General features: G+C 38.7%; 1 protein-coding gene across 1 annotated transcript; it reads left to right on the top strand.

Annotated features, from left to right (window-relative positions):
* The first annotated feature begins 10,797 nt into the window (after nt 1-10,797).
* LOC5570358 (tyrosine-protein kinase transmembrane receptor Ror2) lies at nt 10,798-48,604 on the top strand. The gene is made up of 4 exons (XM_001653113.2): nt 10,798-11,442; nt 35,658-35,937; nt 36,006-36,248; nt 47,013-48,604. Exons 1-4 carry the CDS (start codon nt 11,137-11,139, stop codon nt 48,182-48,184), a joined length of 2,001 nt encoding a protein of 666 aa, XP_001653163.2. The 5' UTR covers nt 10,798-11,136; the 3' UTR covers nt 48,185-48,604.
* The last annotated feature ends 16,252 nt before the right edge of the window (nt 48,605-64,856 follow it).

The following is a 64,856-nucleotide window of genomic DNA, read 5'->3' as shown; positions in this document are numbered from 1 at the left end:
TCGTAGCACTCCTTATCCTCTTCCAAAACGTAGCCGATAGGGACCATTCCGGCAATCACGCATACTGCCTCCGAAGATATGGTTCGGTAGGCACTCGCTACCCGCATGGCCATCAGCCTATACGTGCTGCTAAGCTTGACTCGGTTCCTCTTCGTCTTCATTGCGGTTCCCCACGCCGGGCTAGCGTACCTCAGGATCGACGTAGCCACGCTAGACAATAGCCTCCGCTTACTGCTGCAAATCGCCGAGTTATTCGGCATGATCCTGGACAACGCCGTGCTGCCCTTGCTGCTTTCTCGCACGCGTAATCGACATGGCAGTTGAAGTTCAGCCGATCGTCGATCATTACGCCGAGGTGTTTTAGCTCCCGCTTTGAGGCTATGGTGTGTTCTCCCACTGTAATCTCAGCCTTCTGCACCACTTTTCGATTGCTGATAAGCAACAGCTCCGTTTTGGTGGGCTATCACCAGTTTCTTCTCGTACATCCAGTTTTCGACTGCGTCCACTGCTTCTGTAGCGAGAACCTCCACCCTTTCCAGTGAGTCACCAATGACCACAAGCGTGATGTCGTCTGCAAATCCAACGATTTTGACGCCTGTTGGCAGCCTAAGCGTCAGCACTCCGTCGTACATAGCATTCCACAACGTTGGACCCAGGATAGAGCCCTGTGGAACTCCCGCATTTACCGACCTCGTCTTCTGTCCTTCGCTAGTGCTGTAGCTCAAGACCCGGTTTTCAAAGTAGCTTCCTAGTATCTTGCACAGATAATCCGGAACCTTCATTTTATGTAACGCCACAGCAATGGCTTCCCAGCTTGCACTGTTAAAGGCGTTTCTCACATCTATCGTCACGACAGCACAGTAACGGTTACCTCTACGTTTTTTTGTCCTTGCTTTGTCGGCTGTGTCAATCACTGTTTTGATGGCATCTACCGTTGACTTTCCTTTCCGGAATCCATACTGCCACTCCGACAGTCCACGCTCTCCCTCAGTGAACGCCATCAGTCTATTGAGGATGATCCTCTCCAACAGCTTTCCGAGTGTGTCAAGCAAACATATCGGCCGAAACGAGCCTGGTTCACCGGGGGGCTTACCCGGTTTCGGTAGCAGAACCAGTTTTTGCCTTTTCCACTGTGCTGGGAAATGTCCCTCATCTAAGCAGATCTGGAGTGATGTCCGGAACATATCTGGGTTGGCCGTGATAGCTGCTTTCAACGCTACGTTGGGGATACCATCAGGGCCAGGCGCTTTCTTCGGCTTCATTTTCTTGGCCGCCTCTATGAGCTCCTCATTGGTAATGATTGCTCTTTCTTCACCTTCCTGGCCATACGGTGGCGGTGGCCAGACCGTTGGCGCGTGTTGTGGGAACAACCGGTCGACGATAATCTGCAACTTCTCTGGGCATGTTTCAGCGGGTACGGCTGGACCACTGATCTTGGCCATCGCTACCCTGTATGCATCTCCCCACGGATTTGCATTGGCATCGCGACACAACTCCTTGAAGCACGTTCTCTTGCTCAGCGAAATTTCTCTTTTCAGATCGGCTTTCGCCGCCCTCAGTGTTACTCTACGCTCTTCCCTCTCACCATCGGTTTTGGCTCTTTCCGTGGCATGGTAATGTCGCATGCTCGTACCAGCGCAGCCGTTAACTCCTCCGATCTCAAGTTCAGAACCTGCTCTTCTCTTCTGAGGGCTTCCACGAAAAGCTCTTCGTTGAAACGTTGCGTTTTCCACATCTGCTCGTGAGGTGTACTCGCTCTCTGTGAGCATTGTGTTCTTCCACCAATTCTATACCGGACCTCCTGATGATCGCTATGAGTGTACCCATCGCAGACTCTCCAGTTCAGGCCTCCCGTCAACACAGGACTACAGAAAGTGATGTCGATTATTGATTCCCGGCCATCTCTACGGTAGGTGCTGGTTGTTCCTTCGTTACCCAAGTCTACGTCCAGCCTTGCCAGCGCTTCTAGTAGACTACGCCCTCTTGGGTTGGTGAGACGGCTGCCCCACTCAACTGCCCAAGCATTGAAGTCGCCAGCGATGACGACTGGTCTCCGGTCGGCTAGCTTATCGGTTAGCTCGTCCAGCATCTCGTTGAACTGGTCCAATGTCCAGCGGGGGGGTGCGTAGCAGCTACACACGTACACATCGTTAAGCTTTGCAATAACGAAGCCTTCGTCCGCCTGGAACACTATTTCCTGGATAGGATACCTCCCCATCGTCCAGATTGCCGCTGTCTTCGCCTTATCAGCGATCCAGTTACCGTTTCCAGCTGGTACTCGATACGGCTCGGCAAGGATAGCTACGTCGCACTTCGATTCCGATACGGACTTCCACAGCAGCTGTTGCGCTGTGTCACAGTGGTTGAGGTTTAGCTGAGTTACCTCCACTGCGGTTTAGAATTTCTCGCTTGCTTGAAGGCCGGACACTTAGGGCCTCCCGTCGCGTGTCTGTTGCGACTTTTGTCCTTGCAGATCAGGCACCTTTGCTCATTGTTGCAATCTTGCGCCTTGTGACCTTCGTCGCCACACCATCTACAGAGCTTACTTCTGTCTGGTCCTTCGCAGTTCCGTGCCAGGTGGCCGTATTCCAGGCACCTGTAGCATCCCTCCGGTCTCTGGGAGATCTTCAGTGGACATACTGAACAACCGACTCGAATTTTCCCGACTTCCAGCGCTTTGTTGGCTGCGTCTACTGGGAGCTTTATGGACGCCGCCTGTGTACCAAGCGGTGCTCTTCTTAGCCGTACTGTCATCTGCACCGTTTCCAGATCGCACTGCTCCTTTATGGCGGTCCTCACTTCCTCTTCGGTGGTGATCCAATCCAGATCCCGCAATTGGAGTGTCACTTCAGGGCACATGGCTTTCACCTGCACCTTTTCGCCCATGACTCTCTCGGTTAGCTCTTTGTATGTCGAGCTTTTGTTCACCGAGTCTTTTTTTAGCTCGATGAGCATGTCTCCCGTCTGGGTGCGTCTGATCTTCTGAACGTCGGCACTAAACTCCTTTAGTTGAGGGTCCGTCCTCATGGCCCGCAAGACTTCAGCATAAGTGTCCTCGCTAGTTTTGACGACAACAGCTTCGCATTTTGCCTTCTTCCTGATTGGCCTTTGCTTTCTGGCACTCTCCTGTTTGCCTCTCTTCTTCTTGCTCCGGACCTCTTGCCATGGGATATCGCCAGGTCCCCCTCTGAGCACTTCATCCGCCGGTTTTGGATTTACGTTTTTCGGCTTCTTGGATACAGCCTGTCTTTCGTCTCCTGGTGACGACCTATGTCTTTTGGGGGTGAAACTTGGCGTAGTTCCTATTCCCGCAGACCTTTCTTTCCCCTTGCTGTCTTTCCGAGGGGCTATGCCGGTTTTTTCCGGCTGCACTACCGCAGCTGCCAGGGCCTTTTTGGTCGCCGCTAACTCGGTTTCAACAGCTTCAATCCTCTGCATCACTTTCCTCCAGTCCTTGACGGTGGATCCGAGGGTTCCTTGAATCCTTGCCACGAGGTCCTTAATGTCTTTGTGCACGTTGTGCCTCTTATCGACGAATTCCCGAAGCTCATCTACGACGGTTTTCGCCGCTTCCACCTTCGATTGCCTCGGGGGTAACTTCCACGCACTTTGCAGCTGATGTTGCTGCTGTCTCTCACGCTGCTCCTGCTCACTTTTAGACTTATCCCGCCGCTCCTGTTCACGTGTTCGCTGCTCGTGCAGCTCATCTTCGCTCTGCTGGTGTTCCAGCTGCTGCTGTTCCAGCTCCTGCGGTTGGCATTGCTTCGGTGGCGACCTCGGCAAGCCACTTTTTGCGAACGGATTCGCTGTTTCACCTACGTTGATGTTGTTAACTTCCATGCTTAAGGGTCCCCCCTCCAAGCCGCTATCTCCACTCGTCGTAAGTAGTCGTCCTTGTGATCCCATGGGTACCTTTGCTTGCAGTGAGGTCCACGCGAGGGCTGACACGGTCCTTCATGGAGTACCGGATTCAGAGCCAGATCGACGCTAGTCAGGAATATCCATCTGAGCCTACTTCCACCAGCTAAGGTGGCGAGCTTTGAACGTACTAGGAGGCCTGCCACGGTTTTAACGGGACGGGGGCAACCGTTCCATTAGCCCACCTGCCGTTTCAGAATAGTGTCACCCATTCTTACTAAGGAAGTGGAATAGAGCGATTGTCAGCTCTATAGCGTCGTGTTGATACAGTCCTTGACCTTATCCTTGTCCTTGCAGCCAGTATGCCGTAATTAGGATCTTACTGGCATCGATCCTAATGTGCCGGTTGGCACTCCAATGGTTGGGCTAAGGCACTTTGAAAGCGGTACCAGGTCGCTTGTTCAGGGTTACTTACAGATATGTGGTTTTTTGTAGAGATTCACCAGAGCCCACTGATGAACCCCCGCCACATCCTAGGTAGACCATGCTTGAGCAGATGGACCAGACGCTCGGCCACCTCCCGAAGGAAGTACCAAAGGTGGTATTCCATACGGCTGTATGTATGAGTTTCGCTTGGAAAGGGTAAAAATCCCAAGCTTCCACCTGGCACCTCCTCACTCTAGCTGATGTCAGAAGGACAACAGTGCCCAGGTTGCACTACCAGCTAAGTACGCAACCCTTAGCTGGCGGTCTTTGTCATCGTTAGACCCGTGGAAGCGTGAGGTAGGGGCTTGTGAGGACCAGAGCTATGTTGGACGCTCCTTCCTGGTTGTCGACTCACCATTTTGCAACCCATGATGATGATGATGATGATGATGATGATGATGATGATGATGATGATGATGATGATGATGATGATGATGATGATGATGATGATGATGATGATGATGATGATGATGATGATGATGATGATGATGATGATGATGATGATGATGATGATGATGATGATGATGATGATGATGATGATGATGATGATGATGATGATGATGATGATGATGATGATGATGATGATGATGATGATGATCAGGGCTGGCATCAACTCGCACAATGCGCGCAAAGAGCAGAATTTAGCCACTGCACAAAGAGGAGACAGACGCGCGCAAAGTGTAACAACACGAACACAATGAGGACACGCAGTCGGAAAGAGAGTGTAAGCGATTACGCAAAGAGTTATGCTGACGGAGTGTGTTGGCAAAACATGCTCAAAGTGTACACAATTTGGCTCTTTTTGCCTTATAACATGGGTATTTTTAAAACGAGACCAACGAATAGATGTCGGATATCGATGTCCGTAGTTGTTTTGGAATTCAAGATGGCGACTTCCGGTTTGTGAAAATCACTTCAAACCCATGCAATATGGGTATTTTTGGAACGGGGCCGACGAGTAGATGACGGAAATCGATGTCTGACGCAGTTTTGGAATCCAAGATGGCGACTTCCGGTTTGCAAAAATCCCTTCAAACCCATGCAATATGGGTATTTTTGGAACGGGGCCGACGAGTAGATGCCGGAAATAGATGTCCGTTGTCGTTTTGGAATCCAAGATGGCGACTTCCGGTTTGTGAAAAGCGCTTCAAACCCATGCAATATGGGTATTTTTGGAACGGGGCCGACGAGTAAATGCCGGAAATCGATGTCCGGTGTCGTTTTGGAATCCAAGATGGCGACTTCCGGTTTGTGAAAATCACTTTAAACCCATGCAATATGGGTATTTTTGGAACGGGACCGACGAGTAGATGACGGAAATCGATGTCTGGCACCAATTTGGAATCCAAGATGGCGACTTCCGGTTTGCAAAAATCCCTTCAAACCCACGCAATATGGGTATTTTTGGAACGGGGCCGACGAGTAGATGACGGAAATCGATGTCCGTTGTCGTTTTGGAATCCAAGATGGCGACTTCCGGTTTGTGAAAATCACTTTAAACCCATGCAATATGGGTATTTTTGGAACGGGACCGACGAGTAGATGCCGGAAATCGATGTCCGGTGTCGTTTTGGAATCAAAGATGGCGACTTCCGGTTTGTGAAAATCCCTTCAAACCCATGCAATATGGGTATTTTTGGAACGGGGCCGACGAGTAGATGACGGAAATCGATGTCCGTTGTCGTTTTGGAATCCAAGATGGCGACTTCCGGTGTGTGAAAATCACTTTAAACCCATGCAATATGGGTATTTTTGGAACGGGACCGACGAGTAGATGCCGGAAATCGATGTCCGGTGTCGTTTTGGAATCAAAGATGGCGACTTCCGGTTTGTGAAAATCACTTCAAACCCATGCAATATGGGTATTTTTGGAACGGGGCCGACGAGTAGATGACGGAAATCGATGTCTGACGCAGTTTTGGAATCCAAGATGGCGACTTCCGGTTTGCAAAAATCCCTTCAAACCCATGCAATATGGGTATTTTTGGAACGGGGCCGACGAGTAGATGCCGGAAATCGATGTCCGTTGTCGTTTTGGAATCCAAGATGGCGACTTCCGGTTTGTGAAAATCACTTTAAACCCATGAAATATGGGTATTTTTGGAACGGGACCGACGAGTAGATGCCGGAAATCGATGTCCGGCACCAATTTGGAATCCAAGATGGCGACTTCCGGTTTGCAAAAATCCCTTCAAACCCATGCAAATCACTTTAAACCGGATTTCGCCATCTTGGATTTCAAAATGGTGGCAGACATTGATTTCCGCCATCTACTCGTCGGTCCCGTTCCAAAAATACCCATATTGCATGGGTTTTAAAGTGATTTTCACACACCGGAAGTCGCCATCTTGGATTCCAAAACGACAACGGACATCGATTTCCGTCATCTACTCGTCGGCCCCGTTCCAAAAATACCCATATTGCATGGGTTTGAAGGGATTTTCACAAACCGGAAGTCGCCATCTTTGATTCCAAAACGACACCGGACATCGATTTCCGGCATCTACTCGTCGGTCCCGTTCCAAAAATACCCATATTGCATGGGTTTGAAGTGATTTTCACAAACCGGAAGTCGCCATCTTTGATTCCAAAACGACACCGGACATCGATTTCCGGCATCTACTCGTCGGTCCCGTTCCAAAAATACCCATATTGCATGGGTTTAAAGTGATTTTCACAAACCGGAAGTCGCCATCTTGGATTCCAAAACGACAACGGACATCGATTTCCGTCATCTACTCGTCGGCCCCGTTCCAAAAATACCCATATTGCGTGGGTTTGAAGGGATTTTTGCAAACCGGAAGTCGCCATCTTGGATTCCAAATTGGTGCCAGACATCGATTTCCGTCATCTACTCGTCGGTCCCGTTCCAAAAATACCCATATTGCATGGGTTTAAAGTGATTTTCACACACCGGAAGTCGCCATCTTGGATTCCAAAACGACAACGGACATCGATTTCCGTCATCTACTCGTCGGCCCCGTTCCAAAAATACCCATATTGCATGGGTTTGAAGGGATTTTCACAAACCGGAAGTCGCCATCTTTGATTCCAAAACGACACCGGACATCGATTTCCGGCATCTACTCGTCGGTCCCGTTCCAAAAATACCCATATTGCATGGGTTTGAAGTGATTTTCACAAACCGGAAGTCGCCATCATTGATTCCAAAACGACACCGGACATCGATTTCCGGCATTTACTCGTCGGCCCCGTTCCAAAAATACCCATATTGCATGGGTTTGAAGGGATTTTTGCAAACCGGAAGTCGCCATCTTGGATTCCAAAATGACATCAGACATCGATTTCCTTTACCTACTCGTCGGTCCCGTTCCAACAATACTCCCATATGTTCCAATAGAAGCTCCTATAGAAGCATTCGGTAGGTACTCAATGAGCCACACAAAGAGTGTGTGTTGACCATTTTCCATCAACACTTTGTGTCGAAGGATGCATTGCAGCGAGAGCAGAAACACAAAGAGGCGTCAAAGAGGGAAGAACCAGTGAGAAAGTGTAGCTGTCGCACTGCACTCAAATTCATGATCAACACAAAGTGCGCGCTCTTTGTGTTTTTCTGTTTTCACTGAGGAGATGCCAGCCCTGATGATGATGATGATGATGATGATGATGATGATGATGATGATGATGATGATGATGATGATGATGATGATGATGATGATGATGATGATGATGATGATGATGATGATGATGATGATGATGATGATGATGATGATGGATGATGATGGATATTTTTTCGATATTGTAGTAGGTTTATAGAGTAGAGAAGAAGGCGGATGTGGTAGCTAGAGTTGGAGTACATAATATTGATTGTTTTTATATGAGCGTGCATGTTTGATCTTAGCGTGCATGCGTTATTAGAGTATGATCGTGTATGTTTTATTTAAGCGTGTGAGAATTGACAGCTGAAAAAAAGCTCAAAAAAACCGCGCGAAAGACTTTGCATGCGTGTCTCGTGATCGAGACCTCAGTTTTAGTGAAGGATTTTGTGGCGAACGGATGTGTTGTTTTGCACCCAACACATAAGTTCGGCTGATGGCGGAATCGGCCAAAAGTTAGGTGAGATGGTGGTTCCGGATACTACAGTCTGTTTTACGGATTGTAACCTACCTTCTAGCTCGCCTTCTATAATGTTACCTTCTTCACCAATGGTTAGAGCCACTTGTGTATGGACCATTCCGTTGGCGTCCGGCGCAGTTTCCATCATCGTTGAACTCCGAGCAGAGTAGGGTTGCTCCTTCTGCCACTGTCTCACCCTGCTGATACTACTTTGCTCAGATGAAACGCTCTGTCCGTCACTTTCCTCATTCAAGAGTTCCTCTTCCCTGACTCGAAAGGTTTCTTCAATGATGGTTTGCTCCATCCGCAAGCGTGCCTGCTCGATCTCAGCTTCCTGCATCTGTTTCTCCTGCTCATGCCTAATCATCTGTTCTCGACGTGCATGCTCCAAACGTTTTTCCATCAGAGCTTTTTGTGCCTCGAGTTTTTCCAGCTGTAGGCGAGCCCTCTTAGATCTTACGCTAGAGGTGGACGAAACTCCAGATAAACTGATGGCTTTCCTGCCGCTCACCTCGGATGTCGGTTTCAAAGACGGGATTGTCGGCGAAGGCTTCTGGCAATTAGGACAAATGAACGGACGGTCAGGTGCAGCGATGCTTTCGTCCACATTCACGCATTCGAAATGCCACCATGTTTTGCATTGACAGCAAGACACCATCCTCATCGTTTCCGGCCCGGTACATGCCATGCAGTGTGATATACCTCCTGGTGCACTGCGAGTACTCCTTGGCATAGTGAAATATCTTTTAGATTTTGTTGGTTTAGGGTATTCGGGATCTTTTGAGCGGCTACACCGGATAGTTTGGTGATAAATGCGCTAAAAGCTAAATTCATTTTATTAGATTTTGAGGGTTTGGGTTTACATTTTTTAGAGGAAACTTACATATTTCGTCCGCAGTACCTTTTTTGGCCAACAAATATTCTAATTTGAGTTCACACAACTTGGTTTTGCCCTGAAATTCAACCTGTTAACTTTACAAATTTCACAGAAGAGTAAGTACATACTTTTATAGGTTATCACCAGGTTTTAATATTTGCTGAATCATACTCTCCTGTACTCCGGTTCATTAAATCTGTATCAAATTCGGAGTTAAGTTCAGATACTTTATATTTTTAAATATACTACTTACAATAGTTCAATACGAAATTATACGCTCAATCAAACTAAATTCCAAATAATTCTTTGAGCACTCTCCTGCTATGTCTGCGAAATATCAAATCTAAACCACGCTTTCAAGTGTCATTCGCAGATGTAATGACAGCTGACGAATCTAGCGCGCCGCGTTTATGTTGGATCGAGGGGTATTCAAAGCGACGGCAATATTCCCCGTAACAGGCGCTGTTGTCACAAAACTGATTTATCTAATTATTACCTTTAATTGCTATTTTTCATTAATTGATCGATCCCACGCAATAGAGAATGTTTTGTTTTGGTCTTTGACACTTTGAGGACCGGTGCTCACGCTGTCACATCGCAGCAAACTAGATGTTGGTCACACGAACAGCAGCGACATTAGCATTCTTAGGTTAATGCTTCTACTCTCTAGATCCAACCGCATCGATAGCCGAGCGGTAAGCGTTCGCGCTTGACAATCGCAAGATCGTCGGTTCGATTCTGGCTTGCTGCAAGTTTTTAACCATGATATAGTTTTTTTTACTGTCGAAATGGTTCCATGGTAAAATTGAATACACAAAGTATTTGAAATAAATGCAAATTTAGTCTGCACAAATCAAGTGGCGTTGTGTATTTAATTTAACCCTCTAACATAGTATTTTCAACTGCAACGCTGTTCTCAGTGTATGTATTTTTTATCAGTGTAAATTTTATTCATACCGCCTATAAGCCATTAAAATTTTTACGAGACGTTTCGGAACAGCTGATCGCTGAAGCGGTATCAATTGACAGGAGACCTGGGACTAAATCCAGCGTAATTTTTAACAACGCCTCATCTTACTAAACGAGGACATGGAGAAAATGGTAAAAAAGATATCTAAAAATGTTCGTTACTGCAACATTACACCTAGATATTGTATAAGCTATCTCTTTTTCACCTATATTTCACATAAAAAGGCATGTTTGTGATCAGAAATATTTTAATATTTTTTCTCCATTTATGTTTTTGCCTGTATGAAAAGCTACGCTAGAAATGCGCACAGTCATCAGCCATCATCATCGCGAAAACTAACGACGATGATTGAAAAGTCCCATGTCTCCTGTCATTTGACCTGCTTCGTAAAATGGCTCATTGTATTGCTCTCTTGTTTGTGTATTTTATCAGTGTACCTTCGGGATCTCACGGATCTGAGGATCAAAGTTTGAGAGCATACCTCACATAGTCACTCACACGCGATGCATTTTTGTGCATCTCTCTCGTCAAGATTGCTTGACTGTCAGTCAAAAGAAAACGAAAAGATACACAAAACGTCAATGGACGCACAGTCCGCGCAGAAAATTCCAAAGTGGGCCACAAATTTTGCAGTTTTTCAGTGAAATAGTTGGGAAAATCCGCCCAAAAATGCACGAAATTACTATCGATAGTTGCAAGCTGTAAATGCGCTATGTTTTGGTGGTTATTGTGTTTGTTTCGGTTCGGAAAGTTGAATTCTAAATCAGCGAGACAGTGTTTTGTCTAAAGTGAAGAAACAGGGAAAGCCAAAAGAACGGATCCATAATACAAAGAAAGTTTTTCCGGATAGAGTGGAACGAAAGCAAACATGATTGCGGCAAAAAAATGGTTTGCGTTGTTCTTGTTGGCTTGTGTGGTTTGGATGCAATCCGTAGTAGAATCTGCTTCGTCGGATGGATTGTCCACGGTGGGAGGAGAATTCGACGATCCCTCGGACGATGAGGAAGGTTATTGCGCTCCGTACAACGGGAAGGTGTGTAAAACGTTTGTCAAGGGACGGCAAGTTTGGTACAACAGGGACGGTTCCGGAGGCTGGCTGAATGAGCAGATCACTACTGCACTGTTCCGGGATCTGATTACGGACCTTCCGGACTATTGCAGACCGGCTGCGGAGGTAAGTGGACACGGTCATATGAAAGTATTAATTAGTGTAAAGTTTGCAAGATGGATCATCTTAAGGCAGGACCAATATATCTTTTAATACACAAATCGAATTGACCTATTTTTTCCTGAAACCTTTTATAAACTAATAAGCTATGATGATAAACAAATGAAAAGTTATAAAGTTTGAAACCCACATTTTAACGAGCAGTTTCCAGAACGTATGCTGAAAATATATTGGATTTTCCTTGTCCTAATAAAGAGTGTACACTGATAGGATACCGTGATCAATGAAATTACAATTACAATATTTGGGAAGTGGGTAAGGCAGGTAGGGCATGTACTACGCACACAAAGACCTGAGTAGGACAGTCAAAAACACAAAATCATCAGAAACCTTGAATTCGTGTGAAGAACGATTGAGAATATATATAGGAAACTAACTGTAAGAATTGCTAATGAAGCAATCCTTCGTGGCATTTCTGAAGGAATAGCGTAACGATCGTATGTTGGACCCCTTAAGGAAATGATTTTAGTTTTTTGTCCCAATTAAATAATTGCACAGCGTAACCAAGTCAAAGAACATGCCAAAATGTAGAGAAAAACTTCCACTACGAAATAAAAATACCCATACAGTAATGTAGGATCCAAAAAATGTCGAAAATAATTGAATTGTGAACAGCGTGTCTACTACCTGGAAAAACCTGAAATTATCAGGGAATTTTATTCAACCTGGAAAAACCGGGAATTCTCAGGGAATTTTGGCCATAATCAGGGAAATTATTTTGAATCACTAATACAAGGTAGAATATGTCCTTTTTGTGATCGAAAATCTTTTCAATCATAAATATTTTCGGCTGCGCCGCTTTTTATCTATTCAACATAAAACATGTTTAGATAATTGCATCCTTATCTTAATTCCTTAAGGAACTCTAATCCTAACTTATGATTAGAAAGTTGGGTAAGGTAAATACAGTTCCCATTTGCAATTCGGTGTCGTTCGTGAGCCTATAAAACTTGGTTGAAACATTCTAAATTTGTTTACAAAAATATTTTTCGGCTATTCCACAAGTTCTGGAGGAAATTTCGAGGAATGCTTTAAGTATTCTAGTGATTCTTTCTGGAATACCTTTATGAACTTCTCGAGGGATGCTACCAGCAGCAATTTTTCAAGGGATACTCAAATGAATTCCTTCACAAATTTTGTCAAGAAAATCGTAGAGCACTGCAACATTATTCCCTCCAGTAATTTTCACATAGATCACTCTGAAAAAAATAAATGACGGTGATTATCCCAGGATTTCCTCAAAATGTTTTCCACTGATTCTTTCACCGATTTTTCCAGTTGTTACTTCTATAAGATTTACCACTTATCCTAATGAAGTTCTTCCACAAAGGTTTATTCCGTAGTTTCAATTACGCTGATTTTTTAATTTTTCAATGTATTCTATAAAAAAAATCAGTCCCGATTACGTTCAGAAATTGCTAAGAATTGCTTCCTTCAGGCATTACACGATGGAATCAGAGGCGTTAGGCCAGACCTCAACCTGTGCACTTATAATTTAGTGTCATTCTATTTTTGTATTATATTAGGTATACCTTGGATTGAAACCATTTTTTTGGGTTGATAAAAATGCATAACCTGCATTTAGTAACCTTTGTTAATTTTCTTCTAGTCTTTATGGTGATTCAAATCATTTAAGATTTTAGATGCTAATTGGGTTGTTTAGTTTCATCAATTTATCCAATTTATCAATTCAACAAACACTTTTCCATTTTAACGATCATTATTGGCAAATTGAAAATTTGAATAGGAACACAATTACAATTATGCGGGTCCTCAGTGACGATTCAAGCAGCACTGGATTCTAGCAAAATTAAAGTACAGGGCTGTGATCATAGTCCACATACCGTAAAATGGGGCGAATAGAAACACTGTTCAGTAAATATCAGTACTTTTTTTTCATTTTATTGCAAAAATAAACACTTTTTTAAGTGCATCTCGAAGAAAAATATAAATGTGTTTACTTGATAAAAAAATCTCAACAATAATATTTCAGTTTTTGATCATGATAGAAATAAAAAAAAAATCGAGTTTTTGAAGATATCAAAAAATGTTGAGATTTTTAATTTGAAAATAGTATGTAGATCCTCTTTTCCTATTGAAGTAATGAAACAAAAATATTTCAGTGAGTTTTCTTAAGATTATCATTACATGATAGTAGCATTCCTAACTGTAGTTCGCTTTGTTTCTATTCGCCCCACTTTTTCTGTTCACCCCCTGTTACGATATTTTTGGGTGCATACAATTGATACAAGATCGTATTCATCGTGAAGATGCTGGCGATGACGGAAGGCATGACCGCTCTTGAGTTAATTTTCTGGTTGTCATCTGATTGACCATCGTAAGTACCACCACACTAATGTTGTATATTAAAAGCAGCGTTGTTAACCAAAAAAACAATATAAAAACAACAGACAGTAATAAGTGCCAACTTGAAAATAAAAACTTCATACCGTCAGCCACCTGAAAAATCACCCCTGCACTTCACACCACAAGCGTGGTGATGCTAAAAGCGCGAAGGCCAAAAGTGAGCAAGAAACATTGATATCTTCTTCTTTCTGGCGTTACGTCTCAACTGGGACAAAGCCTGCTTCGCATATTAGTGTTCTTATGAGCACTTCTACAGTTATTAGCTGAGAGCTTTCTTTGCCGATTGACCATTTTTGCATGTGTATATTAGTGTGGGACAAAATTTAGATTCTTGCTCCAGTCCACTTTTTGGATTGCATTTAGGTCCCATAACAACTGTGCAAAATTTCAGCTCGATCGGAGAAACTATATTTTAGCGCCAGCCGTTCAAAGTTTGCATGGGATTTACTATGAGAAAACTTACTTTCACAAAGAAAAATCGCCAGAGGTCGCCCATTGTCCTCTATAAAAATTCTGAACACAGACCTCGATAGGTATTTTTACGATGACACGGTGCTCCAATTACCGTTATTATCAAATAAAATATACCATTCAAACGGCAGTCAGCAGTTGATTCCTAACATTGTTCTGCACCTCTGGGCCGATTTTGAAAAAAATCCTTAGTCAGAATTTTGAGTTACGCCCTTTTGAAGTTTATATGATAGAAATCACTTAAAATATGCCATTTTTACTTGTTTAAACTAAGATATTATACGAAAAAATGTAGTTTTGATTTTTTATCTGGTTTTAGATATTGAAAAACATTTTCATAAAAAAAATTCTAGACCGACATTTGGAAAGGGCCAATGCTATGTTAAGTTATTACTTATCAACAAATACACGAACAATTATATTTAACAATCTAACGCCTGATAGTGATTTTAGGAAATTGTCCAAAGCATTCAAATATGAATGAATAATTCTTGAACAGGATATGCAGATACGCCCTTTTGAAGTGTATGGAAAGAATATTGCATGGTGAATTCCGTTTCATCTATAATCAACGGTTAGGTGCATACATAATCATTACACCTCTGTGGTTGTTCTTATTTCATTCAATTTAGCAAGTTGCACAAAATTTACACGTACACATATTGTCTAGATTGACATTATAAAAGGGCCAAAGTATAATTGAAATATATACACATCAATATAGCTGAACATCAAAGTTGATCGCAACATTCGAACATAACATATCTGTATCTACATAATTCTATATGCTATTCAATTCTATTTAATTCTTTTCTATTCTAATCTGTTCTAAACTATTCAATTTTACTCTACTTAAATTTATTCTATTCTGATCCACCCTACTTGTTCTTATACATATTTTTACAAATGCCAATGTTGTATTCAACAACTGCGAGCAAAAGAATTGAACGATACACTTTCGATGTTTGTTCAACTTTATAACGCAGATAGGTCTGTGAAACAGCGTTATGCACAGACTCCGACGCCAGCTCATTATGTCAGCCTAGTCCTCGACCAGTTGCATTGCAGAAGTTTTTTACATTAAACATGGTGATATGATATTTCGAAGATTTCGTCAGACTCTGCTCTTCCCAGCTCTCGACAAACTTGTTCAAATTACCTTTAAAACGACGATCCAGCTTAAATGAAAAGCATTTAATACAAAAAGCTTAAGTTCCTTAAAATACATAAAAACTATCATACATAAGTTGAAACCCTTATTTGGACTTACTGTGAAATAATAATTCAAATCTTCATTTTTATGGATCATATGAGAAGCACGCATTAGGAGTCAGAATCTGTGCATAGCATTTTTTTACAGAGCTGGGAGCGCGCAGTTTGTTAATTTTTACAGTGTCTATTTGTAAAAATATGTATAAGAACAAGTAGGGTTGATCAGATAACCGTAGCTGTAAACGCGCAGCTATTCAGCATGACTATGCTGAGGGTCGTGGGTTCGAATCCCGCTGGTCGAGGATCTTTCCGCAAAGGAAATTTTCTCGATTCCCAGGGCATAAGAGTATCTTCGTACCTCCCACATATACACTTGCAAAAATGGTCAATCGGCAAAGACAACTCTCAGTTAATAACTGTGGAAGTGCTCATAAGAACACTAATCTGAGAAGCAGGCTTTGTCCCAGTTGGGACGTAACGCCAGAGAGAAGAAGGAGAAGAAAGGTTGATCAGAGTAGAATAAATTTAAGTAGAGTATAATTGAATAGAATAGAACAGATTAGAATAGAAGCACAGAGAAACAGACGTAACGCCACAGACAAACAGACGTAACACTTAGAACAAATTTCGATCAAAATCATAGTCACGATTACATGTACTCCCAATGCTAAAATCGGATTGTTTGGCCGACGGGCCAAAATGGCGGTAGTGTGTAAACGTCAAACATGAACAAAAACGACGCGAGCGCTGCGGGTGGTCGATTGACCACCTACAAGATATTCGAATCGATCGTTAAAAAGTTGGTCGATGGACAGCGATGAGAGTGTGACGTCTGTTTGTCTGTGATAGAAGTATGTATGTATGAATATATAATATAGATAAAGATAAGTGATGTTCGAGTGTTCCGGTCAACTTTGATACAGTCGTTGTTCAGCTATATTGAAATATGTGTGTATATCAATTATACTTTGGTCCTTTTTCAATGTCAGTAAAGACAACATGTGTAAATTTGGAATCGTTCAAATGTTACGTAACGAGGAGGTTCGGTAGTGTTACGGTTCATACATTTTCCATACAAAAGCTGTAACGTGGGGGAGGAAAGGGGGTCTCAAATTGGAAAATTCTGCGTTACATTTGAATACAATTTGAATCATTCCATCTATGCAACTTGCTAAATTGAATGAAATAAGAACAACCGCAAAAGTGTAATGATTATGTATGTACCTAACTAACCGTTGATTACAGATGGAGCAGAATCCACCATATCCCATATTCCATATTCTTTCCATACATTTCAAAAGGGCGTATCTGCATATCCTGTCCAAGAATTTTTCATACAAATTTGAATGCTTTGGACAATTTCCTAAAATCACTAACAGGCGTTAATTTGGTAGATATGATTTTTCGTGTATTGGCTTATTAGTAATAAGGGGTCATGAACAAATTACGTCACGCTTCAAGGGGGGGTCAAGCCAAGCGTGACAAGCCTTACAAAAAACGTGATAAGGGGGGGGGGGTGAGGTGGTCGAAAAAGTCGAAATTTAGCGTGACATAAGTTGTGTACCATCCCACTATGGGCCAGAAAACAAAATTTCGCGACAAAATTCCAAACACCTTTAAAATGAACAAAAATGAACCTAAAAGTAATACAAACTTGAAGAAGCATGAAAATGTCATGTTTGGGATGACTTAGATGCATTTTGAATTGAATTGAGAATATTCATAAGGATTGAGAGTATTTGGGAAAATACAGTTAAACCTCCATGAGTCGATGTTCCATTACTCGATATCGACTCGTGAAACTATACTAAAAACCAAATTTCATGGTTACTATGATGGTCCCTTCAAACAACTTTCCATAGCATTGCTGTTCCATGACTCGATATTTCCATGAGTCGATGGTCCCTTCAATATCGACTCATGGAGGGATGACGGTATGTTAATTAAGGCATTATTAATTCAAATTCGCTCATATATCATTTTAAAAAAATATATAGTACATTTTCAAAGATATGTTTCAAACTTTTCAAAGTATTTTGAAGATACACTGTTAAGTTTCTCATAAAAGTTAAAAATTGCATGCAAAATGTGATCATAGTTATCATAGTTGTTTGGAATGCATTGGCAACTGTTTATTTGATGTATTTATAGTCTTTAATCGTACATTTGCATTTAATACACTATTAAAATTTTATAACGCAATATTGTTACTATGCATTACCTATGGAAAAGCCATACAATCATCAGAAAGTTATATAGATATGGTCCAAAATGGAACAAGATAATATGAACCACATATTCGTATATGATATGCTGTTTTAAAATGTGACACTTCAAATTGTTTGAAGCGTTTCAATCAAAATCACTTTCGAAACATTATTGTCAGAAATATTTTAGCTGTAATGGAGGCCTAACTTGATATGTTAAAACATCAGAACATCTGGTTAACCCAAGCTTATGAAATCCATTATAAGATTACGTGGAGCAAGTTCTTATATAAGAAACGTGAATTGTTGTCCAGATATCGTATTAAATTGATTTTAAATTGAAATAAATCAAGTAGAATTAAAAATCTTCATTTCTTTTTGCCGGAATAAGATGATTGTTTTATGTACAAATGAATAGTTCATCTGATTAAACTATTAACATTCTCCCGACAACATTACGCTTAAATTTCTGGCAGGAATTTAAAAGGATTCAAACGATTTTTTGACGTTCTTCGTTGATGGCCATTGACCTGACCATTTGGTGCTGTCTTTTTTATTTTTATTTTCTTTCAATCGTTTATACTGTATTTTTTTTTGATATTTCAACGTAGTTTAGGAAGATAGTACAGGAGGTTGCCCAATTATTTTATAATCTATAAGGGAAAATCAATTCACTCTATGTGAACCATCAAACTTAGAAACGGGCAAATTTTCGATGTTTATACCTATTTTTTAATTAAATTTTGTAAAACATTATACCAATAATTTAATCCTGGTTAAAAAATAATCAACAGAATTTGATATTTTTTAGAAAATTTCTACTAAATGTTTATATTAAATATTAAATTGAAGCCACTTCGATTTGAACAGAAAAAGCATAGACACATACCAATCTCAGCCGTTTCATATTTCTTCAAAAATCTGTTTTTTTTTTTTAAATAAATCTTCTAGCTGTTATTTTTACATGGATGTTGTCTAGAAACTACGCATTAGTCCCTATATCGCGAACCTTAAACAGATTTCTCTGTTTTGGTCTTATCATATCGTACAATTCATGGCCTCAGAGAAAATTAACAAAATTATATATTTTTTGTAATTTTTCAACCGACTCAACCCAGATTTGATTTGGATGTCACCTAGCTTATGAACGGAAACTTGCTCAAAAGTAGTGGAGTATTATTGCTTTAGTTATTTTATACCAATCAAACTTATTTAATTTGTGATTGTATGAACAGCATCGAAGTTTAAAATATGGGGTTAAAAATCGACTAAATTATCGCATGTACTTAAACCGATGTATCTCGGCCATCCGCAAATATATGCAAAAATTTTTGGTAGCACATGAAAGAGTGGAGTCTAGGCTTCCACCTCATACTGGTTGCAAGCCGAATACGGTGGAATACCTTAACTTTAAGGTGAAATAGTAAAAATATAGTGAATATTACTGGTACATTGTAAAATCAATGGTAAAATTTAAAATTTACTTTATTTTTATACCAGACATGTAAAATGCACTTCATTTGCTTTCCAAACATGTGCTCACAATAATTTTTCTAGCCATTTTTCCCCTCAAACCAAATTTTCTTAGGATAGGGTGAAATTCAAGTTTTACAGTTTAGACAATATTGAGCCCCATAAAGTGCAATGAAATAATGTAATTAATCAAATAATATAGTTGGTATACAATCACCCATGTTGTCATTAATGAGAAATTCATCTCAATAATTCATTTCATTGAAAAAAGGTTTTTGGACTTTTGTCGCGAAATTTTGATTTCTGGCCCGTAGTGCATCCCTAACTAAACATAGTATTGGCCCTTTTCAAATGTCGGTCGATTAAAATTTTATAAAAATGTATTTTTTAATATCTAAAACCATATAAAAAATTGTAACTACAAAATTTTATTATAATCTCTTTGTTTAAACAAGTTAAAGTGGCATATTTCGTGTGATTTCTATCATATAAACTTCAAAAGGGCGTAACTCAGAATTCTGACTAAGGATTTTTTTCAAAATCGGCCCAGAAGTGCAGAACAACGTCAGGAATGGTCATGCTGAATAGCTGCGCGTTTCCCGCTACGGATATCTGGGCCCCTAAAAATTGATATCTCTCGTGGACCGATTTCTCTCTTGTCTCCCCATCCGCGCGCTCGCACTGATCGAAACTGTGCACCGACCAGAGTTGACGCTTTTGCTACTAACACACTGACATTACCGGTACAAACAGCTTTATACCATACATACAGGATTGCGCGTACGATACAAAGCTATGCGTTTTCCGGTTAGAGTGCACGAGTTAGTTTTTATCGTCGCAGCTGCAACGTGTAGCATGGAAAAAAGTGTTGCGTAGCATGCATCGCGCTGGGCGCGTAGAGAAAATTAGGTCTTTTAGATCAGTGCGCATCAGTGATGACCTTCATGCTGTGCGTACACAAATTCTCTCTGCTCTTGGAAGTTTTCTTAAAAAATACCTAAAGCAATAAAACGGTACTTTTCAGTGCTACAAAAACAGTACTTTTCAGTACAATTTTTTTTCTACCCGTGCCTTCGATTTTTCGTTGGACCCGTTGGCGAAAGCTAGCGGTGGTAATCCTTCTTGGACACCGTCTTGGGAAAAATCCTCTTAGGAGGTCACGTCTTCTTTGGTTTTTTCACTAAACATGATTGCAACTACAAACAAAAGGAAGGGTGAATCTCTGAATTCACAACTTCCTTCCAAAAAAGTGGGATTTAAAACTGTCACTAAACGTGGCAAGAATGGAAGAAAGGACGTTTACCCGGAACGCGAACTTTCTTCCAAGGGTGAAATGAATAATGTTGATAATTGTATTGAAATGAGCAATCAGTTCGATGCTCTAGACAAATTTTCCGAACATCAAATCGAAGCAGCCTCAAGCCCAGGCTCTTTAATTCAAGTGAGGAATGTGCCGCCTATCTTGGTCAGTTATTCCGAATTTGGGGAATTTAGGCAGGAGATCTTGAACTCCATTAAGGGAATCAAGGTTTCCTTCCAAATCGCAAAGAAAGGAGACTGTCGCGTTTTGCTGGAAACTCTTAAAGATCGCGGACTTCTTTTCAGACATCTTGAAGAGAAGAAGCACATTTTTTTACTTATGACGACAAAACTGAACGTTTATTCAAAGTCGTCTTGAAAGGTCTCTCAAGTGTCTATAAGTCACCTGAAGAGATCAAAAATGGAATGGATTTTCCCCAGTCCAAGTAATCATTATGAAAAAGAGAACCCAATCTGGCATTGTTCGGAAAGGGCTTTCTCAAGAATATTATTTAGTTCACTTTAACAAAAAAGAACTAAATAATATTAAAGCTATAGAAAAAGCAAAACTTATGTTCGATGTCCGTGTGACATGGGAACATTTCCAGAAACCTGGAGGAAATTACCAGAACCCCACGCAGTGCCGTCGGTGCCAAAAGTGGGGTCATGGTACAAACCGGATGCTAAATGCATGATTTGCGGAGGTTCTTCTCACGCCAAGCACGTCTGTCCAAAGAAGGAAGATACCACCAAGTTTATATGCCTGAATTGCGGGGGGCAATCATAAGTCCAATTTTTGGGCTTGCCCTTCGCGTAGGTGGGTTGTCGAGGCTCTTGCCAGATGAAAAATAATAGCCGTTACGATAACGGTTCTTTCCGGAATTTGCCTGGTAGAGTATCGAACAATGCTCATTTTTCAGTTAACGATCGCTTGATCAAGAATCATGCCCATCAGGAAGATCATAATCATGCTCATTCACAAACTAATTTTATTCCGTTGGGTATCCGTTCGAATCTTTCAACTTCGAATGTATCTACCCACCGAAAATCCTTTGCCGATATCGTGGCAGGTAATTTGAACTCCTCCCCTTTTCGTACCCATTCTACTTGTTTCAAATCAAATGGAAAAAAAACCACGATTCATAATTGAAAACAAGTATATAATCAGACGGTAGCTTACTCCTTCAGATCACGTTCACGCAATTGACGAGATGGAGCATACAGGGACACATTAAGTAGCAACGATGGACAATCAACATTACCTAATAACAAGTCTCTGCAAATTAGCTCTTCTAGCCGAAAGTGTTTCCAGAGCGACGAGGTTGCAGCGGCTTATGTAATCCGGGAGATCGGTTGGATGTGTCCAGGGCAGCTGGCGAAGAGCTTATCGAATGAAGCAGCGTTGAACTCTTTCCATCCGGATAATCTGCGTCGTATGATACGGTGACCACACGCAGACGGCGTATTCCAAAATGCTTCAGACTAGCGAGCAATATAACGATTTAATAGCGTAGATATCTTTGAAGTGTTTGGTACAACGCCGAATAAATCCAAGGACAGCAAACCCTTTAGCTGTGGCGATGCTTATGTGTTCGTTGAACTGTAATTTGCTGTCAACGGTGACACCGAGATCGCGAATGGATTCGACGCGCTTCAAAATTTCTGATCCAACATAGTATTCGAATTCAATTCGTGACTGTTTTCGGGTGAAAGTAATGCAATTGCACTTTTTGGTGTTCAATTCCATGCCGTTTTCGATACACCACTGCTGAAGCTCGTCTATATCGGCTTGTAGTGCGCAGCATTCGGGAAGAGACGAGATTGTTCGATATATCTTCAGATCGTCGGCGAAGAGCACTTTGCCTGATTTCAAGCGAAAGCAGAGATCGTTCACGAACAGAACAAATACTAGCGGTCCCAGGACGCTGCCTTGTGGGACGCCGGATGTCATGGGGAAATCACGAGATCGTGTGCCGCTGAAATTGACAAATGCGCTGCGATCCGTCAAATAGGAATGCAACCAATCTGTAATCTATCGAGGAAATCCAATATGATGCATCTTCGCAACAGCAAGGTCCAATAGCAAATAGCACCCACTTGTTGTTTGCTCTCCAACGCAGTTGAGACGTCATTCGTGAAGGACAACAAATTCGAAGTAGTTGATCGGTTTTTAACAAAACCGTGTTGAAACTCGGAAATTATCGGTTTGGCAGCAGCATACATAGCCTTATGAACTAATCCTTCAAACACTTTCGCTACGCAACATAAAATGGAAACGCCGCGGTAGTATTCGACTGTTTGATTGGAACTAGATTTAAAAATCGGGCTGATTGATGCGGTTTTCCATAGCTTTGGAAAAGTACTGCTGCGAAGCGAGCTGTTAAAAATTGCGGCATTTGTAAAGATTTCGAACATTCTTTCAGGAACACAGGTGGTAGATTATCAGTCCCTGGACCCTTGCAAACATCGAGTCCTTTTAGCGCTGATGATACGTCGTCCGAAGTAATATCTATTAGCGGGAGGTTTACGTCATATAGGTACTGGACAGTGTCTGAGGTTGGCAGGGGTAAATGATGGGGAACTTGTGCGATGCACTCTTTCGAAAAAATCTGCGAACATATCGGCTACTATCCCAGGAGAATCAGCGGTACGGTTTTCGTAAGTCATTTCGGCTGGCATCCAATTTTGACGTTTCCGGCTACGGATGAAATTCCAGAAAGAAGATGGATCTTGTTTCGCCATCATCTCCATTCGTGAAACATAGGATTGAAATGCAGCGGATTGGTATTCACCGTACTGATTTTCGATAGAGCTGAGATTGTCAAGATTTTCGGCTGTTCGCGCACGAAAAAAACGCCTACGCGATTTACGAAGGACGTTGCGAAGGTGTTGCAACTCAGATGTCCACCAAGGATGTTTATAAGGCTGACACCTACGTCGTCTACGTGGGACATATTCGTGAAGAATTCCGTGCACAGTGTAATAAAATGTACATACCATGTCGTCAGTCGTCTTACCGTGAAAGAGCGCAGTCCAATCGATGGAGGAGATTGCAGTATTGAGTTCCACGAAGTTGCAAAACCGGAAATCGAATACGATTATAATATATATAATTATAATTATCATTATAATGATTTGTTTTCCTCTTTCAATGCAGGTATTGGCTTCTGAGGTTTTTTCAAGATTTTAGATAATTTCCAAGAGGGCTTAGAGTCAGGTTTTTTTAATTTCTTTCTGCAAATCCTGCCATATAATTTTCATAGCAGGATCGCGAGTGTGTTGAAATTGCCTTCTCCTCACGTTTTTAAGACAGATCAAGAGTTTGATGATTGTCTATAGTCACGGATTCAAACTTTATTTTGGATTGGAAATTGGAATTGCAATGCTCCTGGCTTCAACAATGGAATTGTCAATATCAAGTTTAGTTTGTAAAGAAATGTTATTCGATGCACGCCTCAGCCATTAAACAACTATCTGAACGTTCATAAGCATCAGACTCGATCGTCGTCGTGGGCAATTACAATCTTCCTCGCCTTAATTGGGAAATCGATGACGATTTCAATGCCATGCTACCCTCTAACGCATCATCCGAACAAGAAATCGTCTTGGTTGAAACAATGGTTGCTTCGGGCCTGTACCAAATCAACACTCGACGTAACACGATCGGCCGCTTAGGGTTTATTCACAAATTTCATAACGCCAAAAATTATGCTGACATTGTCTATTTTTGGAGGTTATCATAATCAATGATTGTTAGAAAATGGCTGGGCAATTCGACAATCTATATTTTTTGTTTTCAAAAAAGGCTTGTTCTTCGAAAGCATCATCAATCAGAAGCCTGATGGAAAAAATCTAATTATTTTTGGAGCAACGATTTTACAAATATAATAAAATCATTTTTCCCCGATAGTTTTAGAAAAATATATTTAAAATTTGAAGGAGACCGATATGAGCAAAATTTTTTGGTTTAAAGTACGTCCTGATGGAAGTGCTAATATACTGCCTTAAATCGCAAGTCAGTCCCATCTGTAAAAAGTAGGCATTGAGAAAATGGGGTGTGAAGTTTCCAAACTCGTTTTCCATACGAATATTCAAAAAATTCTAGAGGATTGGAACATTTTCAAATCTTAATGAAACTTTCACAATTTGCTTTTCACTACGATATTTTTCTGAGAAAAATATAAAGATGATCAAAACACGGTTCATTTTTGTGTTACACGGTGTGAAAATCTGTAGTGGGACTGATATGCGGTTACTTTTCATTATGGGACAATTTGACTTGCTGTTTTTTTTCTTACTTTTTCCGAACAAATCTTATTATCCCATTAGGGCAGCTGAAATAGCATTGGGAGATATGTTGGAAACTGAACTCAGCTCAGTTTTGACGAAAATGCAGATGGGACTGACTTGGGATTCCCGGCAGTATAGTATTAATATGAAAAATAACTTACACCTTCATAAAGTTACTTATTCAGTCCACACGTCACATTTAAAGTACAATAGAAAAACAATTACTTTATTTTTAGAAGACCTTTCAAAGTATATTGGCAATCATCAAAATTGGCAACACTGCTGTAATAAAATCGATTTTATTTTCCACATATTATTTTCAAAATAAGTTATCCTGATATTACCAATTGAAATATTCGGCGAAAAACGTTTACAATTTGCTGTAGATCGAAAAATATGCATAGATGATTTTAAAAGTATGAGACTTTTTAGTTAAACGACCATAAAGAGTAAAAATTATATTTGGGTCTGCGGTTTAAACTCACGATTTAGCTCTCGTTCATACAAATATAGTTTCTTTAGTAATATGAGCTAGTTTTGAACACGGTTTTTAATTTTTCTCTTTTGTTGGGAGCAAGGATGGAAAAAATCGCCTCTAGCGACTAACAACATAGTATTTGAATGGTCTAAGAGGGCCGTTGCTCTTGCAGAAGCATGATTCGAACAGCTCATCATGCGTGCATAGTAAGGATAAATGGAGCATCCGATGCACTGTTTGTCGCGGGACAAACCGTTTGTCGGATGTTGTTACAAGTCGCGATTAGCATGAATCAGAACGCGTTCACGGCATAATTTTTCACTCAGATCATACCCGATAGGCATTTGAATCTTATATGACATACCACAAGGCAGATCGCGGAATAAAAACGTAAAAATCCTCCAAAAGTTATGATTTTGGTTTGCGAACAATTGATCGTTAGCACACATGCCGAGCGATTCATTTTTCGCAGAGCGGAGTTTGTTGTTAGGACTTGACGACTAATAGTTAATCGTTGTTGCTATGATCGCACGATAAAGAACAACCGCGATACATCGTTTATTTTGTCATGATCACTAGATTTCCATCCTTGGTTGGGAGCGAAAGGATGGTGTATCAGCAAATGGATAAATCACTAAAGTAACCTATAATGTCAAAGAATGGTGGAATATAATTGATTTTTTAATGCTATACCTTTAGTAGACTAGTAAAGGATACAAACGTACAATTTGTTCATAAAAATTAGGATTTTAGTTTTGCGAAAAATAATATTAAAGTTTGACAAACAGATTTTCGTTGGAGTTTTTGGAATAACTATTTGGCTCTTAAACCAAAAGCATTTTCTAAGATCTTATATTTTCATAGCATTTTAGAATAATAGTTGAACGATGCATAGAAAACCGATTACGATTTATCAATAAAGAAAAAAGATATAACATAAACAAAGTGTCCACTTTATAACATAAACAGTCCTTAAATCAGAGTTTTCACCAAAATTTTTGAAATTTTTCATGAAATCTTTTTGTTTAAAATCTATTTATATTTGATGTAAATGTACCTCATGCGCTCCTATAATACTAAAATTAATAAAAAAATACGTTATTGAGAGGAAAATAATGGAAATTTTGTCATTTTTTCTTAAAAAAATATCGCCGGCTTCATTCATAAAACTGATTTTTACAAAAGATTGCATCCTCTATTGCGTTAAATGAATGAAGCGGGCAAGAGGCAGCTGAATTATGAGCCTTGATATTTGAATTTATTCATAAGATTTGCTTAAGAAGAAAACTGGTAGCACTGGTTTTTGTATCGTCAAGGTTATTGATTGAAACACAACGGGGCAGTTTTAGTTGGGCTGTCACGTCATGTCCTAGGTGTTCCCCAAGGCAGCACTTTGGGACCAATATTTTCACATCTGACTTACCTGAGTTACCTGAGGGATGTCAAAAATCCTTGTTTGCGGATGACACAGGCTTCTCCGCCAAAGGACGAAGCCTGCGTGTCATCTGTAGTCGATTGCAAAAAAGTTTGGATATTTTTTCTTCATACTTGCAAAAAGGGAAGATTTCTCCTAATGCTTCCAAAACTCAACTAATAATATTTCCACATAAACCAAAAGCTCTTTATTTGAAACCTTCAAGTAGACATGTTGTCACGATGAGAGGGTTTCCAATAAATTAATCAGATGAAGTTAAGTATCTAGGGCTCATGCTAGATAAGAATTTAACTTTCAAAAATCACATTGAGGGCATTCAAGCCAAATGTAATAAATATGTAAAATGTCTTCTTCTTCTTTCTGGCGTTACGTCCCTACTGGGACACAGCTTGCTTCTCAGCTTAGTGTTCTAATGAGCACTTCCACAGTTATTAACTGAGAGCTTACTATGCCAATGACCATTTTTGCATGCGTATATCGTGTGGCAGGTACGAAGATACTCTATGCCCTGGGAAGTCGAGAAAATTTCCAACCCGAAAAGATCCTCGACCGGTGGGATTCGAACCCACGACCCTCAGCTTGGTCTTGCTGAATAGCTGCGCGTTTACCGCTACGGCTATCTGGGCCCCGCTACTACAATGTCCGCTACTAAAATGTCTCTATCCCCTTATTAATAGAAAATCGAAACTTTGTCTTAAGAACAAGCTTTTGATATTCAAACAAATTTTCAGGCCAGCCATGTTGTATGCTGTACCAATATGTACTAGCTGTTGTAATACCAGAAAGAAAACTCAAAAATTCAAAATAAAATTTTGAAAATGATTCTGAAGCTTCCTCCCTGGTGTAGTACCACTGAGTTACATAGAATACCCAATGTTGGAACAAATGTCAATTAAAATAATTAATAATTTCAGGCAAAAATCGTTATAATCTTCTATTGCCACGCTTAATGCGTTATATGTTTAGGTTAAGTTAGGTTAAGTAAATTCAAAGCGTCGTTTTTTTCTCTTATAAGCAGATGAAATCAACTCACCTGTAAAATATCTGAACTGCTACGGCAAATGAAATGCAATATGTTGTTAACAAAATGTTAATACAATTTTAAATTTGTTTTACCAAATTAGGATGATAGTGTTGTCTAATAACACAGAACACCTTCTTCTTCTTCTTCTTTCTGGCATTACGTCCCCACTGGGACAGAGCCTGCTTCTCAGCTTGTTCTTATGAGCACTTCCACAGTTATTAACCAGGGTGTCTACTACCTGGAAAAACCTGGAAAACCTGGAATTATCAGGGAATTTTATTCAACCTGGAAAAAACCTGGAATTCTCAGGGAATTTCGATCACAATCATGGAAATTATGTTAAGGCAATAATTCATGAGAGAATATTTTCACGACAAAGTATTTTTGCGTCATAACTCAGAGCCAGAAAACTCTTCATTCGAAAAAAATTCGGCTGCGCCGCGCTCAAAATACTATATGAGCTGTTCAGTGAGGATTCATTCGAGTATGAAATTTCATCAGCTTATCAAAACATGGTCTAAATTTATTCGGTAAAGTATTAACATATCTGAGGCTGGTAGCAGGATTCTTTTTAGATACCATTTTTATGCAAGTCTCTAAAAAGTTTCTATTTTTGATAGTATTTCTCGAGAACAGCTTCTGGAAATATCCATGCGGTTTCTCCAGAGATTTTATCGAGAATTCTTCAAGAAATTCCTTTAGCATTTTTAAATAGGATGCTTACAGGAGTTCCTCTATAATTTGCTTCAGGAAATCCTTGAACATGTCAACGTTACAACCTCTAGTAATTTTCTCAGGGAGTACTTTGAACAAAGACTATCCTGGGACTTCCTCCAGATATTTTTCACTAGCTATTCAACCGAGTTTCCCACAGAATTTCTCCCAAGAAAACCCGACAAGAATTTCAACGCCATTTCATCTATGGTTATTCCAAAGAATAAATCCAAAAGCTCCTCGAGTGAATATATTAAGAAAATTTCAAATAATTCCCTCAATTTGACCTGTGTTTCATTATTAAGTTTCTTTAGATTTTTTTGCTAGGAATTTCTACAGCATATCATCCAAGGATTACTGGAGTTTATCCAAACATTTTTCAATGAAATCCTCAAAAAATCCCCATGGAATATTGAAAAGTTCATTTAAGGGTTCCGCACAATTTAATACCACGACGATTTTTTTCTATGAAATCCTTCGATTGTAGGAATGATTGTTCCTACACAATTTTCTAGTAATTTCGTCCTGTGTTCCAGGAGATCCTTTGTAATATCCTGCGAGATATTTTGATTTTTTTTACTATCTTAGTAAAAATCTTGGAAATCTTCTAAAAGTTCTTCAAGAGTTAGTCTTCCTGAAAATCCTCTTTCTTCAATGGTGACCTAAGAAATGACATAAGTAACTGTAACAAAAGATGCACGAAAATTTGCTTTAGGAATGCGTCACGAATTTTCTGAACAATTTGTTAGCTTTCTTTGAAATTCCATTTAAATTTCCATGGATAAAACTCCTAAAAATGTTTGTACTTTACTGGCATATACCAGATGTGCTTGTATGTTGTCGTAATGTCACAAAAAAAATTGGAAAAAATAGTTTTAACAATATTTTCAGAGAAATGTCTGGTCTGATCAAACTATTTAGTTCTGGTTCTTGTTTCGTTTTTTGATTACTGTTTTGTCTCTTTTCGGTCTCTTTTTGATTACTTTTTAATCTATTTTTTTTCTGGGAAGAGGTTTCTAAATTATATATATTCAAGAAACTTAGGCGGCATCCACAAATTACGTAACGCTCTAGGGGGAGGGGGGGGGGTAGACTCAAGCGTTACGGCTCATACAAAAATTTTAAAATTTTCATACAAAAAGCGTTACGGAGGGGGGGGGTCATAAATTTCCAATTTTCGCGTTACGTAATAAATGGACGCTGCCTTATTTACCATGCACAATTTTTAAAATTATTGGAAAATATTTAGTTTCAGAAAATACAATTTTCGAGAAGTAAACTGGAATTTAAACAACTTCAAATTCAAAATTTCGAACAATCATGATTAATTTAGAACTTTTTCGAATGAAATGCAAAAATTTATCATTTATTTATATTCCCACAGTTCTCGCATAACTTATGATCTAGCCCTAAAAGCCATTGGTAACCATGTGTGTAGCTCGTTGTTTCTAAGCATTTGGAGTTTCACGTTATTTAACAACGATATTTTGAAGAAAGGATCATTCCATACCTGCCAGTAGTGTTGGTTTGGATGCTTAATAATTCGTTTGCTCAGAAACAACGAGCTACACATGTGGTCACCAATGCGGCTTCTAGGGCGTTATCCCAGATCATGCGAGAGTTAAATGTTATACAGTCGAATGTGACTACCCAGGGGCTTAATAATCCGTGTTTCTATTAAAAAAATGGGTCCATGATTTAAAAGTTTTACGAATTATTTGTGTTAATTTATATGGATATATATTAGAGTGGTTCAAAAAAACGTTTTTGTTCCACACCGCTCATTCGATTCAAGATCAAATTCTGAGTGCCTCCCAAAATTTGAGCTCATTCGGATGAAAACTGAGACTGCACAAGCCATTCAAAGTTTATAAGGTACTGCGGGGCAAGTGGGTAAATGGGGTAAGTGAAAATAATTGGTATATTTTACTGAATATGTGAATTACGGTTTTAAACTCATGCGTAATCTTTGAGGCCATTGAGAATATTACGATAGGTAAGAGATTTCTGAGATTTTTCAGCCTTTATTGCATAATAGAGCGAAATATTGTTAACCTGTCAACTATCACTCCGTAACAAATTGGCGGCGTGCAATCTTATTTAAATATTTTCAGTGGAAAAAAGTTGCGGAAAATAATTTTCTGTACCACTTTTAAGTAGTCCCCTCTGATAGTTTTAAACTGCAATAAAAAAAATTTTAGAATTAATTCGACATACACCTAGAAATAACTAAATTGAAATACTGTCAATTTTCTAATCACGTGGGGCAAGTGAAAAGTTTCTCATTAGAGATTGAAATTGTGTTTTCTCTTTAGGCAGCTATAAGTATAAAAGGTTCACAATTATTATAGAACATCAGAACGTGCTGATAATCCAAGAAACACTATACTCAAAGCGTTAAATGCTATTATCATGGCCAAATCATGAAACTTCTCTAAAAATAAGGTTGCCAAATATTACGATATTAATATGTTTACTTCGGACAGACAATTAAAAGGAATACGTTGATTGAAAGGTCCATATCTAAGAGAACGCACGGAAATCTTGTGGAATGTCTATGTAAAGCAAGTTTAAAACATAAAAAATGGGGTATAGGTGTATCGACATAAAAAAGTTTCTAAATACTTTATTGAACGATTCCGTTTGATTTCTCTTGAAGAGTTATCCGACATCATATCCGATTTTCTTAAAAACAAATAACGAGCGCACAGTGGCGCATGGCCGGACAAAACCTCAAAAATTCATGTTCTCAAAATCACTCGTCAATATTTTTTATAGACTTCTATACTATTGAGCGACAATTTCTCAAAATTTGAGATTGATCTGTTCTGTTTTCGATTTTTGGCAGCATCGTAAGTGTGGGAAAGTCAGTAAATTGGACTGCTCGGAATTCATCAACTATGATTCACCTAGCAAACTTCAAACAGCTGTATCTCAACGAAATCATAACCGATTTAAGCTCAATTGCTTCCATTTGGAAGCGTAGTCATAAGCCTTAGTTGTGACTATAATTATATAAATTTTAACATATCAAGTTATTATTTGTAGCAAAAAAAGTTTTAAACAATCTTTCTCCAAAATGTTGTTAATTTTTGAAAACTTCGTACGTTTTATGTGAAGTGTTTCGGGAAAATAAGTCACTCACTATGAAGCAGCAAATTATCCCTACTATCAAACTTGCAATAGTTTTTCTTGCCCCTTTTTGCCCCTAGAGGTGAAAATTCCATTTTAGTTTTCATTATAATTTATCGATTTCATCATTCAAATCTATATAATTTGTCATAATTCGTTTGAAACTTTAGTAGAATTACTAAAAAGAAGTTAATTTTGTACCTCTAGTTCAGGTTTATGCACAAATTTCTGCATTACAACTAAAAAATTTGTAGTAATAACCTTATTATACGATTGGATGAAAAAACTTGATTTAGACCAATTTCACTAGAAAATCGAATTTTCAATTTGACTGTTATTTCCAACGGGATGATATCAGATATCCAGGATAATTAAAAGATTACCATTATCAAGCAATTTGAGTCGTATTTGAGGTTTTGTCCGACCTTTGTATGAAGGACTGCCACTGTGGAGCGGTGGAAATTCTACAGAGCAGAAATGCAATTGCTGTCCCATGATGTAAGAACTAACATTGGAAATGTTTCAGTTATAATGTTGTCGAATCATTTCAACAAACATAACTGAGCAGAAGAAAATTCAAGTAACAAGAATAACATTTTCTTTGTTCACATGTAACTTATGTTATTGTTCATTGGGACGCCTTAATAGAAGTTAAAGGTAATAGAAATCATGAATGTGACTGTTAGTTTTTGAATTTTTTGTTCAAAACGATAAACTTTTCACTTGCCCCACCTGTAGGGTAAGTGAAAATAAAGAGACGTTTTTCAAAAACTTTTTCTGTGCTTTTTTCTTAAATTTTACATAAAAATCGATTTCAGTATACTGCTTATATTTGGTTTGAGTCAAGCTAAAAAATATACACGACCCCTTTTGTTTTAATTTAAGGTCTCTAGAATTTGAGGAATCCCAACTATGCGAAATCCATTACCCACTTGCCCCACGGTACCTTATATGAATTACTATGGGAAAAGCAAGCAATTCATTCAATCGGTCATAGTGTTTGCCCATGTGCTCTCAGTAATTAGAGCTACGTTGATACTGTGAGATACGGTAATCAGCTACAATTTTGTCGAAGACCGTTTTTATATCGGACTACTGAGTAATTAGTTATTGATTTTTGTATGAGTTGTATAACTTTGATCATAATAATTGGGCTGTTCTGCAGGCACAATTGGATATATGCAGTTTACATAGTAGCCATGATTTGTGCATGCTATCTTTCGCGCCAGATGCAGCAATGTTGCCTGTTCATAAGTTGAATGAGCACTGTTGAAGAATTAGTGACTGGCTATAAATCAATAACTAATTACTGAGACGCTGATTGAATGAATTGCTTGCTTTTCCCATAGTAATTCCCATATAAACTTTGAAGGGCTTATGCAGCTTCAGTTTTCTTCAAAATGAGCTCAAATTTTGGGAGGACACTCAGAATTTGATCTTGAATCAAATGAGCAGTGTGGAGCAAAAACGATTTTTTGAACCACTCTTATGTTCATATTTAGGCCTAATTTTCATCAGAAACAAATATTTTCATCATTCCTGCGAATATTATTCGCTATATTCTAGTGAAACAATAACATAAATCACTTTTTCTCTCTACCATTGCTATAATTGATACTATAGCGATAATAGGAACTTCTACCCTATTTACTTATACTATATATTGCGCATTTCTTCCATAACTGGACTATCGCAGAAGTTTTTACAAGTGCGGAAACGCTAATAAAAGTGCGCAATTGCATCAAAACGGGTAGAAGTCCTCGGGGGACTTATTCTTCGTAAATCAAAGAATAAGTGCTCTGAAGACACCAACAGCATTCAATGTAACCCAGCACTTTTATTTACACTTTCGCACTCATGAGACCGCACTTGGCAGTCCAGTGGTGAAAATAATACACAATATCTACTTAACACGATCGATTCAATTTGAGATATTTTAAAGAATTTGGCTTTTTTACTGTATTATAACTTGCTAATACATCGGTAAATTTATTATTTATTGTAAAATATTGCCACATATCCAAATAAAGTTTAATTTTGCGCCCATGAAGCTGTCTTAGTTATCCAAACGACCGATGGAAATGAATGGTACATAATTTGTACTAAAAAAAAAACAAGAAGACACATACTGATGCACTTGAAAGTTCCGTTCAGTCCACAGAGCTCCTACAAACGGAATAAAAGGCATCATCATTGGCCAATACGATTCAATTGAATAAAACTTAGCTTTGATATTGATATCATCTTCATATTGGAATAGTTTCAGCATGCTCTACATAATGTTGAGAAGTGTATAAATAGCTATTAAATCGAAAACACTCTAAAATTTGTCGTTAATTTCATTTTAGATATATAAAATTAGGGTATTTCTTGAACCTGGAATTATTTTTATAAAACCTGGAAAAACCTGGAAATATCAGGGAATTCCATTTCGGTGAATGAGTAGACACCCTGTTAACTGAGAGCTTACTGTGCCAATGACCATTTTTGCATGTGTACATCGTGTGGCAGGTACGAAGATACTCTATGCCCTGAGAAGTCGAGAAAATTTCCAACCCGAAAAGATCCTCGACCGGTGGGATTCGAACCCACGACCCTCAGCATGGTCATGCTGAATAGCTGCGCGTTTACCGCTACGGCTATCTGGGCCCCACAGAACACCTAGATATAAGAAATGAATGTAATGTTTGGAATGATGCTAATAAAGAAATTTAAAAAAAAACGGCTCAAAGCTCCCGAACGAAGATTTGACTATAACGAAGGATGCTTGTATGTTCGACATGATGCCGAGCCTTTATTCCGGATCACTGCGGCAAATAGTCATCCAACGCTGGTTGAGTGGCGATAACGATAATTCTTTTCGTTTCGTCGTCGATTTTTTCCATTTGACGGCGACTTTTGTCGACCCTGAATATAACGGTTTTGAAGGATGGCAAGAAAGGTCTCTAACATGAACATGTGAAAACGAAATCAATATCAGCATTATCATCAATTCGAAACATTATTTATTGCTGTAAACACATCCATCCCACGAAATGGATCATTGAAGGTCGTTTTTGTCAGTGCTCACCGCATCAAAACAAAGGCGCCTTTGTATATGAGATTTATCATTGTGACAGCATTGCTGTTCTGTCAAACACACAAGGCTACGGTGGCGCTATCTATGCTGCACGCCTGTGAGTGAGATTAAATTTTTGGTTCTCACTTGGCCCTTAAAGATTAGCTATTGATTAAAAGAAGAATAAATATTCGATAATAGAAATATGAATTCAAATAAAAATCAAGTAGTGTATTACATTCACGTTAGATTCCTAGTACCGTTGATATAGTATCATTGAGTAAAGTATATTTTGAAGTAGGGAACACTTCGTCCTACAGAGGAGGAGCTTTCTATTTCCGGAACTTTATATTATTTTTTTCATATATGTTAGCGACAATTTGATAGAAAATTACCTTCAACGAACAAGAGAAGACGTGTTTAATCTCAGCTTATTCTTTTACAAAATTTATGGTGTTCATTTGTCGGATCTTCATTTTAAATTTTACGAGGCAAGAAAATTCGTTGTTATGGTTTATTCGAGGAAACGGTATTCGGGGTAATGAATTTCGGGGAAATGTTATAGGATCCACTACAATGGTAGATTTATTTATACGATACAAAACTAAGAAGTTGAGAAACGGTTTTAAGATTTAGTCTTAACAACCTCCTGCAGTGTGGGCCCCTTTGGCTTCAACAGAGTTTTATCAAAGGTTGTTAAGACTATTAAGTTCTAAAATGAGTTTTAACGATATGGTGGTAACAATAGCTTGTAGTTAATTAAAAAACTAAAAATGTTACTTGGGTAATGAATGAGCCTTAGAAATATTCTAGGAGAATTGTCTGATCAGATTAGACTGTGAATCAAACTCTTATCTCCTGGTTCCTGTTTGTGTTTTTTTCTTGGTTCCTGATTAGTCTTTTGGTCACTTAAGTTCCTATTTTCAAGACACTTGGTCGCTCCCAATCCTATAATTAAGATACATTTGTAATAATTATATATTAATGTTTCCAACCCGTAGAAATTGCTGTGCGCCTTTGCGTTTCCCCAATGTGTCATCAGAGACGGAGTGACGGTTCGATTACCGCTATGCTACGAAGACTGCGTGGCAACTCATCTGCAGTTTTGCTACAATGATTGGGCCTTGATTGAGGAGAAAAAGGAACGTGGTGACGTTATCAAATCCAGAGGCCACTTTAGGTTGCCAAACTGTGAGGATCTTCCCCGGTACAATAAGACTGCCCGTCACTCGACATGTTCGCATGTTGGTCTCACAGAACTGATTCAAGAGGAAGTTACATGTAAGCGATGATGAATTTCAATCCATTATTCAGATAAATTTTTAGCATTATTGGAATCCTCATTTCAGATGATTGTCGCATGGGCAATGGGCGTTACTATCTTGGAACGGTAAATGTCACAGCGACCGGAATACCGTGCCAAAAGTGGGATTCCCAAGAGCCGCACTCTCATCACAAGCCACCGCTGGTTTTCGCTGAGCTACAGGATGCGGAGAACTACTGTCGGAATGCCGGTGGCGAAGAACCGACCCCGTGGTGCTATACGACCGACAAAGCCGTTCGCTGGCAGGCCTGCGATATTCCTTTATGCCGTAAGTAGATTCACCAAATCTAAATCTCACAATTTCGAATTAATCAAAATCAGTCAGTTTTGCACTGACATAGCATCATACTATGTGCATGTTAAGCGCATATATTGATACTTTTTTGAATCAATATAAGTTATGTATGCTGATTTTGTTACTATGAAACTTCTAGTTAGTTAATCAACATGGCTGCCAAAACAAATGACGAGCTACTTAGCCTTAAGAAGGGTTCATGCCAGAGATAGTCTCACACTCATCTGTGTCTCAGCTGTGTTAAGGGGAAGATGCATCGAAGCCAATCCTCAAATTTTTAAGACCACAAATCTAGAGCCTTTCTGTCTGGTTCTCTAAATTTGTGCTCTTGAATATTTGAGGGTTGGCTTCGATGTATCTCAACCTTGAAAAACATATAACGTGACCTGTCCATGGCTGATAGGTCCACATGATTTTTTTTTTACTTTATTAACGTGAATTTTAACACATTTAACTTGGTCTTCATTCATCTTTTGTTAGAGAGTTGGTCACTATGTCAATGCAAGATTCCAAAAAGTCTCTGTTTTTAAAAATGGAGGATCTAACCGTAGGCTGGTTCGTCTCGGTACCAACGGCTTCATTTCCCTTCCAAAAAAAACGTCATTATAACTTAAGATCATAAGTGATAAACTTGAGGATGGGATCCCAGGTCCTTGGCAAGAAAACTATGTGCTCTAATCACTCAACCATGCCCGCCCCAAAGCCCCTATATTAATCAGAATTGAATCTAAAAATCTCTATTTTCCTTATTCTAAGGGAAAAGTTAAGGCATAATTATAGTGATTTCTTCAGGAAAACTTTCAGACTACTCCAGGGATCCCTTCAGAAATTACTCTAGAAATTCCGCCATCCAGAAATATCTTCCAGCTTTTTTTTAAGAAACCGTTAAAGAAATCCTACGAAGATTTTTTTTTCAATAATTCTTCCAGGCATTTTCATATGGACTCCTTCACGAATTCATACACGGCTACTGCCATAAATCGCTTCAAAAAATCTCATAGGTCTTATTTGAGTTAGGTACTCTGTTAAAACAATGGAGATAACACACTATATAGGACGTTTGTCGCTGTGTTTCCTTTCTTCTCGTTCGGAAGCATGTTGGGTACATAATTCGTGTCTGATAGTTGATATTATTAGTATGGTGTAAGTTCATTGTTACAAAACTGAAGGTTTACATGTTTAGTATTCTTTTTTAGTATCTCGTAAATTTTCATTTAATAGGAATTTGTATACCTTGTGGTGGATAACTGGATGTTTATCTTCTATTGTTCAACACTATGTTTTAAAATATGCACCCTAATTATTCTCTTGTCTTCGGAATTCGTTTTATTAACCAAACCATCCTGGTATAAAGCACGTAAGCTCCTTTACATTTTACAAAATCTGTTATATAGGTATTTAACACTAAAACGCATAACAAAGATAATTATTGAATGTTTTATTTGAGAGTAAATCTTATCATACTTCCAAAGATAGACTTTATTTGCAAACCAGACCTTTAAAAATGGCCGGATGGATCTTAGCTAGAGTATACCCTAAGGTCGGTCGAACTCCCGCCTAAAATAACCGTGTTATTTAAAAAATGACGTAAAAATCGCGTTATTTCCAAAAACGACGTAAAAAACAGGACCTTGTTTTTTTTCGATGTTCCATGACCATACAAATTATAACAAAACTTTTATATAAAAAAAATGGCTCAGGCTTTTTAATTGATTTTTTTCAAATAACGCTTGTTTTCTTACGCGTAATACGAACTTATAGTTTTCATCGAATCGTTCATGAAATCATGCATGCTTTCTTCAAAGAAATGTGGGTTGTCGGATCTTCTTCTCGTCTCTTTCGATTCACTTCGACAGGAGGTTTTTTGAAAGCCACAGCGTATTAAGCCTATCGTCTTTATGCTAAATGTTCGTTCGGCCAAACGTACCTCCCATTAAACTTACTGATGGAACATTTTAATGTCACTCAGGCTTATATCAACCATTTGTTCTTCCTTAGTCGGCGTTTTCAATCAGTATTCCAATCATATTCGATCTTCTATCACAATTTTTAATCTGAAATAGTGATAAATGCCCAAGTATTACATTTTCCGTAATCTTGATATAGTTACACGACATATTGATCTTATTAGGTAGAATCGTTAAAGTAGAATCTAATAAAGCTAAATAAAAAGTATACTTCTGTGAATATTACGTTTGACATACCTTCATCCTTACGCTTATAATTCTTTTAGACTGAATCCTAAAAGTTTTGGGATCTAGACAGTTTACAATGAACTCAATTCCAACGGTTTTGAGGATGTCATTTTTTGGGAATTTGGATGGAAATGTGAATTGACTTTTGTTGACTTTAATTTTACAAATGTTCCAAATTCTTATTAAATTTACAAAATAAAATACTTTGGCGATATAAAAGACAAATATAAAAAAAATCTGCCTAAAAGGATTATTTACGTAAATGTTAACTTTTTGTAGGCAATATCTTAAAATTTTGGAATATGGTACTCTACTAGACCTATTACGTGCATTAGATCATATTCAATATTCCCTATCATATTGGATATTGATAAAAAGTCACTTTTAGTCACTTTTTCTAGAATCGAAAGTCACTTTTTAGTCACTTGTCACTGGCCACTAAAATAACTTTTTTCGGTACCACTTTTTTGCTACCAACCCTGAATATATGGGGTAACTCACTTAGTTACGAGTTTTAGGATCAATTTTAAGAAAATTCTAATAAGACATGATATTGCGCACAATAAACAGAAAAAAATGTATGTTTTGCTATAAGACAATCAATTTAATATTGGAATTGTGTAGCAACAAGTTAATTTTGAAACACTTGTTATTATTCAATTATTAAATGATGATCATAACATTTTGTTAACAAATCCAAGAGATTTTTCTTCTATTCTCCCCAAATGAAAAGAAAGTAACTCATTTTTATCATAAGTTAGTTAATATTTACAAAAAAAACAAGATATGATTAACAACAATATAGATATACATTTTGTTGTAAATGTTGAAACAATGAAATTGAAATGAAAAAATAGATGAAAAGCTTTAAAACCAAACAATCGTAAGTCTGGAAAAAAGTAAATTTCCAAATATTATAACTCATTGAAATGCACTGATATGTGTTCAATTTTATTATAAAACTGTTAAAAATAAACAAATAGGAACATGTTCAAAATAAATATAACATATTATGATATATTTTTGTTTTATTATTTTCTGTGGATAACAGTGTCTAACAAAATTATATCATAATAAGATGTGTAAATCATATTCTGATTAAATTTTATTTTATTTTTGTTATATGACTCTAGTCGGGTTACTCAGTCATTTTTGACTAATTTTCAACATATGTTATAATTTGGAAGAGAATATTCGGGCTGGGCTGGTAGCAGGTCTCGCTTTGGAAACTTTTAGCCACTATTTTAAGGCGCTTCTATTTTTAATGAAACGGTCAAACCCACATTTCGTTTATTCGAAAGAATTTTAAGGCGAAGTCACACTATGTCTGAACATGACGATTATAAAAATTAACTGTACATCGGATTTTTTCTCGCTAGAGATTAGTGTTTGGTCTATATTTTCATAATGAGAAGGTTTTAAAATATTCTATCAGTGAAATTTTCTCATACATTTTGTATGGGCTGAAATGCGTCGAAAAACGTGTTTTAGTATGAAATAAGCTTAAAAGTTTAAAAAAACTTCACTGATGAAATATTTTAAAACTTTCCGATTATGTAATTAGGTGTTCAGCAAAGCGGCTCCAAAGAAGAGAAGAATTTATTCGAATAGATTTGTTACAGGAAATCCTTGAGCTCCTACCGCAACTACCTCCAGTCATTTCTTTTATATCCTGTAAATAAAGAATAAAATAATATGTTAACGAGTCCACAGTGCGGGAAGTCTCTCTTCTGCGCCACAAGCAGCCAGTATTTATAGTTCAGGTATCCCGTAGGTATGAACTAGTGAAAGGTATCAGAGTCATAAGATAGAATAATGAATACCATTTGAGATAGGTAGACATGACAATTTCCACAGGCATTACTATGATAAATTACGTAAAGATTTCCTACAAATAAATTTTCCAAATCTCAGTCGATTCCCATAACATTTGGCGTAAAATGTCTTGCTTGAATAGCATTGTGACATTGTGAGCAACGTGACATTGTTAAAAAAACCTTAACTTTTTTGCTACTTTGCACAAGTGATAGTGGGGCGTTCCTATAATAGTGAGTCTCAATGGGAAAATCTATGCAAACCACTATTATAGGAACACAAGTTAGCAAATACCACTATTACTGAACATGTTCCAGTAATGGAGGAAATGTTTTTTTTTAAATATTCAATTATTTTATCATTCTAAGATTATTTTTTACGTGAAATAGAATAGAATTGTCTTCGAATGTTGTGTTCAGATATGAAAAACGACCTTCCGTTTTTTCTTTGGCGATTTTTTTTCCTCAACTTGTTACTATTGCCTCTATCACTGGCCACAGGGTACTCGTATCAGGTTCCTAGGAGAGTGGGCCATTTGGCACAAAGTCATTTTGCATAATGTCGTTTGACATAACGGTCATTTGACATACCCAGAATTATATCCCTTGATGCCTGTTCTTCAAGAAAACAATATTATGCCAAATGTCCATTATACCAAATGACGGTTAGAGTAAGGTGGGGCAAAAGTTCGACCCTAGTGGTATAATCAATGTTTCCAGGAAAACAATAGCAGATGAAACAAAACAAATACCATACAGCGAACCTTCAACATATTGGCTATAATTTTGCTGAACAAACTTGTGTCAAAATATTAACCCGTTTTTAGTTATAACAGCCCCACCGGTGGGGCAAGAGTTCGAATGTAGTGTGGGGCAAAAGTTCGTAGGCTAAAACACAAAATATCAACACGTTTATGACAGGCATACTTTATACCAGCCGTAAACTTATGTTTGCCGAAAAATACACACTAAATTTTCATCAAAAAATGCCCAAAACAGGGTTAATTGTAATACACCCAAAAATAGCAGTTTTTCGCAAAACCAAGTGGAAATGTAAAATATTTGTAAATTTTTTCGCACGATCAGGCAAATTTTGCTAAATTTGAAGATAATATGTGGATTTTAGGCCATTTGAAAATTTTTCCGTGAGTACATAGGTCGAACTTTTGCCCCGCAAATTCGAACTTTTGCCCCGCTATGGACCAAAAATTGTTTCCAAGCATTTATGCAAAAACTAATACACGTCAAAGCATCCTTGTGATAGGCCTAGAAACGCCCTTACATAAAATATTGAAAAATATTTTATTTTCATTTGGCTCCATGCATCGAAAATTTGACCAAATATTACAATATTCTTGTCAAAAAACAACAAACAGTCATAACTTTTCCAAATCTCAATCGATTTTTATGATATTTGGAGTGAAAGTCACTAACTTGCATAGCATTCGAACAACCATGACATTTCTAAATTCTATTTTGAATTGAGCTAGAAATCTTTAAAAGAAACCTTTGCCCCACTCGAACTTTTGCCCCACTTTACTCTATGTGAAATGTCATTTTTGCCAAATGGCTTTATGTCAAATGACCTAGACCCGGCTTATGGAGTTTACTGAATTTCTCACTCTGAGTTCGAAATGCGATACCTATCTTAGGTTTTTTATTCTTAGTTGCAAAATTTCATAAACTTTTATACATAGGGGTGATCGGAGCAATATGGGCCGGACCAACACAATGAAATGCATAGAAAAACAGCAAAAACTTTCGCTTTAATGCTAATGAGATGTACTACAAAAAGTTTTGTTCTATGTTATGTCAAAAATCAATGTTAACATCAACATGATTTTTCAAAGAAACGGTTTTAAAACAATGCTTTTAGCGTGCTCATCAACCTTATGGGGCATTATGAGCCCCTTTTTTTAAGATATTTTGTGCTCGTGGCCACTACTGTGCCGGAATCAGTTGATCTGTAGCTTCTTCTTTACCGATACAGATTTATTTTCAACTTATCTATATTTACATCTTATTTTCACTCCCTCCTACTCTTTTACTCTCACACCGAGCAGGTAGGAGAGAGCTCTGTTGTTAGTGAGGCTAGCTGCCTGCGAAGAGGGTCAGTTTGTCTCAGTCACCAGTCACCATCTGATACTGAAGGAGGATGGATGTGCTCCCCAAAGCACGGTCCTCCGTGAGGCGTCTTCTGGTGGCTGGACGGTTTTTTTTTTGTGGAGGGGCTGGGAATCGAACCCATGACCTTCCGCTTATGAAGCGAAAGCGTAACCTCAAGGAAATAGACCCCCCCTATTATGAGCCCCTTATTCAATTCTACAGTGATACCTCCATGAGTCGATGTTCCATTACTCGATATCGACTCATGGAACCATACTAAAAACAAAATTTCATGGTTACTATGATGGTCCCTAGAAGCAGCTTTCCAAAGGATTGCTGTTCCATGACTCGATATTTCCATGAGTCGATGGTCCCTTCAATATCGACTCATGGAGGTTTCACTGTATAATTTTTATTTTAAACAATAAAACAATATAGAGTAGAGCTAATAATAACCTGTACAATATTACTGTTTATTGTATAATCATCTTCGATAATAATATCGTACAGACTAAATGACTAACCTATATTCTTAATCCTAGTTTTAAAACAGTTCTTCGACAAATTAAAATCAAACATTTCACAAACAGAGTTAAAATTCCTTAAACAAGAGGTGAGAGGGTTATTATATCCGTAGTTCGTTCTGTGCATAGGGATGGCAATGAGTGGAGCATAACGCAGTCTACGACAAGGTACATTGAGCTGTACTTCTGCAAGAAGATCAGTACAGTCGATTTTACCCGTCAGAATATCGTGTACAAGGAGTCTTTGAAGTTTTAGCCTTCTAGCTGAGAGCAGCTCAAGGTCCACAAGCTCACAGCGGGAAGAATAATCCGGTAAGTTAACCGGGTCGTTCCAAGGGAGGCGCCGAAGAGCGAAGCGGATGAATGATTTTTGCACTCTTTCTATCCGAATCACTTGAGACGTGTGATATGGTGCCCACACAGGTACAGCGTATTCTAAAATACTGCGCACTAGGGCGCAGAACAAGGCTTTCAGTGCATATACGTCAGTGAACTGCGATGCATTTCTACGGATGAATCCAAGCACGGAAAACGCCTTAGCTGTAATAGCGGAAATATGCTCATTGAAACGCAATTTAGAGTCAATAATTACTCCTAAGTCCCGAATAGATTCAACACGCTCGAGAGTAGTTCCGGATATAGCGTAAGCATAGTCAATTGAGGTAAGGCTGCGGCAAAACGATATAACTTTACACTTGTTGATGTTGAGTGTCATACCATTTTCATTACACCATTGTAGAAGCGAATGAATGTCGTCTTGTAGAGCGACACAGTCGAGTATGGAGTTAATCACTCGAAAAATTTTAAGATCATCAGCAAACAATATTTTTTCAGACGAAAATCGTCGGCACAAGTCATTAGTGGTCCCAGCACACTGCCTTGTGGTACCCCTGAAGGAATGCTGAAGGCAGTGGATCGAGGAGTGTTGATCCTGACGTAAGCTTTTCTGTCAGTGAGGTAGGACAGAATCCAGTCTGTTAACCAATCTGGAAACCCCATGTGACACAATTTTTCAACGGCATAACGATGGGGTACAGTGTCGAATGCTTTTGAGAAATCAACATAGATTGAGTCAATTTGTTTTCGCTGCTCAGTCTCACGAAACAGCATGTTTGTGTAGCATAGCAGGTTGGAAGTTGTTGAACGATGAGGTAGAAATCCATGTTGGTACTCAGAAATGACCGAGTTAGCAGCAGATAGCATTACTTTGTGTACCATGGACTCCAAGAGTTTTCCGAGGCAACAGAGAATTGAGATTCCTCGATAATTGTCCACAAGACGAATGCTGCCTGATTTGTGAATGGGAATCATTGTAGCAGTTTTCCATAATTCCGGAAACGTTTTCTCGCTAAGAGACCGATTGTAAAGTATGGTCAACGGTGTTACTAAAGAAGTAGCACAGCTTTTCAACAGATGAGGAGGCAACCCATCCACTCCGGCACCTTTCGTGGCGTCCAAATTCAGTAAAGCATTCAACACTTCTCGATTGGAAAACTGGAAAGGCGGGATATGTATGTTGTACGTTTGAACGTTGTGGAAGCAACCAGGGTAAACTTGAGGAGATGTTGTACTGTACACACTTTGGAAGTAGCTCGCAAAGAGGTTCGCTGCTTCTACGGATGTGGCGGCCTTAGTGTCTCCGTAGATTATGGTGTTCGGGATCCCATTGCTCATCTTTTGGGCCTTCATATGCTTCCAGAACTTCGAAGGGTTTGTTTTGGCGAATAGTTGTAGATTTTCAAGGTATAATCGATAGCTCGTGTCAAGAAGATCATTATAAGAGGATTCCACTTGACAAAGTGCATTCCTATTTTCCACGGTTTTATTAGCGAAATACCGCTTTCGTGTCTTTCTCAACCTGTTGCGCAAGTTTCGTAGATGGGGACTCCAGCAAGGCTTTCTATCTACACCATGATTAACGCGCCGGTGACGTGGAATGGTTGAGCGAAGTATTTCGTAGATTTTGTCGTAAAACAAGCCGACACTTTCGTCGACGGTTAGCCCTAGTAGTTGGTGATTCCAATCAACCGAGGACAGTATGGAATTGAGCAAGGAGAGATCGCAACGTCGGAAGTCAAGATCGAAAATATCCGGTTCTGGTTCATCATGGCAGGTGACAGAGCAGCAAACATCGATTTGTAGAACGAGCGGTGGAATGATGGTCATCAACTGGCAGGAGCGGTAAGACCGGCTGCGACAGTTCAGATATGTCGTGTGAATACCAAATCAAGAATTCGATTGTTCCGGTTCTCAATAGAATTAATCTGTACAAGCCCGCAGGACAAGATTGATTCAGTAAAGTTAATCTCTTGCTCGCTGGATGCATTTGAAGGCAGATAACCGTTCACATCTTCATCAAAGTTCCACTGCAGATGAGGAAGATTGTAGTCACCAAAAAGCAGCACAACATCGTTACTTGCAGAAGAGTCGACCACGCTCTGAACGGCCGCAGAGTGGATGGAATACAGCCTTGGATCGGAATTCGGACGGAGGTAAATGCCGAAAATAGTCAGCGCACGGTTAGGAAACTTTACACATACTGCCACCTGCTCGAGCTCTGTACAATCGGGTGCAGACACTTCCGTACACTGCAAATTACTCTTAACTGCAACGAGCACGCCGCCTCCTCTCGACAGGTTACTAGTAGTTGCATTGCGATCACAGCGAAATATTGTGTAATCAGAAGACAGTTCCGAGTTACTTATATCTGACCGGAGCCACGTTTCGGTAAGAACAACAATGTCGTACTCACAGCTTGATAATCGCAGATTCAGTTCGGCTGTTTTAGTTCGTAAGCCCCTTACGTTTTGGTAGTAAACGCAGAGAGATCGGCTATCAGATGATGCAGAGACGTTGCAATTACCTCCTCGGTTATGCGTGATTGACACTACGTTGGGCAAAGCACTGGAAACAACGTTGGAATGAGCAGGTGCATTGTTCGTATTTTGAATATACTTCCCGACTGTAGTGGCTTGGAAGACCCCATCTCCGACCCCGCACACAGGACCAGGACGACTGAAGATCGATGGCGGAAAGGGCTCGACTGTGGCGGGAGGATAAGGGGCTTCCATTGAGCAAACGTCTGTGCGTCCCGGTAACGGCATAATGGTCGAAGAGTGGTCGATGTTTGCAGCGGCACTGAAACCAATGAGTGGATCAGGAGCTGTACCGATTGAATTGAAAGCTTACTTGCCTAGAATAGGTGGTTGGAAGACCACCTGGCCTTCAGCACACATAGGGCCGGGACGACTGATGAGCGATGGCAAGGAAGGCACGACTATGGTGAGAGGTTCGGTGGCTTCCAAAGAGCCAACAATGTTGCGTCCCAGAGCCGGATTCGGTGGTTTGAAGGAAGAACAGGTTGTTGAGTTGCAGTGGGGGTGGTACTGAAATTTTTCAATTCATCACAGAGAGAAAGTTCGGTAAAAAGCGCGTACTTGCCTGGAATTGCAGGCTGGGAGACCCCTTCCAAGCCAACGATAACAGGACCAGGACGACGAGGATGGCAGGAAATAGTTGAAGCAGCAGGTCCAGTGAAATCTGTAAGCGAGTGTGGCACGACTGTTACGAGGCCAGAAGGGGTTCCCATCATGCATGGTTTCGGGCGTCCTGGTGGTCCAAAGCTCCTTAAACCTCCATGCTCAATATTGGAAATGAAATTTTAGTAGCTTTGCTCAGTATTATCCGAAGTTTCAATAGCTTGATAAAATTTACCAGAATAATAAATATAATTGTCTTATAGCCCTAATTGAAAACTGCTAAAAATAATAGCTTCTCACGATAAAGGACCAATTTGTACATTTTTGTAAATATTTTGAATGTTGAAACGAATATTCCTACGGTTTTTAATGTGGTGACTGTTTGAAGCATTCTCTAGCAGATCATAATGACACTAGACACTGAAAGACTGTATTTGAGGTCAAACTCTAAGTAGATTAAACAAAAATTTCAAAGAAAATGCCAGCACTTTCTTATGTGATAAGGTAAAGTTTCAATCGATTTAACCGAATAACATCAATAAGAACGATCTTACAAGAGCGATAGCTGAAAGCAAAAAGACATCTGCTAATCACCCTTACGCACTTTCTCTACTTTCAGCCAACTCAACCGACATGAGTGCCACCAAAAAACCCGTGAATATTGTGATGGAATCGGTATTCACTCCGTCAATGATATTCTTGCTTTCCGGAATTGGTTTCGTTGCAATCGTTTTATTGCATCTTTTGGTATTCCTATGTTACCGAATCGCCCGTTACAATCGCAATCGCCGCCAAGGTGCCGCCGGATATAATACCACCTCAACCCAGGACACGCAAGGCATCGACATCAATAAGCTGCCCAGCAATGTGAATTATCATAGAACAGGCGCCCAATTGAATCCAAAGCTGGAGAAGCTCGAGTTCCCACGCAACAATATCATTTACATTAAGGATTTGGGCCAAGGAGCATTTGGGCGCGTTTTCCAGGCCAAGGCTCCCGGACTGATAGCTGGAGAAGACTTCACGTTGGTAGCTGTGAAAATGCTCAAAGACGAAGCTAGTCAAGACCTGCAGGTGGATTTTGAACGGGAAGCATGCTTGCTTGCAGAATTCGACCATCCGAATATAGTCAAACTGTTGGGAGTGTGTGCCATTGGGCGACCAATGTGTCTTCTGTTCGAGTTTATGGCCCGAGGCGATTTGAATGAGTTCCTTCGACAATGTTCGCCCTTCGCACAGCAAAACCGAGCTGATAACATCACCACTGAGCTGTCTCACGGCGATTTGCTCAGCATAGCGTCGCAAATCGCTTCCGGAATGGTTTATCTTTCGGAGAGGAAATTCGTCCATCGGGATCTGGCCACAAGGAACTGCTTGATCGATGATAATATGGTCGTCAAGATAGCCGATTTCGGCCTGTCGCACAAAATCTACCTCCAGGACTATTACAAAGGCGATGAAAACGACGCCATTCCGATTCGTTGGATGCCTCTGGAGAGTATCCTCTACAACAAGTACACCATCGAGTCCGACGTTTGGGCGTACGGTGTTTGTCTGTGGGAGATCTTCTCGTTCGCCATGCAACCCTACTACGGCATGACGCACGAAGAGGTCGTCAAGTTTGTCAAAGAAGGCAACATGCTGAGCTGCCCGGAGAATACGCCGCTTACGGTGTACGATCTGATGCGGAAGTGCTGGAGCAGGAAACCGGCGGATCGGCCCAGCTTTCCGATAATTTTCCAAAAGCTGCAGCAAATCCGGGCGGATTTCGACGGGAAGATGCTGATGTAGTCGGTTCGGTAAGTAGTTTGCTTGCCATGTTTTTTAAACATTTGGTTGAATTTTTCGAAGTACTGCCATCCCGCTTTAAGAGTTTTCGCAAATTTGCATTGACGTGAGATTTGAAAGACTAACTGACAGTGACTGATTTATTTTATCTCATTTTTTTAACGTAATATGAGCCACAAGGTGCTTGCATACTGAACAGTATTTTTAACAAACGTCCAATTAGAACAGAACATCACACATATGCTTTAGACATGAGGAAGTTAAACAGTCACGGTACGATTGATTTTCGATAGAGTTAAGGTACCGTAAAACGGGGCGAATAGAAAAAGTGGGGCGAATAGAAACAAAGCGACCTTCAGTTAAAAATGCGACTATTATGCAATGATAAACTTTAGAAACCTGCTGAAATATATTTTTTTATTAGTTCAATAACAACAGAGTATCGCTAGACTATTTTCAAATTAAAAATTTTGCTGCATTTCTCATTAAAAATTTGAGAAAAAAATATTAAATTCTCAATTATCTTTGATAGCTTGAAACATCCGCCATTTTGGCTGATTTCAAAAATGATCTAAAATTGAACTTGGTTTTAAAAAATTTAAATTTTTTCTTCACTAAGTAAATACATGTTGATATTTCTTCAAGATGCAGTTAAAAATGTGTTTATTTTCCCATTTAAATAAAAAAGTATTGATATTTACTGAACAATGTTTCTATTCGCCCCATTGCGGGGTGAATAGAAACATACAACATTTTCATAAATCTTTGTACGATATAATTTTTATTTTTTAACAGCGATTGGGGTCTTAGCAAAGGAAGACGCGACCCATATTTAAGACTAATAAAATTGGATTTTATCCACACGGTTTAAGTTGTACACATTGAAACATGTCGGAAAGTGTTTCTATTCGCCCCATTTTACGGTATTAGAGTTACCAATTGAACCATTTTATTCTGCGATAAGCTAGAATGACATCCCTCTAACAGAGACTTGGTCTCTATTCAAATGCAAGTCTCTATTTGTAATGGAAGGCTCTAAAGTATTTTTTTTACCAAAAGGGCTTCTAAAGTCACTATTTTCCTTCTCCTTACAGTAATTTCTGATTAGAAGTACTTATCCAGGAATTCACAGGCATTTGTCTGAAAATTCTCCAAAATGCTATTCCAAGGTTTCCTTCGGAAAGGTTACCACTAGTTGCGTAGTTAGCAGATTTTCCGATTTCTATAGGAGTTAATCCAAGAAAATCCACAAGGATTTATTCCAGATTTTTAGAATTCATTTACGGGTTTTCCAAGGAATTGCTCCATTTTTTTCCAGGGATTATACCTGGAATTCTATTAAGAACTCCCCAATAAGACGCGTATGATCTATATGTTTAAAGCGTCTATTGTGTAAAAAAATCCCCCTATATTCTACCAGTGATTTATCATTAACCCATTAACACCCGAAATATTTCTCATTCGTAGTAATCACCCTATTGTCTCTGGAGTATCGCAATATAATGAAAAAATGCCAAAACCTAGGTCCCATTTTTTATACAATACACTGTTGGTCATCCCAAGTATCAATAGTAGTCGAGTAACAGCTTAGTCAGCTGAAATGAGTATATTTTAACTGAATAAACTGTTACTCAGCTGAAAATGTTACTTGAGATATGCAGGCCAAATATTGAAAAAATAAAAGACTTGATTATTTTCACAAATGTTTGAAGGTGGTAACTATGGTGCATTAAAAGTGAAAAGTATTTGCAGTATTTCTATTTAATTTTTATAAAATTCCTAAAGGTTTCGTGCAAAGTTCCCAGAGAATTCTCACATGAATCTAATGGGATTCTTTCATTATTACCGAAGTATTTCCACGGGATTCTCTCAGGTATACTAATTGTCCACATAACTCCAAAGGGTTTTCTATGAACTCATACAGGATCCTCTCAGAATTTCCACAGGACAATCACACGAATCCCAGCATTCCAGTAAGATACCCAATGTACTTACCATTTGCTCACAATTTCCGCAGTATTTCCACAAGATTTGCACAGTATTTCAACGTAACTTTTACAATATTCCCACATAATTGCCACTCCAAGCCAATGATTCTCATGGAAATCCTAGGATTCCAATTTAACCTTTCCCACTGGAATACAGGAATCCTCACTGGTATTCCAGGATCTAAACTGGAATCTTAAAATCCTAGAATCCACACTGAAAATTCAATATCCCCACTGGTACCACCATTTCCATACTGATATCCTAGGATCCACATCGAAAATTTAGGACCCATACTGGAATCCCAGGATCCGCACTCAAATCCGAGGACCCATGTTACAAACCCAGGATCCCCACTGAAATCGCAAAATCCTCGCTTGGTTCACACTGGAATCCAAAGTTCCACACTTGTATCTCTGGGTTCACACAAGCATTCCACTACCCATGTCGCAATCCCAGGATTCGAACTAGAATAAAAGGATTCACATTGGAATCCAGATATCCACACTGGAATCCTAGAATCCACGCTGAAATCCCTAGATCCACATTGAAATGCCCATCCAAACAATAGTCCTAGGAACCACACAAATACAACAAGCTACACTGAAATCCCAATGTTAGAAACCTAGGGTCCTCAATGCACAATGCACAACACAAAATCCAGACTTAAACACCAGGATCCACATTGCAATCCCAGGATACACACTGAATTCTTAGCATTCACACTGGAATCCCAGAATCCATACTGGATTACCAGGACCCATACCGAAATCCCAGGATTCACACTGAAATCCAAAGCTCCACACTGGAATTTCAAAATCTACACTGGAATCACAATATTCGCACTCGAATTCCAGGATCCGCACTGAAACGCCAGAATTCACACTGGGAACTCAGCATTCACATTGGTATCCCTGGAAAAACACTGGAATCCCCGAATCCACACTGGAAGTCCAATATCCACACTGGAAACCCAGGATCCATACTAAAATACCAAAATATATACTGGAATCTTAAGATCCACGCTGAAATTCCAGGATCAACATTGAGAACCCCGAACATCTGCAATGATCCACACTGGAATGTCTGGATCCACACTGAAATATCAGAATCAACACTGGAGTCCTGGGATTCACACTGGTATCCCATAGCGATCCTTTATAAGAGAGATTAACGGAAGTAAAATTGAATGATATGGCAACAGACAGGCAGTGCTGATTTGAGCTGTGTTGTTATATTCACCAAAATGATTTTGATGTGCGAATTTGATGGATAGGGCCGACAATTTTTGTTGCATAGGATTCATCGAATGTAGCGCAGTTGTTGCACCATGGCCAGATTCGTTTCTCGAAAGCGTGCACGAGAGTTTCTTCCTAAAACCCCTCATCAATTCTTCCGTAAATTTATTCCTAAAGTTCTTCCGGTAATCCTCTGGAATCCCTTATAAAAAATCCTTCTGAAACTTATCAAGAAATCCCTCTGTAGTTCTTCCATAAACCTAGCTCGAGCTGTTCCGCCCAAAAATCCTTTTTGAATTATTCCGGAAATACTTTACAATTTATTCATGATACTACAGAAAATCTTTCAGAGAATCCTCCAAGAATCTCTGTGAGATTCACAGAAAAACCCTGCTATCTTCCGGAAATTCCTCTTAGTTTCTTTCGGAAATCCTTCTGAAACTTTTAAAGTTATCTCTCTGATCGCTCTGTGATTCTTCCAAAAATCTTTCTTCTTTTGAATTATCTCGCAAATTTCTCTTGGATATGGGAATTTTTCCGGTTTTTCCGGAAAATTTCCCTGGAATTCTGCCGAAAAAGTTTCTATGATGGCTTTCGTGAGGGATGGAATTCTTTAAAAAGATCTGGGATTCTTCTGAATAACTTCTAAAAGTTCTTCTAGAAATCTTGCAGGGTTTCTTACAAAAATTTCTCAGGATTTCTTCCGAAATTATTATATTAAACACTCTGAATTTTTTACAGAAACCCATCAGTAATTCTTTTGTAAACGTCCCTGGGATTTGTTTGTATATCATTTTAGATTCTCTCAGGATTATTCAGATTCTTCTGGGATTCTCTCAGTCTCCGTCTGAAACTATAGTAAAATATCTATTCTTTCACTGTTAGATTATTTCGTTCAAATTCTTGGGATTCTTCCGGAAATCCCTATGGAATACTTTCGGAAATCATGTTGAAATTCTTCCAAATATCTCCTGGGGATTTATTTGACAATCTTTTTTATGGAAATCAAAAAAAAAACTACAAAATAACTATGAAATTTTTTTTGGATGAATTTTCTTAAAAATTCTTCCGGAAACTCCTCGAAATTGTTTGGAAATCCTTCTGACCGTTTTCTAGAAATCCTTCTTCAATTCTAACGCAAATCCTGTTTTAAGTTTTTCCAGAAATCTCCGTTTGGAATTCTGATCCGTTTGGAATTATATCCGTTTGGAATTCTGATATTCCGATGATTCTGAATATCCGTTTGGAATTCTGATTCCCTATGATTCTCCGAAAAATATTCTTGATTTTTTTAAAATTTATTTCCAATTTTTGATGTATTAACTTCAGAAAATCACTCTTGAATTTAAAAGGAAATCTCTTAAGAAAACTTCCGGACAGCCCTCTCCTAAAAAATACATCTGAGATTCTAGCGGGAATATTTCTAATATACTCTTATAAACATTACGCTTAAATTACTCTAAATTCTTCCGTAAATCTTTCTGAAGTTCTTCCGGAAAATTTTCAGCACTTTTTCCGGAGAATTCTTCCGTGCGAAATGTCCTGATCATCTTACAGGGATTTTCCCAGATTCTTTTGGATATCACTATGAAATACATCCAAAAATCCATTTGTAATTCTTCCATAAATTCTCATGCGACTTTTTCAGATTTTACGGGAATCCTTAAGTAATTCTTCCAAAAATCCCCCAAAAATCATTCAGAAATCTCTCTGCGATTCTAGGGAGATACTTTATAGAATAATCACACGGAGATTTCTTGAAAAATCCAGGAGGAATGCCCAGGCATCCTAGAAGTAAATCCGGAAGAGCTTATGAAGAATCTTCGAAAAAAAAATCTAGTGAGAAGTATTCAGCGGATCCTCAGAAAGATTTCCGAAAGAATCTTATAAGGTTTTCCGAAAGATTCATCCAAAGATATGCGGAAGTATTCCAACAGGATTTTCGGAAGAGTCCCAGAAGTATTACAAGTATATTGGCAAAAAAGAGGCATTTAAGAAGAATTACAGAAGGATTTTCGAAAGTATCCTTGAAGAATATACGAAAGTATTCCAAAAGGATAGAATTTCAGGAGAATTGGCGGAGTAATCTTAGAAATTTTTTCGGAAGCATCTCAGAGTTCGGAGGAATTCCAGAAGAATTTTTATTCGAGATTTTTTTTAACAATATCCGGTAGAATTGCATCGAAACTTCCGTAATATTAACGAAATAAAAATCTAAGAATTTAATTTCCAAGATTTTAAAAGAAATTCCGAGGACTGTAGGGGCAACTCGTAACATCAAAATTGCATTAAATCTATATTTTTTTATTGAGGTGAATTTTTGCACATCCTAATTAAATAACAGTTCAAAGAATAATAATAACTCTGTGGAACACGTTTTTGTCTCAAGCGTCAAGCACCAAATTACCGCTTTTTTTTCTAAATTAAGGGTTGCTGAATTCATTTCCGTTTTCAAAAATATCATAACACATCTAGTTTTTGAGATATTGAAAATACAAAATTTGGCTGTTTCAGTCAACTTGCATGCAAGTTTACCAGCTTGTACGGCAATTTATTCGCTTAATTTGCCATATAATTCAAACTTCATGTATATAACAATTATTATCAACGGAGTTCATAATATTTTCGATGCTCAAATGTTATTTTTTATGGTTTCGAAAAGTATTGTATTTTGTCATATAAGAGAAACGAAGAATTTTGTATGGAGATTGCAAGCATATAGGAACAATCGATTTAATCTAAATTTAATCGTGCAATTTGTAATCCCAAATTTCACACTGAAATTCTGCGATCCACATAACAATCCTAGGATTCACACTGAAATCCTATGATCTACACTACAATCCATGATCCACATTATAATGCTACAATCCACACTACAATCCTAGGATACACACTGGAATCAAAAGATCCACGCTGAAATCACCACAATCCTAGGGTCCACACTGAAATATATTGATCCACACTTAATACACACTAGAATCCCAGGATCCGCACTGGAATCCCAGGATCCATTCTGAAATCTCAGAATTCACACTAGAATCTACAATGGTTTTCAGGATTCATACTGTAATCGTTCAGGAATCTCTGATTTGGAAAATCACGCTTACTGTAATACATGACGAGCGAGGTGATGTCGACAAGGGCTGCTGACAAATCAGCTAAAAAAATTGAAATATTTTAAGCTTACAACGCAACCTAGTGGAAGAAGTCTGAACAAAACAAAAACTGTCATTGGATTGCCCTTGAGCTCTTTCACAACTTAGCCGAAAATACCCTCCATCCATTTTGTCTGAAAAATTAACTGTATTCATAAAAGTAATTGATCTCAGAATAGATCACTGGGCGTTGATGGGTTAAGGTCCTCCAGAAACTTCTCTAAAATTTCTCCATTATTTCATATACGATTACTCACACAGTTATTCCAAACAGTACTCGAGTATTTTTTCAAGAAAAAAAGAATTGATTCTTCATATTTTGTTTATACACCATCAAATAGTACAGCAAAAGTTTCTTCAGGGATTTTTTTAATTTATTTTTTTCAAAAGAACATCTCCAGATTTTTTTAAGGATATTGTTCAAGAGTTTAATTGATTATTAGTTCTAGCTATTTTCTTTATTTAGCAACAATTTTCTGATTTTTTTCACGATTTTCTCCAATTATACCTTGAAAATGTCCTTGAATTCTTGAATCGATTCTTTGAGAACTTTATTGGAAAAAAAATCTGCTGAACTTGTTGAAGGAATCTCTGGAGTGATTTCTTAAGGTATCCTCTGTGAAATTCTTGTTTGAAGTCTTAGACAAACTGAACGGCCATTCTGGTGACAATCTTAAGAAATCAGTGAAGGCATCTCTGGAGAAATTATTGTCTGAGCTGATAAAAATGTTCTAAACACGAAATCCTAACGAAATCGATTAAAGGACTACTGAATCCAGGTCTTTGTTGTTGATTTTGTGAGAGAATATTTGAAATAATTTCTGAATAAAATAATATAGAGTCTCTCTGGAGATATCCTTAAAAATCCAGGTTGAATTCATGGAGAAATTTTAAACTGATTTCATGAGAAGTTCCTTGAGAATGACGATCGATAATCTTTTAATGTTGGAAATTTTCTCGATGCAAAAATAGTCAATCAGCAAAGAAAGCTCTTTAGAACACTAAGTTGAGAAGCACTCTCTGTCCCAGTTGAAATTGACTGTCAGGAAGAGGAAGAAAAAGGAGATTTTACTGGAACTCAATCAGGGATCTAGCCAGGAATCCTCCAACTACTGTCTGAGAAATTCATCAAATTTCTTGCGAGCATTTCGCCACGGACCTCGTCAACAATTTCACAAGGATATAGGATAAGGAAATACCGCTGATAAAATTCCGGCATGATTTTCTAAGGGTTTCCTGGAAATGTCCTCAAGGCAATCCCTGCGCTATATCTTGAAAATAACTGTGGAGAATTCCTGAAGAAAATAATGAACAAATCTTGACATTGGTTTCTAATGTCTGCAAGAGTTCTAATAGGAATCTTCGAAATGTTCCCAAGAGGTCTTGAGCCTTTTTTTTAGAAACTTTACTGTTGAGCCCTTTTTAGGCCGCCCACGCAAACTAACCCCACTATCAAAAAGATTGATAGTGGTATTGGTGAACGTGATCGAGTTGAATTGGGCTCAACAGCGGCTTGCAAAGCCAATGTTTACCAATGTCGATGTGCCCTTTTGAAATGTTTGTCCAGAAATCTTGGAAAATTAATTTATACGATTCATGGAGAAATCACTGTAGTAACTCCCAACAGATTATCTAGACAACACCCTGGGCCAATTCATGGCAGTAACTTTAAATTAATTCTTGATTGATTCCTAGAACGAGTCTCAACTTTTTTTTTTTTGAACATATTCCGTGAGGAATTTCCTAAAATCCGTTGAAAGTGTCGTAGGATAAATTCCTAGAGAAAATTTGTAAAAACCTTTAGAAGTATCCTTGATTTGAACTTTCTGGAACAAAATTTGGAGAAAATTTCTGATGGGTCATGAGCAAATAAAAAAACATTTAAAGCAATTCCATGAAGAATTTTCAAAACAATTCTTAGAGGGTGTCTCTAGGATAGCTACTGATCGAAGTCGAAGTTTGAGTAATCATTCAAAATCTTTGCGAAAAACATATATGAAATTTCCCCAGATCAACAATGATTTTAGTGATAATGCAGTTGATTTTGAAAAATGCTCTAATCTCTTGAGGGGAAGGTCAAACAAATCATTTTTCTTCTGACACAAAACTTTTCCTGACTTCTCTAACGTTTCTCCATCGTACCGTGATCGTACCAATTGTCTTTTAGCCCGACGAATGCCGGAAAAGTCTAGTGATTACTTTTTTTCTGCCTTTTGAAAACAGAATAGGTCGAAAATTTGTGGTTCCATCTTGACAATTCTAGCTAGCAAAAAAAACAATAGGGTTTCAATGAAATATATCAAGGTCTCATTATCTTAGACATTATCTATTAATTTGTCATGATCTGACCACAGAGCAATAGACTCTTAGCATATCGTTAGTTTGCTGTTGGCTGATGAATATCAACCACACCCAGTACTGCAAACATTAGTTATCACACAAAACATGAACTGAACAATAATTTAATGATCCTTTCTGAATTGATATGGTGCGGCTCAATGGCTATATCAGTTAGTTTTAGACTCTTCATATATAACTCATAGTATAAGTAACGACTGTGTAAATGTTTCCATATTTTATTTAGGTTTATTCATAGCTCTAGTGCTGTATTGTACGCATTTCGATTAGCCCAAATCTATTTATATTACCAGTTTAGAAGTGACTATAATCTCAATCCCAGTTCATCTTACCAAACATTATGATTAGATATCGCTAGCGGAAGTTACCCCGATAATTTCACATTTTTTATAAACATTTCCATTTATACAAAACAAACAAAAAAAAAGATAAAAATGTGGCGTTTCATGATTGATCATAAACAAAATAATGCTACAAAACCTATAAAACAGAACGCGAGTAAACGGTGCACAAAGAATGAATTTTCTATTTTTATATAGCTTGTAAGCGGATTGCGTCGTTTCCGCAATTGGGTTTTTGTAGCAGAGATGAAAAGAATGAGGCATAATTAAGTCCGATGACGACATATACTCAAGAAGCATGGTTTTAAAGAGTGTTGATGCGATTACAGTATTGCCAGTGTTTTGTACCAACCAATTAACCAAATTCAGACCACATAAAACTGTATCAAAAATAAAAAAAAAAAAAAACATAAAATTAAGCCTACTAAAAGCTAACAAATTAAAGTGTGCGAAAGCATCGGCCGCAATCCGGAGATGCAAATCCAAAGAGAGACCATTCATTAACATTAAGGGAGTATATGACAAAAAACGAAAAAGAAGTGATGTATAATATTATCAGAGGTGTTCTACAGAAATAGAATATAAATGTGTTTGTCCCCAAGTAAACGGGCTTCTGGTTGAGATATCGTTGAAGTAGATAAAAAGAAAATCCTTTGCAGATTCGAATATTTCGTTAATTGACTCGGTTTATAGCTGCCTATCTTGATCTTCATTTGCGATCCACACTTTTGTTCTACCATGTCAATATTTTTTGATTTCATTTATTTAGTTAACATCTAAACAGATTGGGTTTCGTTCTCCTTCGTCGTAAGCGTTATTATTCGTCGTATCAAACTCTAAATGTTCCACCATGGCGGATATTCCAATTTACCTGCAACATAAATGAATTTTCCAAGTGTATTTTTGTGAAAGCTGTCATTTTTTGTACACTTGTACCAAAGACAAATTAAAGACCTCCATGTCCCTTGCAGTTGCCCAAAATTTTATGGCTCATAAGGTAATCTAGAATGCCGTGAAAAGTGTACTGCGATCTGTCAAGCTTGGGTACCTTTTGTACTACCGAGGGACGAAATGCAGTACTAGAAGTGGTACCCAATCTGAGCCCGAGTGTGACGGACCTGCTTGTACACCAGAAATGCAATAAAACTATTTTGTTAAATAACTTCAGTTCAATTATCCACTTTGCACTTTTTCACCGAAATCGCATGGACGAACACGATTTGAGAGAAATGCTTAACGATCGACACCAGTTTCAGTACCAGTGGTGTACTTTATGATACAAGTTTCATCCCGCTCCCCTGTGTGACTTACTCTGCCGGGCATTTATATTCACTGTCGTACTTCTTAACTGAAGGATTTCGTTCCAATCACACGCCGTGAAAGCTCTATAATTCAAGAAATTTTATGAAATTTCCTCACCGACCGCGGAAAATTGAGAATGTAAACAAAGTTCAATCCGTAGTATGTACTGAGAAAAAAAAGCTTGTGCGCATCAATGTGTGCGCGACGTGCGCGATACTCGACGTAAAAATACGGTTCCTTTGATAGTGTTGTTTTCGCTGCACTGTGAGCAAATGCCATAATTTTACGGTCAAAAGGAATTGTGTTCATATGTTTGGGCTGAATTTTGATGATGAACAATGTATTTTAAAGGAAATTAGTATATTCCGTTATGCTGAAGGAATGGAGGGAGATGCCCGTAAATCTATATATTCTAGTGAAACATTTTATTATACCGTTAATATGTTGGGTTTTGACCACTCAATATATCACAGAGAGCCGTAAGTTGGGAGACGAATCTGGAAACTGATTGCGACAGAATTGAAAACGATACGACGGATTGAGAATACGGCAAGATGCATTTTCTTTCCATTATTTCCAAAAAGAGATCAAGATTTATCAAAATCTTATTGTACAATGCTAAAGCCGTTTTGAGAAAGAATTTTTTGGCATCAGTTTGTATCAGCATCATTCAATGAAATACTGGGAAAATTGCAGTTCTCACTGATCAATACTTAATACGATGGATACTAGCACATCACCTAACACTAAATCAACCATTTCACGCCACAATACTCGGTTTGTTGCCGCATTTCTCCATCCTTGGTTCTATGGTTCACGCTCGCCAAATCAATGCACACTTGATCCGCCTACCTAGCACGCTGCGCTCCTCGTCTTCTTTTACCAACCGGATCTGAAGCGAACACCATCTTTGCAAGGATCCCGACCAGATTTTAATTGCCTGTGCTCTCAGTGTCATTCAGGTGTTCATCGAAGTGCTGCTTCCACCTTTCGATCACATCACGCTCCCATCCTTATCCCTTCACATCTTGACTCGCGGTACGAAGTCGTTACGGTTTGGTAACTACTTTACATTTTGAGGCTTATCGGAAATCAACTGCACTCTTTGACTGTAGATTATGTTCTTATCTTTATTCAAAAATCGATCTTACAAATAACCTCGTGCTTAATCTAGTACTCCACTATATTAGGAGAAGGCTGAAACAACTAATAACAATTAACCAATCATAGAATACCAATTGAACAGAGGGCGTTTACCAAACGGATGGGTAAACGTTTACATGTGTGTTCGCTGGGCCGTTGCACTGTCGGTTCAAATCAGTGCAAAAGGCAAAAGCAGAAATTGTCTTTATGGGAATTGAAATTTTAAGCCACTCAGCATGAATGCGCTTCGTTATGAGAACAAAGTAAGTTGCTCAAGTTGTGTGGTATGTGGATAATCGATGGGTTGTGAAAGATGAAACCTAGTCGATTAGTTGAGAAATGACATGTACCAAATACTTTGAAAATGCAAGTACAGCTAACTTGCGTGTGGGAATGCTTTCCTAGAAGTTGAGCAATGTAAGCTGTCATGATCCTTAAATTATGATCTTTCAAAAATGCGTTAAGATAAATATGCTACACCGGGATGCGTTGAGCTTCTGATAGAACTTACGTATTTTTAGAGCTCAGCACAGCTGTTGCAGGTCATACCAGGGCGGCCGTCGGTACCGTACGTTGTGAACGATGGAGAGTTTTGGGCGTAGTTTAACCATCACCAGATAATGGTCAGAGTCGATGTCGCCACAATAGGTCCTGACGTCGATAAGTGCCGTCCATAAATCAGAACGTAATCGATTTGTGATTCTGTCTGCTGTGGTGATCCCCAGGTATATGGGCTGTGCTGGAAGTAGGTGCTACACTATATTCTTGGAGGCGGCGGAATCAATTAGTCGTAAGCCATTTTCTTGCTCTCTGGCTTGTATTTCTGGACTAACGTCATTGTCAGCGATTAGCAAGGCAGACGAAAATATCCACCACCTTCCCCGTCTATCGCAACACTGCTTCCTATCGTGATATTCGTTGAAGGCTTCCCAGGTGAACAAATCTGCCAACACTCTAAAATGTTTCCCAATAATATCCATGTTATCCGCGAAACAAACAAATTGACTGAATCTCGTGAAAATCGTACCTCGACTGTTAGGCCTGGGTTCCCAGCACACATCCCCTCCCTGGAGATTCGAACGAACTGCTGTGTTTGCTCGAGATCTTCAGGAAGTTGTGCACACCGTCCAACGTTGCTACAAGGGAGCAACAAGTAAAGTTTATTTTAGTGGTCAATACTAAAATATGTCGCCATGAAACCGATAGATAGGTATTGCGTAGAGATCGGGTTCTCTTTTTTGGCATTTTTGGAGGATTTGCCGCAAGAACTCGTCTGCTATAGGTTACATCCGACGGATGATAATCTGGCATAACACTTTGTAAGTGACGTTTAGGATAAACATTGCACGATGATTTTCACACTCCAGTTTGTTGCCTTTTATAGATAGGGCTTGTCCATGCTTCCATTCTTCCGATAGATGTTCCGTCTAGCAGATTCTTACCATAAGCCGATGCGGGTCAATATATTCAGGCCCACCATGATAAGTTCGGCGCCGATACCATCCTCGCCAGTGACTTTGTTGCTCTTAAGGCGTTGAATGGCATCCTTAATTTCCCGCAAACTTGGGCGTTGCAGCGCTGAACGGCTTCCCCTTTCCTTCGTCCGTCCGCCAAGATTCGCCTGTCTTTATCCCTTAACATTTCGACTAACGACACCCTGCCTTTGTGAAATGCTTCTGGTGGAACATGCGTATTTCTGAATAGCATTATAGCAAGTCTTGGCACTCCTTGTCAAACCAATCGTTTTTTGATCATGTATCCGACAATACTTTGATCATTAATGGCAACTTTAACTGTCTTCCAGCACTCCTCAAGAGGGGCTCTACTGAGCTCGCCTTCATACGCTGCCGTATATGCTGCACGTGTCCGTCGTGTGCATTGGCGACATCTGGTGTTTCAGTTGCACAAGATTTACCGAGTCGGGCGTCGGTACATTGTTGATTACGGATAATTTTAAGCGCAGTGTTGACCCGAAATGGATGTTTGGTAGGTACTGACGTCTGTTATACCGAATAAGAATCAATGGTCAAGCCCTGAGACGAGACTCGCGAAGACGGTCTTCTTTTTCTGTGATTGCTGAGTTTTTTCTTATTCCACTTTGTGTTTATACCAATTATGCGCAAGCCGTTCAAACTCTCACATGAACCTCTCAGCAAAAAATGATTGAGTTTGCATCACATCGAATCATAAATAGCCGTTTGAGTGAAATTTCATGCCAGCAAACGTAGCAGACATTAGCAATAATTAATCTTCTGCTTAGATTTATCAGCAACTTTGGAAAAAACTGCTCCGCTGACTGAGGTTTTTAATAACAATTTACTTTGAACACAATACTTTTCACTTTTTCAGTCATAAAAACGGTGGGCTGCATTTGACGTTTCGTGAGAGGGGAATCTGGGCTGCATATGACTTTGATATTTTTCCTCTTCGCGAGTCTCTCTCAGGTCAAGCCAATTCTCGCTGTTTCCTTCTTCGAATGCACGGAGGTCTCCTCCACTGCCCTGCGATCTATTCCAATGAGTTCGATATCGTCCACAAAGCCAAGGAGCAAGTGACCGTGTGATGATTAGTGTTGTTTCTCTGTACTTCAATCTCCGACACACACCCATGAGTGCAACGTTAAACTGTGTATTCGAAAGTGCATCTTATGGTTTCAAACCGGCCTACATACCAAACGAGGCTAACACCATCTGCAATCCGCCCAACACTTGATTTCGTACCGTCCATCGTTGCATGTATCAGCCCAATTCGTTTAGCTGGAAAACCATGTTCAACACAGCTCATTTATTTTCACTGAATCGTGCACTGGCCTGACACCTATAAGCAAATGATGATTCTACAACTTCTTCTTCTTCTTGACATTACGTCCTCACTGGAACAGAGCCAGCTTTTCAGCTTAGTGTTCTTAAAAGCACTTCCACAGTTATTAATTGAGAGCTTTCTTTGCCAATGTTGCCATTTTCGCATTCGTATATCGTGTAACAGGTACAATGATACTCTATGCCCAGGGAATTCAAGGAAATTTCCATTACGAAAACATCCTGGACCGACCGGGAATCCAACCCAGACACCTTCAGCATGGCTTTGCCTTGTAGTCGCGGACTCTGACAACTCGGCTAAGGAAGGCCCCAATCTCACACATGCATATCTATATTTTTCTTCGTAAATCTTCTTTCTGGACCATTCTGCATAAGAAGATTGCATTTAATCAGACCTAGCAACGGTTATTCATTGCAATTTGTTTGAATTGCAGTCATTTTAGTGTTTTAATTTTCACCTAGTGTTCTATTAATTCTAGTTGTAATGACACGACACAACAGTATCCGACCATTTTTGCCTAGATAGCGAAACACAGAATGTAAATTTGAATATTAATCCACCAAAACGATGATCAAACAAGGAGTACATTTCAAGAGAGTGGCCAGCCGCATTTTCTCTCGCAAACTAATCGTTACCACCTAGTCGACTGAGAAAGGTTTGAGACAAATTGGCTCCACCATTTCTCAAAACTATGACGTACGTTAGAAGACACGTACTAGGAATTTTTATTCACCTGTGCACGAATTGAAATTTCTTCCAAAGTTGATAATATTTAGGTATGCTCTTCGAATTGTGACGCCTATGCCTCTGCACTAGAAGCTGGGAAACCCACTCCTCGTTATGTGCTTTTGTACGCGACTGGTCCGGCGCCGTTAAATCATGGTCATGACGTAAAGAGTCCACGGTGGATAGCTTCTATATAAATTTGCTGATTTCTCCGGAGCATGCCACTCGTATCGTTCAATTCAAAGAATTTTAAAACTGTCTGCAAACTTCGAATTGTCCGCCCAAAAATGAAACTCATTCTTATGCTTACACTGAGCCTAGTTAGCATAATGTCATCCAATGCTGCTCCAAATTTATTGGACGCTCCAATCGCTGAGGCGGGCAAAGAGGTTCCGTCGGTCTTGGCTGGGAAGCCCAAACCTTTACTAGATGATGAGGTTAGTTAATAATATCAGAATACCAATAATCGATTATAATAACCTAATTTTGATATGATTCAGGGCCAGAAAGGTGTTTACGATCTAGCAGCGAGGGTAAACGACGAGGACGCGGTAGGCAACACTATTCAGCCGTTGGTTGATACGAATGGAGATTGATGAACACTTTTTTCTAGTCGTGAATTTAGCAAAAAATGACATTGAAAAATAGCAATTTGTTTAACTAATATTTTACTAACAAAATGACTAATTTAGCACAAAAGTGACGCATAGCCCTTTCAAAGTATTTTCATGATTTTTGCGTCAAAATTTAACGAAACGCAAACAAAAATAATTATAAACTTCCAATCAAAGGAAGTGCCAATATGTTAGGTATTTAAGGGTAGATGGATGTATTTGCATATTATATATTAAGGGTTTATTATTAACAGTTATTTGAAAAAAAAAACATATAAATAAATGCATAACAATTTTGTAACATTAATCACTCGTTGTTTTTGTGTCTTCAAAGTACTTGAACTAAACTATTTAAGATTATTCCGAAATTTATTATTACCTGAGGATTAAAATTTGTCATACATGCATTTGTGCAGATTTATTGTTAGTTGACTGTCGTAATTGAACTTTGTGTCATCTTCTAAGTATGCGAACAAGTTCTCAAATTAAAAATATATTTGAGATTTATTCATTTTCATTAAACGATTAAACTTTAAATTCCAAGTAAATAAAAAACCGACTCTAGTACTATACCATTTAATTCCACTAGAGTTTGTATCCTTTGACAGATACGCGTCATTTGAACCATATGCGGCAAATACACCCGATTCTGTTTTTACACGATTTTTTTTACACGGCCGTGCAAAAAAGTTTCCATTCATTTTTTCCGCCAAAACCTTATTTTTGCATGAAACTTCTCGACGTTAGTGTTACTTTTTTGCTGGTTTTTGAAATTTTTCACTGAAAACTTTTTTTGCACAATACGCATCCCCCGTACAAAAACAGAATCGGGTGTACATACAAAACTATAATGATGTTAGAAGCTAACATTCTGTTCCATTTATAACAAGATTTGTTATTACTTTTTGCAAGCTCTTTTTATTTTATAAAGTGGACACCTTGTGCAGGATGTTTCTTTTTAATTTAACAATGAAATTTCAATCGGTTTT

Source organism: Aedes aegypti, chromosome 2, assembly GCF_002204515.2.
Source record: "Aedes aegypti strain LVP_AGWG chromosome 2, AaegL5.0 Primary Assembly, whole genome shotgun sequence".
Classification (NCBI taxonomy): domain Eukaryota; kingdom Metazoa; phylum Arthropoda; class Insecta; order Diptera; family Culicidae; genus Aedes; species Aedes aegypti.
The sequence above is the reverse complement of the archived record's forward strand: the minus strand, read 5'-3'. Positions and strand labels throughout refer to the sequence as shown.

Excerpts from the sequence above, each read along its gene's own strand:
- LOC5570358 (XM_001653113.2), top strand. The coding sequence starts at position 11,137 with ATGATTGCGGCAAAAAAATGGTTTGCGTTGTTCTTGTTGGCTTGTGTG. Across the intron at positions 11,443-35,657 it reads ATTGCAGACCGGCTGCGGAG|AAATTGCTGTGCGCCTTTGC; the intron begins GTAAGTGGACAC and ends TCCAACCCGTAG. Across the intron at positions 35,938-36,005 it reads GATTCAAGAGGAAGTTACAT|ATGATTGTCGCATGGGCAAT; the intron begins GTAAGCGATGAT and ends TCCTCATTTCAG.